Source organism: Procambarus clarkii, chromosome 29 (genome assembly GCF_040958095.1).
Source record: "Procambarus clarkii isolate CNS0578487 chromosome 29, FALCON_Pclarkii_2.0, whole genome shotgun sequence".
NCBI lineage: Eukaryota > Metazoa > Arthropoda > Malacostraca > Decapoda > Cambaridae > Procambarus > Procambarus clarkii.
In genome coordinates, this window is record NC_091178.1 from 20154226 (window position 1) to 20225905 (window position 71680).

At 43.1% G+C, this 71680-nt stretch overlaps 6 protein-coding genes across 6 annotated transcripts; all 6 read left to right on the forward strand.

Moving 5' to 3' along the window:
• The first annotated feature begins 24559 nt into the window (after positions 1–24559).
• Positions 24560–25582, forward strand: LOC138369630 (uncharacterized). The gene has a single exon (XM_069333052.1). It carries the CDS (start codon positions 24560–24562, stop codon positions 25580–25582), a length of 1023 nt encoding a protein of 340 aa, XP_069189153.1.
• A 90-nt stretch (positions 25583–25672) lies between these two features.
• LOC138369631 (processed variable antigen-like) lies at positions 25673–26059 on the forward strand. Its single transcript, XM_069333053.1, has one exon. It carries the CDS (start codon positions 25673–25675, stop codon positions 26057–26059), a length of 387 nt encoding a protein of 128 aa, XP_069189154.1.
• Positions 26060–28525: 2466 nt separating this feature from the next.
• On the forward strand, positions 28526–35479 carry LOC138369632 (chloride intracellular channel protein 6-like). Its single transcript, XM_069333054.1, has 2 exons — positions 28526–28885; positions 35360–35479. Exons 1-2 carry the CDS (start codon positions 28526–28528, stop codon positions 35477–35479), a joined length of 480 nt encoding a protein of 159 aa, XP_069189155.1.
• Positions 35476–35934, forward strand: LOC138369633 (chloride intracellular channel protein 6-like). The gene has a single exon (XM_069333056.1). The coding sequence runs from the start codon at positions 35476–35478 to the stop codon at positions 35932–35934; it is 459 nt and encodes a 152-aa protein (XP_069189157.1).
• Positions 35935–35944: 10 nt separating this feature from the next.
• LOC138369634 (processed variable antigen-like) lies at positions 35945–36538 on the forward strand. The gene has a single exon (XM_069333057.1). The coding sequence runs from the start codon at positions 35945–35947 to the stop codon at positions 36536–36538; it is 594 nt and encodes a 197-aa protein (XP_069189158.1).
• Positions 36539–59847: 23309 nt separating this feature from the next.
• LOC138369635 (chloride intracellular channel protein 6-like) lies at positions 59848–60261 on the forward strand. The gene has a single exon (XM_069333058.1). The coding sequence runs from the start codon at positions 59848–59850 to the stop codon at positions 60259–60261; it is 414 nt and encodes a 137-aa protein (XP_069189159.1).
• The last annotated feature ends 11419 nt before the right edge of the window (positions 60262–71680 follow it).

Genomic DNA, 71680 nt, shown 5'->3' on the forward strand with positions numbered 1-71680 from the left:
TCGGCTATCACCTCATTTTCTCCGGTCGTGATGGTCAAGTGGATTAAGGCGTCTTGAACATACCAGTTGCGTTGCTCCTGGGAGTATGGGTTCGAGTCACTTCTGGGGTGAGTTTTCAGTTGCATATTGTCCTGGGGACCATTCAGGCTTGTTCGCATTTGTGTTCCTCACGTGTGCCCCAAAGAATGAGGTGATTTGGTAAAATGCTATGCCCAAGATTACTATCCGAGTGCCGGTGGTGGGGTGGTTCAAATAGCCTCGGCTATCACCTCATTTTGTCCGGTTGTGATGGTCAAGTGGATTAAGGCGTCTTGTACATACCAGTTGCGTTGCTCCTGGGAGTATGGGTTCGAGTCACTTCTGGGGTGTGAGTTTTCAGTTGCATATTGTGCTGGGGACCATTCAGGCTTGTTCGCATTTGTGTTCCTCACGTGTGCCCCAAAGAATGAGGTGATTTGGTAAAATGCTATGCCCAAGATTACTATCCGAGTGCCGGCGGTGGGGTGGTTCAAATAGCCTCGGCTATCACCTCATTTTCTCCGGTCGTGATGGTCAAGTGGATTAAGGCGTCTTGAACATACCAGTTGCGTTGCTCCTGGGAGTATGGGTTCGAGTTACTTCTGGGGTGTGAGTTTTCAGTTGCATATTGTCCTGGGGACCATTCAGGCTTGTTCGCATATATATATATATATATATATATATATATATATATATATATATATATATATATATATATATATATATACATATATATATATATATATATATATATATATATATATATATATATATATATATATATATATATATATGTCGTACCTAGTAGCCAGAACTCACTTCTATGCCTACTACGCAAGGCCCGATTTGCCTAATAAGCCAAGTTTTCATGAATTAATTGTTTTTCGACTACCTAACCTACCTAACCTAACCTAACCTAACTTTTTCCGCTACCTAACCTAACCTAACCTATAAAGATAGGTTAGGTTAGGTGAGGTAGGGTTGGTTAGGTTCGGTCATATATCTACGTTAATTTTAACTCCAATAAAAAAAAATTCACCTCATTCGTAATGAAATGGGTAGCTTTATCATTTCATAAGAAAAAAATTAGAGAAAATATATTAATTCAGGAAAACTTTGCTTATTAGGCAAATCGGGCCTTGCATAGTAGGCATAGAAGTGAGTTCTGGCTACTAGGTACGACATATATATATATATATATATATATATATATATATATATATATATATATATATATATATATATATATATATATGTCGTACCTAGTAGCCAGAACGCACTTCTCAGCCTAATATGCAAGGCCCGATTTGCCTAATAAGCCCAGTTTTCCTGAAATAATATATTTTCTCTACTTTTTTTCTTATGAAATGATAAAGCTACCTATTTCATTGTGTATGAGGTCACTTTTTTTTTATTGGAGTTAAAATTAACGTAGATATATGACCGAACCTAACCAACCCTACCTAACCTAACCTAACCTATCTTTATAGGTTAGGTTTGGTTAGGTAGTCGAAAAAGTTAGGTTAGGTTAGGTTAGGTAGGTTAGGTAGTCGAAAAACAATTAATTCATGAAAACTGGGCTTATTAGGCAAATCGGGCCTTGCATAGTAGGTTGAGAAGTACGTTCTGGCTACTAGGTACGACATCTATATATATATATATATATATATATATATATATATATATATATATATATATATATATATATATGTATATATATATATATATATATATATATATATATATATATATATGTATACATATATATATATATATATATATATATATATATATATGTCGTACCTAGTAGCCAGAACGCACTTCTGAGCCTACTATGCAAGGCCCAATTTGCCTAATAAGCCAAGTTTTCATGAATTAATTGTTTTTCGACTACCTAACCTACCTAACCTAACCTAACCTAACTTTTTCGGCTACCTAACCTAACCTAACCTATAAAGATAAGTTAGGTTAGGTTAGGTAGGGTTGGTTAGGTTCGGTCATATATCTACGTTAATTTTAACTCTAATAAAAAAAAATTGACCTCATACATAATGAAAAAGGTAGCTTTATCATTTTATAAGAAAAAAATTGAACAAAATATATTAATTCAGGAAAACTTGGCTTATTAGGCAAATGGGGCCTTGCATAGTAGGCCGAGACGTCCATTCTGGCTACTAGGTACGACATATATATATATATATATATATATATATATATATATATATATATATATATATATATATATGTCGTACCTAGTAGCCAGAACGCACTTCTCAGCCTACTATGCAAGGCCCGATTTGCCTAATAAGCCAAGTTTTCATGAATAAATTGTTTTTCGACTACCTAACCTACCTAACCTAACCTAACCTAACTTTTTCTGCTACCTAACCTAACCTAACCTATAAAGATAGGTTAGGTAGGGTTGGTTATGTTTGGTCATATATCTACGTTAATTTTTACTCCAATAAAAAAAATTGACCTCATATGTAATGAAATAGGTAGCTTTATCATTTCATAAGAAAAAAATAGAGAAAATATAATAATTCAGGAAAACTTTATATATATATATATATATATATATATATATATATATATATATATATATATATATATATATATATATATATATATATATATATATATATATATATATATATATATATATATATATATATATATATATATATATATATATATATATATGACATATATATTGTTGACAGTCGTCTTGACTCAGGTCGCTGGGTGGATATGAAAAGTTGCAACTTAGATGAATTATAACATTGACTATATAATTTTATATCATATTATGGTCAGGTATCTATTACCATAATGAATTTTTGTTTAATTTCTAGCTAGCGATGGTATTAACTTACTGTGTTATTAATACTATCATGCAAGAGGAGCCACACATTTATGGATCATCTGACCAATAAAATTTGAAGTCTGCTGACCAATAAAATCAGTAGACTTCATGATGTTACTGCTGCTCGGCTTAGACTCGGTTACAAGTATCTCTGCGAATTGTCATTATCTGCTGATGTAGACCTGACCAAATGTAAACTGTGTCAATAAAATTATTTGTACACCCTCCGTCACTATGTGATGGAGTGCGAAAAGATACGTGAATTCAAAGGCAATTTTAAAGCTAATGTTCCAAAGATGTGTATATATTTCATTCAAAATGATCTGCTAACATAAATTTTTGCCAAATATGCCCAGTTTGCTAACTGTAGGTAGTAACTAGGTGATTGTAACCTATCCACTGCTGCCCCCTGGATGTGGGGCGGTGTGCAGGACAAACATATCAGTTGTATGAACATATTAATTAAGTATCTTTGTGGTACGAGGGCACCCAAGATTAATTCTCAAGGCTTTGTTCTGACAATTTTCAAGCCCTCCAAGCTTTCTTTTAGGCATTAAAGGAAGCAGACGTGCAGCATAATCCTCTAAGGATCTGATGAATGCAAGGGGCATCATTTTAACAATTCTGACATAGGCACCATAGCCTGAGGTAATACTGACGACAGAGTCTGTTTATAATAGGACCATACAGTGCAGGGACCTCAAGGCCAAGAAATTTGAATGTGTTTACATAGTAAAGTTAGATAAATGAGTTTAACTTAGTTAATCATTAAGAAAAGCATCTATCAAAAAAAGGCCACTATACCTAAAAGGTTTTAAAAGCGTCCTAAAAGTTCCCGCTTGACAGCCATCGAGGTTCAAAATGAAGATAGGGTAATTATGATGAGAAAGCGCTACACACTAATACTATATAGCACTTAGAAGGGAATAAGAGTACAGGGATCTAGGATGTAAAGACGGAAGGAAGGAAGGATGGTAAACGTTCAAATTGTTCATCATTCTTAACACAAAGTTTCCTGAGTAACAGATAATTGAGATCATGGGCGCTTTATATATTTTGGTATAATATATATAGCGCCTGATAATTATCAGAAGTGCTTCTTCTGATAATTACTTACTTATTAACTGCAGTTATGCAGGCGGTTACTATGATTTTTTATAATGAAATATTGGCGATGAATAACGCAATGAACGGGCAAGATATTAGGATCAGCTTTCAGCATATAAACCCAATGTACCTTCTTGTATATATATAAATAAATAAAAAATAAAATAAATAAGCAGCAAAATCAAAATAGTGACAAGCCTTATAAGGTGCTTCATCCGAACTCTTCTCGGGATTCTCTTTAGTTACACAAGTATATGTTAGTAAATTGAATCTCGTTTTCTCTGAAGAACTTCTCAACAACACGAAACCCTGACTCATTTAATATCTATTTCTAGTTACCTTGAAAATAATATGATATACCTGATTTACCTGATGTCCACTAACACAAGTGACCTCGACGGGGACAGGAAGCCGGCAGCTTGCCGAAGGTCCCCCCTACTTGCCTTGATGATCATTTTCATTTGGACTTTAAAATTTAAAAGTTTTTGGGCATTTACAGCTTCGGCGGGTATGCGGTTGCATGGGTTTGTAACCCTGTATGGGAAAAAACATTTCCTGTTCTCAGTCCTACATTGTGGGATATTAAGCTTAAAACCGTTGCTCTTTGTTTGAGTTGCATCTTCCCTTTTGAAGAAACTGTCCGGATCAACGTCTTCCATACAGTTCAGTATTTTAAAAGTTTCAATGAGGTTCGCCTTGTCATATCTGGTTTGCAGTGTTGTTAGCCCTGTGGCCCTCAACCGTTCCTGATAGGCGAGTTGACTTAACTCTGGAATCATTTTTGTTGCCCGGTGTTGCATTTTCTCCAGAGCAACTATGTCCTTCTGATGATGTGGTCTCCATGCTTGGATACAGTAATCCAGATGGGGGCGTACCAAAGATTTATACAATTGTATCACTGCCTTCTTTTCTTTAAATAAGTCAAAGGTACGTTTGATTATTCCAATGGTTTGGTTAGCTTTTTTACTTCTGTTCCTACCTGCTGTGCCACTATCAGTGAGTGGTGGTTTTTGACTCCAAGGTCCTTTTCTTCATCAATCTGCTGTAGTGTAATTAATTGTTATTAATTAGGTAGTTGTGGTGTGTGTTGATATGTCCCACATGCAGGGTCTTGCACCTCTCCATATTAAAAAGCATTTGCCAGTCTGCTGGCCATTTGTGGAGTTCATTCAGATCTCTTTGTAAGGCTTCAATAGCTTTTCCGACTTTACCATAAATCTTTGTGTCATCTGCAAATTTGATGTTTGTATTTTTCTCATCTATGTCATTGAAGTCTATGACAAAAAGGTTGCCTCAAAATGGACCCCTGCGGTACCTCACTTACCACTTTCCTCCAGCCAGGATCATTCTCATTTAGCACGACTCATTATTTTCTTTGTTTTAACCATTCTAGAACATTCTAGAACTAGAACATTTTTTTCCATGTGCCTGTAATTTCCTTGCCAGTCTTTTATTTGGTACTTTGTCCAAGGCTTTACAAAATCCATGTATACTACACCAACCTTTGTCTGAGTAGCTGGTTACCGTTTACAAAAATGTGAGCAGGTTTGTAAGGCAGGTTATATTTTTAACAAACCCATGTTTTAACGATTTTACAAGAATGTTCACTGAGAGATGGTGAATGATTCCCTCCCTGAGACGAGATTATCCTTGGTCCAGTGATTTTGTGAAAAGTAATTTCAGTGGTAGGCATAGTTCTTCTGCCAGTTCATTTGTGACTTTGGATTAGATTCCATTCACACCGGGGGCTTTCGATTCTTTTATTTTGTCAGTGTTCTTAATGATTATGTCGCATGTTATAGTCACATTCCTTAATTCATTCTCTTTCCTTCCTTCAAACTTCTGTGTGGGAGAAGGGATGTCATCTAACCTTTCTAGTGTGAACATTGATATAAAATATTGATTGAGAGTGTTTGCTGCCCTTTTATCGTCCATTACAATTTGGTTAGTCCTATGTTTTAAGGGTCCTACTGAGTCCTTTGCTTTTCGTTTTACTTTTTATATAAGCATAGAATGATTTTGGATATTTCTGTATGTTTTGGGCAAGTTTTCTTTCATAGTTTCTTTTGGCTGATCTGATTTTCTGGGTTGCTGAGTTTAGTGCCCTCTTATATATTTCCCTGCCCGAAACGCTTTGCGTAATAGTGGCTTTAGGCATTGTATGTACTAGCTCTATCTATAAATCCATCAACTTTGTATCTTACCTTGTATGTATGTACCTTACCTGAATAAAAAAAATAAAAAATAAAAATAAAAATTTAATAAATTCATCGTGGATTTATATGTTCTTCAGAGGTTCCGCTTAGTTATCAATGATTGTTTAACTGTCTAAGTCATCCATCTAGTTCTCTTTCTATTCTTTCTCCTTTTTGGCACATATTTTTGAACGAGTTCTGGGTTGACCTTTAAGTTTTGTCATGATGCTTCCATGCCAGGCTCACCTATTTATTTATTTATTTATTTATTTATTTATTTAATTTATTTATTTATGCATATACAAGAATGTACATAAGGAATGTGAGGATACAAATATGGTAATTACAGTCTTGTAAAGCCACTATCACGCGCAGCGTTTCGGGCAGGTCCTTAATCTAAGAAAATTTTATGGAGGTAAATACTTGCAAAATTTATAGACAAAAAAATGATAACAGATTACATGAAATGAAAAAAAAAAAAAAAAAGATGAGAGAAAATTGTAGGTACAGTATATTAAAGCACATAGGTAGCTAAGATTGATTGCAATGACAGCTTAAAATGGTAGTTGACAACAAATTGGTAGGCACAGTATAGCAGAAACAATATAAGATTGATTGCAATGACAGCTTGAATGGTAGTTGACAAAAATTGGTAGTCACAATACAGCATATGGCTAGCACATAAAAGAAGACAGCAATGAACACAATGATAAGGTTGTTTGATATTACATAAAAATTAGGAGATTGGGTAACACTAGGTACAGAGCAAATTTAAAGCTCAGTGTAGGAAACTAAGAAGATGAAGTTAGGTACGTTTTGGTTTTGCTTTTAAATAAGGCAAAAGTTTTACAGTTTTTCAATTCACTAGGGAGTGAGTTAAATAGACTAGGTCCCTTAATTTGCATAGAGTGTTTACACAGATTAAGTTTGACCCTGGGGATATCAAAGAGATATTTATTTCTGGTGTGGTGATAATGGGTCCTATTACATCTGTCCAGGGAGAGTTTCAGAGCATGGTTTGCATTTAAGAACAGGGTTTTGTAAATGTAGTTGACACAAGAGAATGTGTGGAGAGAGTTTATATTTAGCAAGTTTAGGGATTTAAACAAGGGAGCTGAGTGTTGTCTGAAAGCAGAGTTAGTTATAATTCTGATAGCAGATTTTTGCTGTGTGATGATGGGCTTAAGGTGGTTTGCAGTGGTAGACCCCCATGCACAGATACCATAAATAAGATAGGGGTAGATTAGTGCATAATATAGTGAGAGGAGAGCAGAGTTAGGAACATAATATCTGATTTTGGAGAGTATACCAACTGTCTTAGAGACTTTCTTAGTTATGTGTTGAATGTGGGTGCTGAAGTTGAGTCTCTTGTCTAGGAATAGGCCAAGAAACTTGCCATCATTTTTATTACTGATGTTAATGTTGTCTATCTGTAGCTGAATTGCATTTGATGATTTGCTTCCAAATAGTAGTAAGTCTACTATTTGGAAGTAGTAAGTAGTAGATGTAGTAAGTCTTTTCGATGTTTAATGTTAGTTTGTTCGTTGACATCCATAAGTGGACTTTTTTAAATTCATTATTCACAACATTATTTAGTGTATGTGGGTTGAGGTTTGAGTAGATAAGGGTAGTATCGTCAGCAAACAATATAGGTTTGAGAATATTAGAGACATTAGGCAGATCGTTTATATATATAAGAAATAGAAGAGGTCCTAAGATGCTGCCCTGTGGCACTCCAACGGTAATTGGTAGAGTGGAAGAAGTTGTATCATTGATGGTTACATATTGGTGTCTGTCACTAACATAGGATCGGATGTAGTCAAGGGCAAGGCCTCGGATTCCATAATGCTGGAGTTTAAGTAAGAGGTAGTTGTGATTAACAGTATCAAAGGCTTTTCTTAGGTCAATGAAGAGTCCAATCGGAAACTCATTTTTGTCAAGGGCTGAGTAGATAATGTCAAGGAGACTAATGATTGCATCATTGGTGCTCTTTTGGGACCGGAAGCCAAACTGGCAGGGGCTGAGTATGTCGAATTTTACGAGGTAGGAATAGAGCTGTTTGTAAATAATTTTTTCAAATATTTTTGATAGAATGGGTAGATTTGATATTGGTCTATAATTGTTTATGTCCGCCGGATTGCCTCCTTTATGGACTGGCGTTACTCTTGCTTTTTTGAGGATATCAGGGAAGGTGTGATACTCTATAGATTTGTTGAACAGTAGTGCTATGGGTGGGGCAAGGGCATGGGAGGCTATCTTGTACACAATGGACGGAATTTCACTGGTGTTCCCTGCCTTGGTTTTTAGAGAATGTATGATGGACACAACATCTGCCGGGCTGATTGGTGAAAGGAGAAGAGAGTTTAAATAGCTGCCTGAGAGATATGTGTTAATATGTGTCTGAGTCTGTGGGATTTTACTGGCAAGATTAGCACCAACCGATGAAAAGAAACTATTAAATTCATTTGCCATTTCTAAATCAGTTGACGGTATATCCCCATCCTTGTAGAGTTATATTTGGTTATGTGAGTGTTGTTTAGTTCCTAGGATACTAGAGATAGTTTTCCAAGTGCTTTTCATGTTGCCTTTTGCTTCATTGAATCTATTCACATAATATGCAAGTTTTGCCTTTCTTATGATACTGGTAAGCATTGATGAGTACCTTTTAGCTACTTCCTTTGAAACTAGGCCAATCCTAACTTTCTTTTCATATTCATGTTTCTTGTTGATTGAGTTGAGAATGCCACTTGTGAGCCATGGATTGTTTAATCTTTTGTCAGTTACTTGCTTGGTAAGAAGGGGACAATGAAGGTTGTAGAGGCTTAGAGTTTTGGAGATGAAGAGGTTAGCTAATGAATTTATATCATGGGTATTATTGAATTCAGAATCCCAGTTAATATTGTAAAGTGCCTCTGTAAGATTGTCTAAAGCTGATTCACTGTGTAGCCTAAATGAAAGTTTCTTGCTTTTTGGTGGTGTTATGTCCATGTTCGCTATGAGAAAGGTAGGATAGTGGTTAGTTGTTCTGTCGTAGATTATACCAGATACAAGGGGAGCTGTTATGTTTGTCCATATGTGGTCCAAGGTAGTGGCTGATGTTTGAGTGACTCGGGTAGGTTTGGTGATTGTGGGGATTAGCATACAGGAGTTCATGCTGTTAAGGAAATAGTCAACTTGAGAGCAATTTTGTTGACCCAGGTCAATATTAAAATCTCCTCCCAGAATGATGTGGTTTTTGTTGAGATTGTTGTTTATAATAAGATTCCTTAGGTTGTCTGAGAAAGAAGCTATGTTAGTATTGGGAAATCTATAGATGGCTCCAATAGTCAAAGAGGATTTAAGGGATTTAATTGTAAACTGAGCAAAAGTATATTCACAGTAGTCATCTCTGTCACTAATAACACTGCTGCAGATAAATGTATCTCGGTAATATATAGCTGTGCCACCACCTTTTTTATTAGGCCTACAGTTATGAATGGCTTTATAACCAGCTAAGTTGTAGAGTTGGGTATAGTCTTTATTTAGCCAAGTTTCTGTTAAAATAATGAACGATAGGTTAGTACCCAGTGCTGTGAGTAATGCATTTAAATCGTCAAAATGTTTACCAAGTGATCTAACATTTTGGTTATAAACTGATAGACAGGTGCTATTTTGAAGTTTGTTTTTAGCCTGGTGTGTTGTGAAATACTTGCAATAATGATGATCAATGTGCTGGTTGGTGTAGATATGAGACAGAAGATTTTGATCAGGATCAATATCAGTGTGCAGAGGGATGCAGAGGGATCACGATACAAGATACACGATAAAGCAAAACACAAGAATAAATGCAAATACAATAAAATAGTAACAATTTAGAAGTAAAATAAAGATCCAATAGACAGCCAGGGAGGACACAGAAGTTACATAAAATAAAAAACAAAAAATCAGTAGAGACTGACAATATAAATGTAAAATAAAAAATAATAAGAAAAATAATAATCATAAAAAAAAATGATCTTGAAGATAATTAGCTTAGTAATGGTTAATTAACAGGGTAATAAAAAGTCCTAGGTTTAGTGACAAGGGGATTAACTAAGAACAAATAATTAAGAGTATAAAACAGGCAAAGATGACAAACAAACAAAAAATAATAAAAAAATAAAAATAAAAATAAACACCTTTGGAAAGGAAAGGCAGAGCTTAAGTACACTTTGGTTGTATGTGAGACTACAAATTATGTTCTGGTTATTCAGCTGCAGATTATCTATTATCTTCCTCTAGGAGATATTTCGCAGTTCCTCTCTCATTCCTTGATAGTCTCCTCGATGATAATCTAGGAATTTGTCATCATGGACCTTAATGTGGGTTTCTATGTTTGTTGTCCATCTTAAAATATGGTGCTCACATGCGGGGGTTAGCTTTTCCCCTACCTGAATTTGATCAATCATACCCTCTACTGATTTTAGCACAAGATCTAGAATGCTGTTACCTCGTGTGGGCTCCTGAACCAGGTCTAGAAATTGTTCTCCTTCTACTTGTGAAGTTAGATTCAGACAATCTATGGTCTCATGGTTAAATCCCCCATTATTAGGGTTTGGGTTTCTGATGCCGCAGTGATCATTTATGCAGGTCACCAACTTCTTCTGCCACTGCTGTGTCAGCCTTGTAGCATACTCCTACTGTCCTTTTGCAACCATATTGAGCCAGTATGTTGCACCATACCTACTCTGAGGATACCATAGGTTTCAGTTTTCATTCTTGGTTGCATCCAAGTCCTCTTTCACGTTTCGCATTACCCCCGCCTGCTCTTGTTGTTCTGTCCCTTCTGAATGTTGGGTGGTATCCCGGGAGATGTAATTCCTCTTCTATAATGTCCTCTCGGCCCTATATTTCACGGCTGCCAATGTTGTCGGGATTTTGGGCATCAGCATACGCAAATAATGAATAAATTTTATTTACTAGGCTTCTGGCATTTGTGTAGAATTTTTTTAAAACTCCTGACGTTGTTAATGAGGGGCTGAGAGATTCTTCTTGTGCTAAGCACAATCCTGTTCAGTACATTGTCGCTCTGGTTCTGCGCCTGTTTGTCGTGCGAGATATGTAGAGTTAGTTCTGACTGACTGGGTGAAGGACTATGTTCTCTCCTATTTCTACTCCTCCTCCATAACAACTCGCTAGTAACAAAAAAAAAATCCTATAAGCGTGTAGTAAAGATTCGTTGTCCGGCAAAGTTGACCCGTCCAACTGATAAACAAATACTAATGTTATCATTACATTTTACCACTCCTTTCTTAACAGATTTATATTTTACTACATAGTTTTCGCTCTTCTTATTACCAGTATGATAAAAATGGCAAAACTTTCCTTTTATTAGAGTGGATTCTAAGAAGCATCGTTAACATCCAAGGATCTAAACAACAATCACATATCAAGCAGATAACACTCTCTAAGGATTGTCACACCCTTGCAACAGACAAAGAAATGGCATGTGAATTTAATAGCTAATTTTCATCCATTTGTGCTAACGTTGTCAGGAAAATCCCAGAGACTCAGACACATGTTACTACATAACTCACCGGCAGCTATCCTAACTCTCTACTCCCTTTACCAGTCAGCCCGACAGACATTACATCCATCAATTACTCACTAAAAACCAAATCTTGGAACATTAGTGAAATAACATCTATGGTATGGAAGAATGCCCTTCATGCCCTTGTACCACCCATAGCTCAGCTATTCAACAAATCTATGTCATGACATACTTTTCCTGATATCGTTAAAAAGCATTAGGAAAGCAAGCTCATAATGAAGGCGTACGGCTGACATAAATAATAGAACACTGATATCAAATCTTTCTCACAAATATTTGAAAAATATATTATTACAAATAGCCCTTCTCCTGCCTTGTAAAATTCAACAGCGCCTATCAAAAGACTTTTAACAAATAGGGCACTTCATTGAACCGATAAAGGCCTTTGATACTGTAAACCAGAAATACCTCTCACCTAAACTTCACTACTTCGAAATCCTAGGCCTTGCTCTGAACCATATATGATCGAATCTTAGTGACAGACACGAACATATAGCCATCAATGATATAACCTTCCCCACTCTGCAGACACGAGCAATGTGCACACAACACCTTAGTTGCAGACACGAGCAGTGCACACACCCTAGCTTCGGGCCGAGTGTGGACACTAGGACGAGTGTTGACACTAGGACGAGTGTGGACACTAGGACGAGTGTGGACAATTGTTATGATCTCAGCCTACAGGAGAAACGAGTCTCCCCCTTGAGAGTTATTCAGCAAGCCTGACCTGATTAGAAGGTCTAGCAAATATTGAGGTGATAACACATATGTAAAATAGTTGTTTGGATATAAATAACAATTTAAGATTATGGGCAGTGAAGAAGAAAACAGATAAATGACTGGCTAGGAGATGTGGACATTTTGCGGGAGGCGTGAGGCTCGTTTCTGGAGGGCTTTGACCTCACTTGAGGCCAGACATCGCAGGGGGAAAGCCACGCTCCGTTGAGCTTCTGTCAGAAGGGAACCCCTAGTGATATATCTCGAAAAGAAGAGAAGAGAAGTGTGCAGACGTATCAGCTGTGGAATCGAGCTGGGGATGTGTGGTCTCAAGTCCTGGTCGACAAGGAGAGTATTAAACCACCCAGAGGCATTATCGTGGGCCGTGGCGGCGCCCTGACCAAGCTTCATCAGAGGGAGGAGCGCCCTAGACGAGACAATCTGTGGTTTGTCCTTTGGGGAAGAAGTTGCTGAGAACTTCAAAGCCAGCACAGAGTGAGTAGTTGATGAGACTCCAAGGTAGTGTAGCAGAGGACCTCGAGCTGTGAGGAGAAACAGTGAAGAGGAGTGTCACGTGCTTCTGTAGAGGTGGTGAAGCACCATAGTTGCTCGAGGGAACTGCATGGTGTAGCAGCCAAGAGAGCTGTGGAGGACCCTAGCAGAAGGGTGAAGCACCGTAGTTGCTCAAGGAAACTTCATGATAGCAGCCTGGAGGAGCTGCAGAGGATCCTGGTAGTGAAGCCCGGAAGAACCTAAAGATATCAGGGTAGTGAACTTCCAGAGGTGGAAGGGAAGTTCTGGTGGATTACTTGTAGGGAGTTGATAGTGTTTGGTTGTCATTAGCGTGCAAAACGCAGTGAGAGTTGAGTGACTGTTTGCATTCTTATGTCAAGGAGTGTTTTATACTGAAGTTTAGAGTTACAGTCGTAGGCTGGATTACCTACAGATGTATGTGTTCTAGGACTGATAGAGTGATCGATTGATCATTGTTGTGTATCAAGGAACGTTTATAATGATATATGTTATTGCATTCACATGCTGATTTTCTTTGTACACATTTATAGATACATATATATATTCTCTTGCTGATGGTGCAACAGTGTATGTAGACTTGATCAACTTGAGGAGGTTGATAGTATCAGGTGGTGAACTAGGAGCTAGGATACCACTTGATAAGCTGATGATAGAGTTCTGATGATGTTGGAGTGCAACCTTATTGTAATAGTATAGAGTATAGGATTCATTATTATTATATGTGTGTATGTATTGTGTATGTTCTTTGTCCAGTAAATGTATTCCAATTTGCTGGTGTTTGCCCTTGTCCTAGTGAGGCTTCCCATGAAATAGTACAGAAGAAGAGAGAGAGAGAGAAAGAACCAAGAACCACTGCTGTGGACAGGGTAGAAGGTAATACTAATAAGTAAAAAGGGGATTGAGGAGATCATATCACCTAAGGAGAGAGTGGGGAGTCACAGCGGCTCGAGTGGGTGTGTGCACGTGACAATATCACCTAAATGTGTGACGTTCAGCCCCTCTCCAAGAGCCAGAAACGCCAAGGGTGATCTCCTAGTGAGGTATAAGCACTCTACCGAGTTGTGGGTTGGGTTGTCCGTAAAAGAGGAACACGACGACAACAACACCACCAACCCACAAGACTATAATAAATTGGGGGCCTGTGTCCGGGAGCGTGAACTGACACACCCACACCGTGTCCAAGAGTGGATTTGTACACCCCTTCCTGAAATAGATAAACTGTGTGACCACAGGTGTATATTCTCTCTCTTGGGAAGACTCACAGGACAAAGATGGATAAGGTGCAAGCGTTTGTGGAGTCAGGCAAGCCTGAGGACTTGGAAGGTTGCACGAGGGATCAATTGAAACAAATAGCAGAAAAATGTGGCATCAGGTTGAGAGCATCTAAAGTAGCTGGGATGAAGGATGAGATCCTGAGGCAGTTAAGAGCCAAAAATGAAGCGGCAGAACAAGGAGCCCAGAAAGGAGCTGAAAGTGGAAAGGAGGATGATGGGCAGGATGAAGTGAGATCCTAGGGATCGAGTAGGAGCAGTAAGAGTAGCCGCAGTAGCAGGAGTAGCCGAAATAGGAGCTTGGAGAGATTCCAGTTAGAGCTCCAGATGCAGCGTGAGGACAAGGAGAGACAGTTCCAGCTGGAAAAGATGAAATTGGAACTCCTGATTAAAAATGAAGCCGAGAAGGAAAAAGAGAAAACCAGACTGGAAATAGAAAAAGATAAAACCAGAGTAAGAGAACTGGAGTTGGAACAGGAGAAAGAAAAAGAGAGAACCAAACAAATGCAGATAGAAGCGAACAGAACCTTGGCTGAGCAAAGGATTGAACATGGGTTGCCAGAGAGCACCACCCAGGTATCACACTCACCAGATGTTAGGGTTAGGGACAAGGACATTCCCTTGTTTGTTCCCGAAGAGGCAGAGAGCTTCTTCGAGCATTTTGAAAAAGTAGCCAGTATCAAGGAGTGGCCACAGGAGGAATGGGCCCAGCTGGTCCAGTTAAGATTGACCGGTGCAGTCAGGGAGGCATACACCCAATTGTCACTGGAAGAGTGCCAGGATTATGCCACAGTAAAGAGCAGCATATTGCGCTCGTTTCAGTTAACCCCAGAAGCTTATAGGAAGCGCTTCAGAGAGATGATCAAAGTTGGAGCATGTACGTTTGCTGAGACAGCAAGAGATCTGAAAAGGCGATTCCAGAAATAAATTAAGGCTGCTGGAGTTGGATCTTACGCTGACCTGAAGCAACTGATGGTCATGGAGAAGTTCTTGGAGATGATGCATCCTGAAACAAAGTTCAAGATCCAAGAAGCAGGGATAAAGGAGGTGAAAGACGCCGCAGATAGGGCGGATATGATTACCGAAGCATACAAGAGCTTGAGGGAGAATAGAGTGAGAAGCGAGGCGGGATGCAACAATTTTAGACCCAGTGGAGTCTGGGAAGGAAGAAATTATGAGAAACCCAGAGGAGTCTGGGGTGAGAAGAATTTTGTTAAATGGGCAGATAAAAGTAAGTACCCTAAAACTCAGAAGAGTAGGTCACGCACTTCGTCTGAAAGTGAAGATGAAGGAGCTAAACGAGAAGCTAATCGTTATCCGGGAAATCAAGAGTCCAGTAAAGCTCCGCAGAGTACGAGTAGTGTGCCTGGCCCGAGGGACTCTCGTGCGAGTGGACAAAGTCAGAGCCACTCTGGTTTGTATAGGAGAGATTTCTCCCAAGTGAGGTGTTACAATTGTAACGGATTGGGTCACGTGATGCGAGACTGTCGGCAGGGCAAAAGAGTTGTGACCCTGGCCATGTGTGACCCCGGAAGTAAATATACTAATGTGTTCCGAGACAAACCACAGAAGGTGAACTTAGTGAACGAGAGGTATAGGCCGTTCATGAGCAAAGGTTGGATCAGTATAGGAGGCCAACCTGAGGTAGAAGTTGGTATCTTAAGAGATACCGGAGCTAATCAGAGCTTGATTGCAAGAAGCCTGATTGGGAATGATCGACGGTTAGCTGGCAGTGGGAAGATGAAAGTATATGGGTTATTGTCTGAGAGTGACATGCCCGTTTGTACTGTCCAGCTAAGGTCGGAATATGTGTCGGCAGAGGTGATGTTGGGAGTATGCCCCGACATACCTGTTCCAGGAGTCCAAGTAATCCTGGGGAATGGCTTGTGCAGGACAAAGGTGTTGCCGAGAGTCATAGAGGAGACTGTGCCAGAGGAGTGCCCAGAAGGCCACGGCACGGGTGGGACACGTGAGAGTGTGAACCTGACTGACATCCGAGGAGATGATTCAGGAGACCGCCAAGCCATTGAAAACCCTGTCTCGGTAGTGATGAAGGCAGAGGTGGCCGACAAGGAAGACACTGGAGAAGGTGAGACAGTATCGATTCAACCGGTAGAAGATATCGAAGTAGATATAGCGTGGCTGTTTGATGAAGGTCCAGCCCAGGAAAATGAAGTCTCGGTGAGGTCAAAAGTGAAGATGACCCAGCCAAAGAAGAATCATGTGAAGAGAGCGGACCTGAATAGAGCCCAGCCCACCGAAATTAAGAGCCGGAAGGTGAATGCAACTGTGCTGAGTAGAAATGAGGAAAGATGTGGACATACGGAGGACGAGAGTAGAGCGTCAAGTGGTCCACGAGCACAGAGGCATATGGATAGTAGAGTTAAGTTGTGGGAGATGTCAGGAGTTGACATGTTTCACAGACAACGTGGAGGAGAGATAATGAAGAAAAGTAATAGCCGAGAAAATGAAAGGGGAAGAGACAGTATGTGTGGAGAGATGCTTACGAGCACTCTAGGAGAGGTAGAGCGACATGTACGGTCCAGTGCTGTTGGATGTAGTACAGTGCTCGGAGAAACTTTTAGGGAACGAAGAAGAGTTGAAGGAGCAGAAATGGAGTTGTATAGAGGTGAAAAGTGTGAGAAGAGGATGAAGATACAAGTATGGAGGAATAGAAGAAAGCCGAGGACTCGATGGAAGTCAAACAGGATGAGGTCTCGGATAAATGAGGAGACGAAAGGGAGGATCGTCGGTGAAGACGAGGGAGTGAAGTATGATGACAGGAGACGGAAGTATAATGGCAGTAGATGGAAGTGTGAAGACGACAGAGGAGGTACAGACAGTAGATGTCTGACTCTGGACGTGAAGAGAAGAAGACGAGGTAACAGAGGGTGGAAACAATAAGTAGAGTGGACCGATGGAGCACAGGCGTCCTAGGAGGACAGCCTAGCCGAGAGGTGCCAGAGAGGTCAGATCGTTTGTGAGAAGATCATGTTTCTGGAGAGTTGTGAGCCAGCTGTAACAAGGTGCAACGAACTAATTCTAGACTCCTAAGGGAGTATATCGAGTGAAAAACGAGAGAGTGTGGTGGCGGATGTATTATTCCGAGCTTTGCCACTGGAATAACTCTCAAAAATAAGGGGAGGGAAGTGTTATGATCTCAGCCTACAGGAGAAACGAGTCTCCCCCTTGAGAGTTATTCAGCTAGCCTGACCTGATGTGAAGGTCTAGCAAATATTGAGGTGATAACACATATGTAAAATAGTTGCTTCGATATAAATAACAATTTAAGAATATGGGCAGTGAAGAAGAAAACAGATAAATGACTGGCTAGGAGATGTGGACATTTTGCGGGAGGCATGAGGCTCGCTTCTGGAGGTCTTTGACCTCACTTGAGGCCAGACATCGCAGGGAAAAAGCCACGCTCCGTTGAGCTCCCGTCAGAAGGGAACCCCTAGTGATATATCTCGAAGAGAAGAGAAGTGTGCAGACGTACCAGCTGTGGAATCGAGATGGGGATGTGTGGTCTCAAATCCTGGTCGACGAGGAGAGTATTAAACCGCCCAGAGGCATTATCGTGGGCCGTGGCGGCGCCTTGACCAAGCTTCGCAGAGGGAGGAGCGCCCTAGACGAGACAATCTGTGGTTTGTCCTTTGGGGAAGAAGTTGCTGAGAACTTCAAAGCCAGCACAGAGTGAGTAGTTGATGAGACTCCAAGGTAGTGTAGCAGAGGACCTCGAGCTGTGAGGAGAAACAGTGAAGAGGAGTGTCACGTGCTTCTGTAGAGGTGGTGAAGCACCATAGTTGCTCGAGGGAACTGCATGGTGTAGCAGCCAAGAGAGCTGTGGAGAACCCTAGCAGAAGGGTGAAGCACCGTATTTGCTCAAGGAAACTTCATGATAGCAGCCTGGAGGAGCTGCAGAGGATCCTGGTAGTGAAGCCCGGAAGAACCTAAAGATATCAGGGTAGTGAACTTCCAGAGGTGGAAGGGAAGTTCTGGTGGATTACTTGTAGGGAGTTGATAGTGTTTGGTTGTCATTAGCGTGCAAGACACAGTGAGAGGTGAGTGACTGTTTGCATTCTTATGTCAAGGAGTGTTTTATACTGAAGTTTAGAGTTACAGTAGTAGGCTGGATTACCTACAGATGTATGTGTTCTAGGACTGATAGAGTGATCGATTGATCATTGTTGTGTATCAAGGAACGTTTATAATGATATATGTTATTGCATTCACATGCTGATTTTCTTTGTACACATTTATAGATACATATATATATTCTCTTGCTGATGGTGCAACAGTGTATGTAGACTTGATCAACTTGAGGAGGTTGATAGTATCAGGTGGTGAACCAGGAGATAGGATACCACTTGATAAGTTGATGATAGAGTTCTGATGATGTTGGAGTGCAACCTGATTGTAATAGTATAGAGTATAGGATTCATTATTATTATATGTGTGTATGTATTGTGTATGTGCTTTGTCCAGTAAATGTATTCCAATTTGCTGGTGTTTGCCCTTGTCCTAGTGAGGCTTCCCATGAAATAGTACAGAAGAAGAGAGAGAGAGAGAGAAAGAACCAAGAACCACTGCTGTGGACAGGGTAGAAGGTAATACTAATAAGTAAAAAGGGGATTGAGGAGATCATATCACCTAAGGAGAGAGTGGGGAGTCACAGCGGCTCGAGTGGGTGTGTGCACGTGACAACGAGGCTAAGTGTTGGAGCCGCATCCCCTAAATGTGTGACGTTCAGGCCTTCTCCAAGAGCCAGAAACGCCAAGAGTGATCTCCTAGTGAGGTATAAGCACTCTACTGAGTTGTGGGTTAGGTTGTCCGTAAAGGAGGAACACGACGACAACAACACCACCAACCCACAAGACTATAATAACAATAGGACGAGTGTTGACATTAGGACGAGTGTAGACACTAGGACGGGTGTGGACACAACGACAGGTGTGGACACTAGGACGAGTGTTGACACTAGGACGAGTGTGGACACTAGGACGAGTGTGGACACTAGGACGGGTGTGGACACTAGGACGAGTGTTGACACTACGACGAGAGTGGACACAAGGACGAGTGTGGACACTAGGAGTGTTGACAATTGGACGAGTGTGGACACTAGGACGAGTGTGGACACTAGGACGGGTGTGGACACTAGGACGAGTGTTAACACTGGGACGAGTGTTGACACTGGGACGAATGTGGACACTAGGACGGGTGTGGACACTAGAACGAATGTGGACACTAGGACGAGTGTAGACACAAGGATGCGTGTGGACACAAGGATGAGTGTGGACAAAAGGATGAGTGTGGACACATGGGAGTCCACCTGGAGCTGCCGTGGGGTACAAACGTGTCGTCTGGCCTCTGGTAGTTTGGGGTGTTTGCTGTTTTCGTCACCAGGGGGTGTGGGTGTCTCTTCCACCCCCCCCCCCTGCTGTTGTTGCTGGCTGCGTGTTGACGTGGTGAGCTTGCCATGGGTGGTCCCCTTCCTCCTGTTAAGCGCGTGCAATCCGTCCGTGGGCCTGGAGTTCACTGGTGGTGCTGGATATGCGGCTATAGAAATGGTCATGTACGACATGCTCCATATCCCTGTGATGGCCATTTACGGTATTGAGCTTGTAACTGCCCACCGGGTTGTCATCAAGTTCGTGACGGAGGAGGAGTACCGTGATTTCCTCCTTCATTACGAGGGACGTTCGTTGCCGCTGCCGGGTGGTGCCGGCTCTGTATCCATCTCAGACCGTATTGGTGCACTGACTTATGTTAGTGTGCATGGGGAGCCCCTGGAGTTCTCCGAGGACATTCTCCGGTGTTACGTTTAGCGGTTTGGTGCGGTCGTCAGTGTGCGGGTCAACACGCTCTCCTCTGGGAAGTATGCAGGTAGGCTGACGAACGTTCGCACCTTGGGGATGCGCCTGCGGTCGGATATTCCATCTTCGGTCCGGCTTCTGGGGTACTACGTCCGGGTATACTACGCCTGGCAGCCTCGTACCTGTTTCCGGTTTGGCCTGTTGGGGCATCAGGCTGCCGGGTGCGATGCGGCTCCGGTTGCTCAAGTCAACTTGTTCCGGGAAGAGGATTTCCCGCCGCTCCCTCTGGACGAGGACTCCGGGGGTGAGGAGGTGAATGTCCCATTCGTTGCTGAGGCTCCCCCTGCGTCGCCCGACGTTCCCCCGGTTGTCGCCGACCCTCCTCCGGATGTTGCGGTGCCGTCGGATGCTACTCCTGCTCCTGTCACTGTTGCTCCCGTGGGCCTTCCTGATGCTTCCTGTGAGGCATCGCCGTCTGCACACCCGACTTCAGCTGCTGCGCCTGGCTCTGCATCCTTGCCTCGGGTCCCGGCTGTTCTGGGTGCTGGGGTGGCTGTGGGGGCCCCTGATGTGTGTGGTCCAGTTCCCCCTGTGGTCGAGGCTGCTGCTGTTCTGCGGCAGGCGTCAGTTCGTCCGGCTAGTGGGGCCCGTGTTTCTGAGTCAGCTTCCGGCTCTGACGATTTCAGGCCGGTGTCCAAACGTTCCCGGCGTTCGTCTTCTGCCTGGGCTGATGTTGGGGAATTTAGTGACTGTGGGTCTTCGGGTGTGGATGGAGTGGTTCCGGATGCGTCGCTGGCTCCGCAGTTAGTGGTGGCGGAAGTCCATGTGCCTGCTGACGTTGGTGCCTGTGTCTCGGATGTGTCTGATGTTTCTTCTCCACCGGGGGCCTCTCTGCGGTGGGGCGTGGTGGCCTCCACTGCCAGGGATGGTGGGGATGAAGGGGTTGGGCGTGGCCTGGTGGTGACCTTGCGCAAGGATGTGCGCAGTTCGGTTTCCCGGCAGTCGTCCGGTGGTGTGTCCGTGGACGCTGGTGCCCCTGTGGTGGTGCCTTCTGTCCGGCTCCCTCCTCTGAGGACGTCCGTTGGGGACGTGGGGACTGTGTTACCGGAGTCTATGATGCCGTTGGGTAACTGGGCGCGGATTGCTGTGTTACCGATCTGCGAGGAGGCGCTGGACTTTCAGGGTGGGGCAGTTCCATTGGTGTGGGAGCGTGTGCCGGTCACTCGGATCAGGAGTGATACCATTTGAGTGCCCTGTTTGAGGGTGTTTGTTGCCAATGTCCCGGATGATATGGCGTCCCCGGTGGATGGTCAGGGCCCTTGGCAGTGGTTACGATGGGAGGCGTTCCATGTACGATTCCCTCGGGACGTGTTTCCGGGCAAGTATGTCTGATGATTTTCTACTTTTGGTATTAATTTTGTGCTGTGTGCCCTTCTGGCTGTTTGTTTGCCTTCTGGTAGTTTGTGCCCGTGATTCTCCCTTTGTTTGTGGCGAAGCAGGTGGTTTGGTGTGTGTGTTAGTCTTCATGTATTTATTTTGTGTTATTACCGTGCCCTATGTGCTTTATTTTATGCTTACGTGTTGTGTTTGTCTTTTATTTTTTTTTTTTTTTTTTTTTTTTTTTTTTTTTTTTTTTTTTTTTTTTTTGTTATGGGCTGGTTGTGTGCTGTGCTATCTTATTGTATTTTTTATTATATTTCATTTTGTTCATACTGTTGTGCTTTGTTTTCGGTCCTTCAGGCCGGCGCTTCTGTTTTGTTTCATACTGCTAAAATGTTTTAACTTGTTCCTATGTTCTTGTTTTGCTTGCATTGCATGCTTGTTTGTGATTGTTTTCTGTTTTGTTCTCTATTTTGTAACCTTTTGTGTTTTTATCCTGCATTTCCTGTACCCTTTCCAGTTTTGGTAATTGTTGTTCTGTCAGTCCTTCTGGCCGGCGGTTTCTTGTTTTGTTCTGTTATGTTTCTGGTTTTATGTTTTATTGTAATTTAAATCGCATGCTTGCATGTAAAAATATAAATAAAAAAAAATGTGGACACTAGGACGAGTGTGGACACTAGGACGTGTGTGGACACTAGGACGGGTGTGGGGAGTTGCGTGGTGACCGCTGGCCAGGTCGGACGTTCCTGAGGTCTCTCCGCTCCTGGCTTGTGTTTCCGTTGGGTGATTGCTTGTTTGCCCTGCAGGTGGTGGTTTGCCACTGACAGGGTGACGTTTGCTTAGCCAAGGGGACGTCTCGCCCTCCAATGAAGAGGACGTTGTCGGCTGGTCTCGCGTTTACGGTGCCGGTGGGCCATCCATTGGTTGGTGTTGCCCTAGTGGACGTGCTACATGTGAAGCTGTCTGACCTGGTGGGCATCCAGATGCTTCAGGGCCACCGTGCTGTGGTCAAGTTTCGCCTCCAGGTTGCCTTTCAGCGTTCAACTAGGACCAGTGTTGACACTAGGATGGGTGTGGACACTAGGACGAGTATTGACACTAGGTCGAGTGTTGACACTAGGACGGGTGTGGACACTAGGATGAGTGTGGACACATAGACGGGTGTGGACATTAGGACGGGTGTGGACACTAGGACGAGTGTTGACACTAGGACGAGTGTTGACACTAGGACAAATGTGGACACTAGGACAGGTGTGGACACTAAGACGAGTGTTGACACTAAGACGGGTGTTGACACTAGGACGAGTGTTGACAATAGGACGAGTGCGGACAATTGGACGAGTGTGGACACAAGAACGAGTGTGGACACTTGGACGAGTGTGGACGAGTGTGGACACAAGGACGTGTGTGGACACAAGGACGAGTATGGACACTTGGACGGGTCTGGACACTAGAACGAGTGTGGACACTATGACGAGTGTGGACACTAGGACAGGTGTGAACACTAGAACGAATGTGGACACTAGGACGAGTGTGGACACAAGGACGCGTGTGGACACAAGGACGAGTGTGGACACAAGGATGAGTGTGGACACAAGGATGAGTGTGGAAACTAGGACGAGTGTGGACACTAGGACGAGTGTCGACACTAGGACGAGTGTGGACACTAGGACGAGTGTGGACACTAGGGCGAGTGTAGACACTATGACGGGTGTGGACACTACGACAGGTGTGGACACTAGGACGGGTGTTGACAGTACGACAGGTGTGGACAGTAGGACGAATGTGGACACAAGGACGAGTGTGGGCACTTGGATGGGTGTGGACACTAGGACGAGTGTGGACACTAGGACGGGTGTGGACACTAGAAGGAGTGTGGACACTAGGACACTAGGAGTGTGGATACCTGATCAACCAGGCTGTGACTCATACGTCAGGCTGCGAGCAGCCGCGTCTAACAGCCTGGTTGATCAGTCCAGCAACCAGGAGGCCTGGTCGACGACCTGGCCGCGGGGACACTAAGCCCCGGAAGCACCTCAAGGTAGCCTCAAGGTAGGTAGGTAGGACTTGTGTGGACACTAGGACGAGTATAGACACTAGGACGAATGTGGACACAAGGACGAGTGTGGACACTAGGACGGGTGTGGACACTAGGACGAGTGTGGACAATAGGACGAGTGTGGACACAAGGACGAGTCTGGACACTAGGACGAGTGTGAACACTAGGACGAGTGTGGACACTAGGACGAGTGTGAACACTAGGAAGAGTGTGGACACAAGGACGAGTGTGAACACTAGGACGAGTGTGGACACTAGGACGGGTGTGGACACTAGGGCGAGTGTGGACACTAGGACGAATGTGGACACTAGGACGAGTGTGGACATTATGACGATTGTGGACACTAGGACTAGTCTGGACACTAGGACGAGTGTCGACACTAGGACGAGTGTGGACACTAGGACGAGTGTGGACATTAGGGCGAGTGTAGACACAAAGACGAGTGTGGACCCTAGGACGAGTGTAGACACAAGGACGAGTGTGGACACTAGGGCGAGTGTGGACACTAGGACGGGTGTGGACACTAGGACGAGTGTGGACACTAGGACGAGTGTGGACACTAGGGCGAGTGTGGACACTAGGACGGGTGTGGACACTAGGACGAGTGTGGACACTAGGACGAGTGTGGACACAAGGATGAGTGTGGACACTAGGACGAGTGTAGACACAAGGACGAGTGTGGACACTAGGGCGAGTGTGGACACTAGGACGGGTGTGGACACTAGGGCGAGTGTGAACACTAGGATGAATGTGGACACTAGGACGAGTGTGGACATTATGACGATTGTGGACACTAGGACTAGTCTGGACACTAGGACGAGTGTGGACACTAGGACGAGTGTGGACACTAGGACGAGTGTGGACACCAAAACGAGTGGGACACTAGGACGAGTGGGACACTAGGACGAGTGTGAACACTAGGACGAGTGTGGACACAAGGACGAGTGTGGACACTAGGACGAGTGTGGACACAAGGACGAATGTGGACACTAGAACGGGTGTGGACACAAGGACGAGTGTGGACACAAGGATGAGTGTGGACACAAGAATGAGTGTGGACACTAGGACGAGTGTGGACACAAGGATGAGTGTGGACACAAGGATGAGTGTGGACACTAGGACGAGTGTAGACACAAGGACGAGTGTGGACACTAGGGCGAGTGTGGACACTAGGACGAGTGTGGACACTAGGACGAGTGTGGACACTAGGACGGGTGTGGACACTAGGACGAGTATGGACACTAGGACGAGTGTGAACACTAGGACGGGTGTGGACACAAGGACGAGTGTGGACACATGGACGAATGTGGACACTATGACGAGTGTGGACACTAGGACGAGTGTGGACACTAGGACGACTGTGGACACAAGGACGAGTGTGAACACTAGGACGAGTGTGGATACTAGGACGAGTGTGGACACTAGGACGAGTGTGGACACTAGGACGGGTGTGGACACTAGGACGAGTATGGACACTAGGACGAGTGTGGACACGAGGACGGGTGTGGACACAAGGACGAGTGTGGACACATGGACGAATGTGGACACTATGACGAGTGTGGACACTAGGACGAGTGTGGACACTAGGACGAGTGTGGACACAAGGATGAGTGTGGACACAAGGATGAGTGTGGACAATAGGACGAGTGTAGACACAAGGATGAGTGTGGACACAAGGATGAGTGTGGATACTAGGACGAGTGTAGACACAAGGACGAGTAAGGACACAAGGACGAATGTGGACACAAGGACGAGTGTGGACACTAGGACGAGTGTGGACACTAGGACGAGTGTGGACACTAGGACGGGTGTGGACACTAGGACGTGTGTGGACACTAGGACGAGTATGGACACTAGGACGAGGGTGAACACTAGGACGGGTGTGGACACAAGGACGAGTGTGGACACTAGAACGAGTGTGGACGCTGGGATGAGTGTGGACGCTGGGATGAGTGTGGACGCTGGGATGAGTGTGGACGCTGGGATGAGTGAGGAAGTTGGGATGAGTGAGGACACTAGGATGAGTGGACGCTTGAATGAGTCCGGACGCTGAGATGAGTGAAGACACTGGGTTTAACGTTGACGCTGGGATGAGTGTGAACGCTGGGATAAGTGAGGACGCTGGGATGAGTGTTACGTTGAGATGAATGAGGAAGCTAGGACGAGTGTGGACATTGGGATGAGTGTGGACGCTGGGATGAGTTTGGACGCTGGGATAAGTGTGGACGTTGGGATGAGTGTGGATGCTGGGATGAGTGAGGATGCTGTGATGAGTATGGACGCTGGGATGAGTGAGGAAACTGGGATGAGTGAGGACACTGGCCTGAGTTTGGACGCAGGGATAGGTGTAGACTCTGGGATGAGTAAGGACACTGGGATGAGTGAGGACACTGGAACGAGTGTGGACGCTGGGATGAGTAAGGACACTGGGATGAGTGAGGACACTGGAACGAGTGTGGACGCTGGGATGAGTAAGGACACTGGGATGAGTGAGGAAACTGGGATGAGTTGGGAAACTAGTATGTGTTAGGACACGGGGATGAGTGTTAGCGCTGGGATGAGTGTTTACGCTGGGATGAGTGAGGACACTGGGATGTGTGTGGACGCTGGAATAAGTGTGGACTTAGGGATGAGTTAGGACTCTGAGATGAGTAAGGACACTGGGATGAGTGTGGACACAAGGATGAGTGTGGACGCTGGGATAAGTGTGGACACTGGGATGAGTCAGAATGAAGGGATGAGTGAGGACACTGGGATGAGTGAAAACGCTGGGATGAGTGTGGGGACTGGGATGAGTGTGGACACTGGAATGAGCGTAGACCCTGGGATGAGTATGGTTTCTGCGATGAGTGTGGACGCTGGGATGAGTGTGGAGACTGGGATGAGTGTACACGCTGGGATGAATGAAGACGGTGGGATGAGTGAGGATATAGGGATGAGTGTGACGTTGGGATAAGTTAGGAAGCTGGGATAAGTGTGGAAGCTGGGATGAGTGTGGACGCTGGGACGAGTGAGGAAGCTGGGATAAGTGTGGACGATGGGATGAGTAGGGACGCTGGGATGAGTGTGGACGCTGGTATAAGTGTGGACGCTGGAATGCGTGTGGACGCTGGAATGAGTGAGGACGAGGGATGTATGAGGACATTGGGATGAGTGAGGACACTGGGATGAGTGTGGACGCTGGAATGAGTGAGGACACTGGTATGAGTGAGAACACTGGGATGAGTGTGGACGCTGGAATGAGTGAGGACACTGGAATGAGTAAGGACACTGGGATGAGTGAGGACACTGCTATGAGTTTGGACGCTGGGATAAGTGTGGACGCTTGGATGAGTGAGGACGTGGGATAAATGAGTACGCTGGAATGAGTGAAGACACACCGATGAGTTAGGACACTGGGATGAGTTTGGACACTGGAATAAGTGTGGACGCTGGAATGAGTGTGGACCCTGGGATGAGTATGGTTTCTGGAATGAGTGTGGACGCTGGGATGAGTCAGAAAGAAGGGATGAGTGAGGACACTGGGATGAGTGAAGAGGGTGGTATGAGTGTGGACCCTGGGATGAGTATGGTTTTTGGGATGAGTGTGGACGCTGGGATGAGTTTGGAGACTGGGATGAGTGTGCACGCTGGGATGAATGAAGACACTGGGATGAGTGAGGATATAGGGATGAGTGTGGACGTTGGGATAAGTTAGGAAGCTGGGATGAATGAGAACACTGGGATGATTGAGGACACTGGTATGAGTTTGGACGCTGGGATAAGTGTGGACCCTTGGATGAGTGAGGACGTGAGATAAATGAGGACGCTGGAATGAGTGAAGACAAACGGATGAGTTAGGACACTGGGATGAGTTTGGACACTAGGATAAGTGTGGCCGCTCGAATAACTGTGGACGCTGGGATGAATGAGGACGTGGGATGAATAAGGACACTGGGATGAGTGAGGACACTGGGATGAGTGTGGATGACGGGTTGAGTGAAGACACTTGGATGAGTGTGGACTCTGGGATGAATGAGGACACTGGGGTGAGTGTGGACACTGGAATAAGTGTGGACGCTGGAATGAGTGTGGACGCTGGGATGAGTGAGGACGTGGGATGAATGAGGAGACTGGAATGAGTGGGGACACTGGGATGAGTGAGGAAACTGGGAGGAGTGAGGACACTGGTATGAGTTTGGACGCTGGGATGATTGAGGACACTGGGAAGAGTGAGGACACTGGGATGACTTTGGACGCTGGGATGATTGAAGAGCCTGGGATGAGTGAGGACACTGGGATAGGTGAAGACACTGGGATGAGTGAGGACGCTGGGATGAGTGAGAACGCTTGAATGAGTGTGGACGCTGGGAAGAGTGAGGACACTGGGATGAGTGTGAACACTGGGATGAGTGTGGACGCTGGGATGAGTGAGGACACTGGGGTGAGTGAGGACACTGGGATGAGTGTGAACACTGGGATGAGTGTGGACGCTGGGATGAGTGAGGACGCTGAGAAGAGTGAGGACACTGGGAATAGTGTGGACGCTGGATGAGTGAGGACGCTGGGATGAGTGTGGAAGCTGGAATGAGTGAGGACGCAGGATGAATGAGGACACTGGGATGAGTGAGGACACTGGGATGACTGTGGACGCTGTAATGATTGAAGACATTGAGATAAGTGATTACACTGGGATGAGTGGGGACACTAGGATGCATGTTGACGCTGGGATGAGTGTGGACACTGGGAAGAATGTGGATGCTGGAATGAGTGTGGACACTAGGAAGAGTGTGGACCCTGTGATAAGTATGGACGCTGGGATGAGTATGGAAGCTAGGATGATTGATTAAGTTGGGATGAGTGTGGACGCTTGGATGAGTGTGGATACAGGGATGAGTGAGGACAATGGTATGAGTGAGGACACTGGGATCAGTGTTGACGTTGGATGTGTGTGGACGCTAGGATAAGTGAGGACACTGGGATGAGTGAGGACTCTGGAATGAGTGTTGACGCAGTAATGATTGAAGACGCTGGGATGATTGAGGAAACTGTGATGAATGTTGATGCTGGGATAAGTGTGGAAGCTGGGATGAGTTTGGACGCTGGGATGAGTGCAGACGTCGGGATGAGTTTGGACGCTGGGATGAATGTGAACGCTGGGATGAGTGAGGACACTGAGATTAGTGTGGACGCTGGGATGAGCGAGGACGCTGGGATGAGTGAGGACGCTTCGAAGAGTGTGGACGCTGAGATGAATGAGGACATTGGGATGAGTGTAGACACTGGGATGAGTGAGGACGCAGGGATGAGTGAGGACAATATGAAGAGTGTGGATGCTGGGTCAAATGAGGAATCTTGGATAAGTACTCACCTATTTGTATTCACCTATTTGTGCTTGTGGAGGTTGAGCTCTGGCTCTTTGGTCCCGCCTCTCAACTGTCAATCAACTGGTGTACAGGTTCCCGAGCCTATTGGGCTCTATCATATCTACACTTGAAACCATGTATGGAGTCAGCCTCCATCACATCACTGCCTAATGCATTCCATTTGTCAACCACTCTGACACTAAAAAAATTCTTTCTAATATCTCTGTGGCTTATTTGGACACTCAGTTTCCACCTGTGGCCCCTAGTGCGTGTGCCCGTTTTGTTAAAAAGCCCCTCTTTATCTACCCTGCCAATTCCTCTGAGAGTCATGTACGTGGTGATGACATCCCCCCTAACTCCTCTGTCTTCTAGCGACGTGAGGTTTAATTCCCGTAGTCTCTCTTCGTAGCTCATCCCTCTCAGCCCGGGTACTAGTCTGGTGGCAAACCTTTGACCTTTTCCCTGTTTGGTCTTATGCTTGACTAGATATGGACTCCATGCTGGGGCTGCATACTCCAGGATTGGTCTGACATAGGTGGTATACAAAGTTCTGAATGATTCCTTCACAAGTGTCTAAATGCCGTTCTTATGTTAGCCAACCAGGCATATGCTGCTGGTGTTGTCCTCTTGATATGCGCTTCAGGGGACAGGTCTGGCGTGGTATCAACCCCTAGGTCTTTCTCTCTTTCTGACTGTGTAGAATTTCATCTCCCAAATGATACCCAGTAACTGGCTTCCTGCTCCCTACACCTATCTTCATTACATTACATTTGCTTGGGTTTAACTCTAACAACCATTTGTTCGACTGTTCCTTTAGTTTGTCTAGGTCTTCTTGAAACTTCAAGCAGTCCTCCTCTGTCTTAATCCTTCTCATAATTTTGGCATCGTCAGCAAACATTGAGGGGAATGAGTCTATACCCTCCTGGAGATCGTTCATGTATATCAGAAACAGGATAGGACCGAGTACAGAGCCCTATGGGACTCCACTGGTGACTTCACGCCAATTAGAGGTCTCACCCCTCACTGTAACTCTTTGCTTCCTCTTGCTTAGGTGCTCCCTTATCCACTGGAGCACTTTACCAGTTACTCCTGCCTGTCTCTGCAGCTTATGTACCAGCCTCCTATGGGGGGGACTGTATCAAAGGCTTTCCGACAGTCTAAAAAAATTCAGTCTGCCCAGCCTTCTCTTTCTTACTTAATCTTTGTCACATGATCGTAGAATTCTATTAAGCCAGTGAGGCAAGATTTACCCTCCCTGAACCCATGTTGGCAATTTGTCACGCAGTCCCTTCTCTCCAGATGTGTTACTAGATTTTTCTCGCGATCTTCTCCATCACTTTGCATGGTATACAAGTTAAGGACACTGGCCTGTAGTTCAGTGCCTCTTGTCTGTCACCCTTCTTGTATATTGGGACCACATTTGTCGGAAATTCCGACACCATTTAATAATATCAATGCAATTGCAGATAATATTGCTGCATTGTATACACAAGTTACCCATAGAAAATGTAACTTGTAGTGGAATTTTCCGTCTATAGAAAATGGGATATCATTGCCACATACTATTATAAATTCACCACCTATTATGGTGGGAATTATTCTTAAATACATTAGTCTTTGGACTTTACCATCATAAAACATCTCATTTGAATTAATTTAATTATCAGTATTAAAATAGAGTAAATGTGACCCTTCTATCACTTACGGATATCTGGACAATGTAGGCCAGTAGCGTCAGTGGTGAGGGAGTGGTCAGCCATTGTTGTTTAAGACCACAGAGGCGCAGGGAGCAAATTCGGCTCCTATTATTTCTCTTGGACGAAGTGTTATGGAAACCAAAGGTCTTCCATCATCAACACGCTGTCAACATAATCAAGGAAAGTGTTCTGCCGAAACCCATTTGTCTAATCATTTTTGGCCATTAATGTCAGTAGATAGGGCGAACGGGTTAGAATGCGAACAGCCTCTTAATAAAAGGTAGTTAAGCCTTGGTCTTTATAATTCATTATACAGTGTTTTCTCTGATATAGCTGTCATATATTAGGATTCTGGCTTTTAGCTAGCGCCCTTTTGACAGGTCAAGAAGAGGAAGCAAACTTTGTGTATCAGTTACTGGGTGATGGAAGCTGCCTCACACGAGGAAATTTGGTGTCTACATCCTAGTTATATCTGGTGGACTAAGCTGCTGTATAATAAGATAAGGAACCTCCTCAATGTATACTAATATACGTAGTTTAATACTGTAGTTTGATTGGCTGCATATATATAAATAAAATATAAACCCCCCCTAATGTGTAGTGGATCGATTTGTGAGATTATGACAGAAATATAGTCTACTTAACATCATACAAATTGCTATCGAAGTATATAAATTAACGTAAATATAAATTCTATATAAATTCATATAAATTAAATAAATATAAATCTCACAGGTCGGTTCCCACATTATTTGGACCTTCGGAACTGGATTATTTGGTCCTTTGAACCCACATCATAGGTCATCTTCATTAAATATATTAGTGCAGTGAGATTTATACAAAGCCAGTCAAAGACGGCAGCGTAGCCTCGACCGAGCTCAAGAGCCCCTCGGTTCAGCCTTAGTCAGCGGTTTCAGGGTCACCCACAGATATTTGGTGGCGTGTTATTCTGTGAGATGACAGCGCTAATATTGAAGCCAGCCAAATTAGTGGCTGTGTCTTCGCGAGATTGTTCACGGATTTCGTGGTGTTAAATTTCGCGAGAGATTATCCACGAATTTTGTTGAGTTAATTTCGCAAGGTCACTAATAATATTTAATACTTCTTGATAATATTAGAAGTTTCATAGAGGCAATTAAGAGGCTTTTATCAATAATTGTGTATATTATTTCTCCAAAATAGAGAATTATTTAATATATATTGCACTAGTGTTCACAATATAATATTTACCAATTGCCAACCCACAACAGGGTAGGATATACATTGACTAGTGTTTATAGATAACCTAGTCCCCTATTACCATTGACTAGTTGAAATATTTATTGTTCATCCTAGTCCCATTATTACCATAGTCTAGTTGTACTATATTGAACAACCTAGCACCGTTAATGAATGGTGCAGACCCTATTTTGGGTATAATTTTTATCAACTCGAGTTGAGTTGTATATATAATAATTTACTTATGATCATTACACCTTTGAGTGATTAATTAGTGTCTATACCATCCTAGGGTGATTTAGAAGAGCTAACCTAATGGTACTTCCAGTGACACTGGTTTATCACTCAAATCATTAGTGTGTATGATTGTATATATATAATGTGTATTAATTTTAAGTGCTAACCTCTAGTAGAGGTAGGATTATAGCCTAGTGAGTGCAGAATTTTACCCTAGGCTACCATCAGTGCTTGTTCAGCATTATGAGCAGCCCAAGTACAAGCCCCACAAGGCTTAACCAACTAGCCAATATGGATAATGCTGGCAATGAGAAAACTTTCATACATTTAGTACTACAATTGGTGGACTTACCTCAACCTTATCAGACTGCTGACTCTTACAATCCTTCAGCATGGAGTTTGAGTCACTAGATGAATTATACGCACATCAACATAACACCATCCTGACAGTACAGGACATCACTGAAGGTTTACATTCCATCATAAATAAACGACGTGCAAATGAGGAAGTTAAAGCCTCATGCAAGCCTTCAGAAATAGAAAAAAATGTCAATTAAAGGGTAAAATAACTACCCCAAATAAACATCAGCCAAGTACTCTCTCATCTAGTTGGAGAAAATCTGACAATACAGCAGAATCCTCCAAGCCTACTGTTACTAGTTCACCCAAACCGGTAACTTCCAAACGTGCAGTAGGCTGGGGGACATGTATGTTCTGCAAAAAGAAATATTCAACATACTGTTGTGCTAATTATCCAACCAGAGACACTCGTATTGAGCGACTTCAGGAATTAGGGAGATGTTCAAGGTGTCTCAAGTCACACAACATAGACTATTGTGATACTCAATTCAACAGGTGTAGAAGAGGTAGGCACCATGCAGCACTGTCCAAATATACGAAATTAACGTATTCAAGACCCAAGGTGGAAGATAGCATTCCCACCACAGTACAGTATTGCAAGGTGCAACAAACGAAGAGTGTCCAATCGGCAAAGTCTAAAGGTAATACGACTTTGCCTACTGCCCAAATTACCATCCTGAATAAGAGGGCCAAGGTCCATACCCGTGGGTTGTTTGACCAAGGATCCCAGAGAACATATGTCACTAAAAAGCTGGCAGATGAACTACAATTAAGGCCTGTAGCCCAGATGTCATTCAATATCTCAGGGTTTGTAACAGATGCAGGACCTCAAGTCTACCAGGTGGTACAACCATCAGTACGCTTAGGCAGGTACGTCTGTAGAGTACAAGCCATTGTGGTGGACAAAATACCAGTAGACCTACAAGTTCAAGGTCTGAGAGCAACAGCCAAATTCCTGAGAAATAGAGGAATAAAATTGGCAGATAATATTAAGTCTGATCACCTCACCGACTTCGGTCTCCTTGTAGGGACAGACTATTGCCATCGATTCATCAATAGCCCTATTAAATGTCAGGGCATAACCATGTTAAATTCTGCAGGAGGTAAATTACTCTCAGGCCCAGTATCAAGCTTGAGGAGACCTATGCCTGCAGATAAACAATACCAGTAGAAATCTAAATTTGTCAGCTGATTATATTTCTCCAGTAGCATTATACTAAGGAGATTACAGCTGACTATTGCAACAGAGGTTGATGTTAATATCATCATTTAAAGCTGAAGATGAGTTCATGAGGCTTCAGTGGCAAATCAGTGAACAGTAGCCTAAACAGCTACAAGTCACTGCGACCAATGTCACTGAACCCACTGCAGTCTCAGAAGCATACTTTACTTTAATGATGAGCTATTCAATCTTCTGAATCAATTAACTAAATTAAACCCCAATAAATCTGATGACTGATTTGATACATTTATTATTTAATCAAGATGTATTCCATGGGCCTCAGTGTTTATATATCAGTGACCAGTTACCTGAACAAACTTCAAGTTATATCTAATGTCACTGATCTCACTGCAGTCCCTGAATCATACTTGACTGTAGTACTTGATCACATCCAGTCTTCTGGGTTAAATAATATGTATTTAGGCTTGAATATTAGCCTTTCAAGAGTTGACAGGGAAATGAAATCGCATTAGACTTCTAACCCCTGCAACTCTAGTACGGGACATCCGTCCTGTACGGACAGATGCACAAATGTGTGATTACTAACTACTAACATCAAATTAATCTAATAATTCGAAGGAGGAGTATCGGTGTTCGTCTGTTCTAATAGGACTTTGACCCGTGAGCAGCCCCCTGGGGAATTATGTCGGAAAATCCGACAGCATTTAATATCATACAGACAGATAATAGCTGTATTGTATAAACAAGTTACCCATAGAAAACGTAACTTGTAGTGGAATTACCGTCTAAAGAAAACGGGATATCATCACCACATACTATTATATTCACCACCTATTATGGTGGGAATTATTCTTAAATACATTAGTCTTTGGACTTTACCATCATAAAACATCTCATATAAATTAACTTAATTATCAATATTAAAGTAGAGTAAATGTGACCCTTCTATCACTTTCTGTCATCTGGACAATGTAAGCCAGGCGTCAGGGTGAGGGAGGGGCAGCCATTGTTGTTGTCACCTCCGAGACGCGTGGAGCAAATTCGGCTCCTATTATATCTGGACAACGTCGGCCAGTAGCGTCAGTATTATGGAGTGTTAGGCAGCCATTGTTTATACTTAGACCAGAGAGGCTCACAGGAGCAAATTCGGCTCCTGTTAATTTTACTTGGACGTAGTGTTATGGAAACCAAAGGTGTACCATCTTCAACACGCTGTCAACAAATTCAAGTTAAGTGTTCTACCGAAACCCATTTATCTATCATTAGTGGCCATTAATGTCATTGGGTAGGGTGAACCGCTTAGAGCACGACATAGCCTCATACTAAAGGTAATTAAGCCAGGTCTTTAAGGTTCCATGTACAGTGTTTTTTTCTGATATACCTGTCATATATAGGATTCTGGCTTTATAGCTAGCGCCCTTTTGACAGGTCAAGACGAGGAAGCATGCTTTGTGCATCAGTTACCAGGGTGATGGAAGCTACCTCAAAGAGGGAAAATGTGGTGTCTACAACCTAGTTATACCTGGTGGACTAAGACCTGCTGTACTATAAGATAAGGAACCTCTTCAATGTATGTAGTCTAATACTGTAGTTTGATTGGCTGCATATATATAAATTAAATTAATATAAAACCCCCCTAATGTGTAGATGATCGATTTGTGAGATTATGAGATTATTGTAGAAATACAGTCCACTTATCATTATACAAATTGCTATCGAAGTATATAAATTAATGTAAATATAAATTCTATATAAATTCATATAAATTAAATAAATATAAATCTCACAAGGACATTGGAGTGAGTGTGGACGCTGGGACGAGTGTGGATGCTTGGATGATTGAGGACACTTGGATGAGTGTTGACGCTGGGATGAGTGTGGACGCTAGAATGAGTGTGACCCTGGGATGAGTGAGGGCACTGGGATGAGTGTGGACGCTTTGATGAGTGTGGACGCTGGGATGAGTGAGGACTCTGCGACGAGTGTTTACACTGGGATGTGTGTGGATGCTTGGATGAGTGAGGACACTGGAATGAGTGTGGACACTGGGATGAGTGTGGATGCTAGAATGAGTGTGAACACTGGGATGAGTGTGGACTCTGGGTTGAGTGTGGACGCTGGGATGAGTGTGGATGCTGGGATGAGTATGGACACTGGAATGAGTGAGGACTCTGGGTTGAGTGTGGACGCTGGGATGAGTGTGGACGCTGGGTTGAGTGTGGACGCTGGGATGAGTGTGGGCGCTGGGATGAGTGTGGACACTGGGATGAGTGTGGACGCTGGAATGAGTGAGGACAGAGGGATGAGTGTGGACAGGGGGATGAGTGTGGACACTGGGATGAGTGTGGTACACTGGGATGAGTGAGGATGCTAGAATGAGTGTGGACACAGGGATGAGTGTGGGTGCTGGGATGATTGAAGACACTGGGGTCAGAAAGAACACTGGGATGAGTGTGGTAACTGTGATGAGTGAGGACACTATGATGAGTGAGGACACTAGGATGAGTGTGGACGCTGGGATGAGTGTGGACACTGGGATGAGTGTGGACACTGGGATGAGTTTGGACGCTGGCATGAGTGTAGACGCTGAGGTGAGTGAGGACACTGGGATGAGTGTGGACGGTTGGATAAGTGTGGACACTGGGATGAATGTAGACACTGGGATGAATGTGGACGCTGGGATGAGTGTGGACACTGGGATGAGTGTGGACGCTAGAATGAGTGTGAACACTGGGGTGAGTGTGGACACTGGGATGAGTGTGGACGCTGGGATGAGTGTGGACACTGGGATGAGTGTGGACGCTGGGATAAGTGTGTACGCTGTGATGAGTGTGGACACTGGGATGAGTGTGAGCACTGGGGTGATTTTGGACACTGGGATGAGTTTGGACACTAAGATCAGTGTGGACGCTGGGATGAGTGTGGACGCTGGGATAAGTGTGGACGCTGGGATGAGTATGGACACTTGAATGAGTTTGGACACGGTGTTGAGCGAGGACGCTGGGACGGTTGTAAATGCCGTGACGGGTGTGGATGTTTGGACGAGTGTGGACACGGGGTTGAGGTTGTCCATCCTCGTCCCATCCTTGCTGGGACGAGGATGGACACCGGAACTAGGATGGACGCCAGTGGTAAAATAGACGATGTGTCGAGGTTGGATGCCATGATGCAGGTCATGACGAGTGAGGTGGACACCGATGGCCTTGGTGATGGGGTAAACACAGACAATGTTTACTATCCATTAACTTTTAGTGACACACGCAGCTTCATCACGACACCAAAGGCATCCCAAAGAATACGTCCATTAAATTGCTGCACAATTAGAGGGATTTCAGCTCTCTAGTCGTGCTGCCATTATTTTGTAAACGATTGCAAAGCACATTATATATGAGTTATATAGATCGCGTTTGAAAAGTGTTTCGTCTTTTCCTGTGTTCGAAGCGCACCACGAGACTTGCTTGTCTCAGCTCTTGCATCTCCTCTGCTGCATTTGTAACTTATCATTTTTTTTAATGAAAAATGGTATTTTTTATTTTTAAGATTAGTAATTGTATGGCTTATAATTTTTCTTTAGTAGAAAAGCCCAATATAGTTTTTCTAAGCCTAATGTCGGTTTTGAGTATTATTTTTCGTTCTGTTGTCAGTTTTGACCAGGGAACCTATTGAGTAGATTTATTAGCTGGCAATAAGAAGAACAGTTTAAAAACGAAATGATAAACAATGAAAAAAAATAATATATACTTGCGAAATGAATGGCATGGAAAACAACACAGCTCAATTCAATCGCAATGCTATACAAATAATTAAATCAAAACGAAAATAAATTGAAATCTATGAAAAATCAATTTATCAATAAAATCAGAAACATTGAACTGCAATCAAAATGTATTTAGTAAAGAGTGTGTTGCTATGCCGTACAACATATGGCGCTGACTTGAAAAAAATTGTTTTTATCTGTCACAGGTGTAGCATTTAATTAGTAGGTATATAAATACACACACGTATTCAAACAGAACGTTGTGTCAAAATTCTAAAAGCAATTGGTAAAGAACTTTTAGAGATTAGAGTGTATGTTGCTCTTACATCCAACAGATGGCGATGTTTTTAAAAAAAAAACATGTTTTCTCTGGCCACAGGTAAGCCATATATATAGTAGGTATATAGAAACAATTGCCTATTCGAATATAGGCCCGTGTTATATAATATATATATATATATATATATATATATATATATATATATATATTTATATATATATATATATATATATATATATATATATATATATATATATATATATATATATTGTGACGATAATCTCCTTCAAGAGATTGAGCCTGCTCTTCCCTCCACAATTACGTCGTTATATATATATAAAACTACTATAGAAGAAATGTCCAACAACGACAACAACACCAGCAGGGTTTGCCAGAGCGCAAAACGTATGCAGCCAGGGACACCTGCTCAGACTCAAACCGCCAAACTACCTGTCTTACTGCCGGCTCCTCGCCTGATTGGTCGCCGGTCTGGCTGCAACTGCACTCACCCCCCCATACTACTTGATGTCTGGGGCCGCCACGACCTCAGTCCTCAGAATATTCCGTGCTTTCACAGTTAACACTTCTCCCTGCTAGACGTAAGCTTTAGCGTACGTATACTGAGAGAGGTGATAGCTTAAAGCCAATATTCCAGCACCTCTCATACTTGTCTATTGCACTTCTTGTTATTTTGTCTTAACGTAACTTTTCATTGTGTCATTTAATTATTCTTATTATTTTGATTGATTTTATTATACGAATTTGTTTGACCATTTTATTCATGTTTTATTTCTTTAACGTAATTAAAATTTCATTGTTAAAATTTACTTGTGTTTTGTGTGTCTTCTCCTTACCTTACCACAGACGAAGTTCCAGATTTTCTATTTTTTTTTTTAATACTATGTGACGAGGCCATACCCCTAGCTTTGAACAGCCGAACACCAACGCGTTACCGTCACATATTATATGGGGGCCTGTCCGGGATCTTCACTCAGGTACTGGTGCCAAGTGGTAATTTATGGTAAGCGTATTTAACTTTGTTAACGTAGCTTTACTATTTTTCATATTCAATTTCATTTTTTATAAGGTGCGGTGTATTGTGCATTACGAGACTAACATATAGTGAAAGTGAGACAACTTTGGATTACGTGGTGACTGTAGGCCTCAGTCATACTCTTAATTGGTCATCTCTCCCTCCGTGTTATTACTCGTGTTTACCATCTTTGTCCCTTGGATATTTCTCATTTTTGACAGATCATCATATTGGTACCCTGGTACTGTGGTCTGCCCCGGGTCAAGAGTACCCAATCTTCTGCAATCTGACTGTAGGAGGACAAAGAGGGCCATAGTTCCTCTAGCTCGAACTTTAGTTGCTGAATTGGGACCTCAGCAGCAGTTCTCGTCACCAGTTGACACTTCGCACCCCTACACGTCAGTCAGAGATGATGATACATACAACGGTAGGGAATTAGCTTACTTTTTCAGAGCACAAAAGTTCGCTAATTCTGTAAGTATCATATTAAATTCAGTAGGAAAAACTTGCTTTATGTCCTATAGAGACTTGGCAAGGTATGCCTACATCCTTGGACTACCAATTTTACTTTTGAGGCAATTAACTGTTTCATTTGTTTTCGAAACTCTGTTTCATTTGTTAGTAGGATTTTCTTGCCCTTATCCTCTTACATGAGTACCGGGTACAAGATTTCCTGCGCCCTTGATTTAATTTAATCATTTAACATCTTTTACTTAACTTTAATTGTTAAAGATCTCACAGGATAGGTACCAGTTGCCACGTTGTCCTGTTTCTGACATTCACTATTGAATATTCGTGTACCTTTATTTGCTAATTTCACCATGTTTCGTCTCCAAGCTTTCCGTGCAAATCCAGCAGGTGAAATAGGGACTTTAAGTCGTGCCAAGAAGACTGAATTACAAACTCTTGCACATGAGTATCAACTAGAAGTTCCCTACCAAGCCAACAAAAATGACCTACACAACCTGTTGCTGGATTACTATTTAGAGCAAGGTAAGATAGACTCTGAAACTCATGAAACTTACTATATTGCAGAAAAAACTGATTTGGCAACGATGAAACTCAAATTGGAACTGGCCAAGATTGAACGTGAGCAGCAAAGAGAAGCAGCTGCCATACGAAGGGAAGAACAAGAACGAGAAATCACCCTCAGAGAACGTGAAACTACTTTGAGGAGAGAAGAACAAGAACGAGAAATCACCCTCAGGGAACGTGAAACTGCCTTGAGGAAGGAAGAACAAGAACGCGAAGCTGCTTTGAGGAGAGAAGAACACGAACGTGAGGTCGCATTACTCCGTGAACGTGAACGAGTACAGCTTGAAACCAAACAACGCGAGTTGGAAATACAACGCGAACATGACAAGCAACAAGCGACTCTGGCTCTAGAGTGTCGTCAACGCGAAATCGCCTTGGAAACTTCACACTTTACTCAACGCCAGCAAGCTACTGCCAATCTTCCCGTCAGTTTTAATATATCACATGCAAGTAAGTTAATGCCATCCTTTGTAGAAGCAGAAGTTGATGTGTTCTTTACCACCTTTGAAACCCTTGCTAATCAACTCAGTTGGCCTGTCGACCAATGGGCCACACTTCTCAGAGTCCATCTTACAGGTAGAGCGGCAGTCACACTCAGTACTCTGGTGTCTGAGAATGACTACCAGACTCTGAAACAAGCAGTGTTAGACGCCTACCTACTTTCCACAGAAAATTATAGAAGGAAATTCCGTGACCACCTGAAGGCAAGTACCACTACCTTCCTCGAGTTTGCTAACACGAAACGGAGGTATTTCATGAAATGGCTGGAAGCAGCACATGTCTTTACTTTTACAGAACTCGTCAACCTGATGCTTGTTGAAGAATTCTTGAGACGTGTGCCGCCTCCTGTCCGCCTCTACTTAGCAGATAAAGAAGAAACCGACTACCTGAAGTGTGCTAAGTCGGCTGACACTTACAGCCTCATCCACCGGCTGACACCCGAACCATCCTCCAGTAAGAAGTCGTGGTACAGTTACGAGAAAGTGAGCCCCGATCAAGCTGGTTCACAACTGTACTGCAAGTATTGTAGACTCTATGGACATACCATAGACAAGTGTGGTAAGTCTCAATACAAGGGAATCACTGACCAACAAAAACCCAAACCAACTCCTCCTAAGTCCGGTAAGCCTGTGATGAATGTTGGTGTTAATGTTAATGATCTTTCTCTTTTCAGTAACCACCTGTATACTGGAACTGTCTCTGCCAACGGTTCAAATCCGGAGGGACGTTTCAAATTGAAGATCTTGAGGGACACAGCGGCTCTACAATCGATCATCTTGAAGTCGGCTGTGCCCAACATCACCTACACCGGAGAAACTGTCTTCATCACTGACCTCACTGCTACCACTCCATACCCTCTCGCCAGAGTCCACCTGGATTGTCCCTACGTGAACGGGGAAGTCCAAGTCGCCGTCAGGAAAAAGCCTTTTCCCATGCCTGGAGTACAACTTCTCCTAGGCAACGACTTGGCAGAAGACCTGCAACCGACCAACCTGATCGTCATGGACAAACCCCAGGTGTGTAACTCTGTGCCAAGTAACCCTATTCTAGAGTATGTTCCAGCAGAGGTTCAAGAGAGTGATGAAGTTTCTCCTCCGGTTCTCGTGACCACCCGTGCACAAGCCGCACGTCCACAGCCAGCTGCCTCTACTGCTACCGCTGTCCCTCAAGACCCTCAGAAACTCCCCCCGCATCTGACCAAGTTGGAGTTCCGTAAGTTGCAGAGGGAAGATCTTACTTTAACACCATTGTTTTTCCAGGCTGAGACTCAACCCGACAGTATTCCTGGGTTCTTCCTAGAGAACGACTTGCTCTACCGCAGATATAGACCCAGTAAACTGAAGGAGGAGGACGATTGGGCCAACATCGAACAACTTGTGATTCCCACCAGCCTGCGGCCCACTATTCTACACCTGGCCCACGGAGCACTCTCCCACTACGGCTTCAACAAGACTTACCATGGAATTCGTCAAGACTACTACTGGCCAGGTATGGTAAATAACGTCAAACAGTACGTAAAACAGTGTCATACATGTCAGATGGCAGGCAAACCGAACATCTCCATTCCCAGAGCGCCACTGATTCCCATACAGGTGCCTGTGGAACCTTTCCACAGACTCATAATAGACTGTGTTGGTCCTTTACCTCGGACCAGTTCAGGTAACGCCTACATCCTAACCATCCTGTGTCCTACCACCAGATTTCCCATAGCAGTTCCAGTGAAGAACATCACGGCTGCTACGGTTATAAAACATCTATTGAAGATCTTCACTCAATACGGATTTCCCAGGGAGATTCAGAGCGACTGTGGTACCAATTTCACCAGTGATCTCTTCAAAAGGACACTGGAGGAGTTCAACATCAAACAGGTATTGTCCAGCCCCTATCATCCTGCTTCACAGGGTTCTCTTGAACGTAATCATCAGACAATCAAAGCACTCTTGAAAAAGTTTTGTAGTGAAACCTCGAAGGATTGGGATAAGCAGATTGACCTTATAATGTGTATTTACAGAAGTCTCCCCAATGAGTCCCTAGGAGTATCTCCTTATGAGATGCTCTACGGCCGTAAGTGCCGTACTCCCCTTAAGGCTTTCAAAGACTCTCTCAGAGATGCCACCTTCAGTGAGCATCAGAATGTGCCCCAGTTTCTTCAAAACCTTCAACACATTCTAGAGAGAGTCCACCGTTTTGCCCATGATAATCTATTGAAAGCCCAGGAGAGAATGAAGACTCATTATGACCAGACCAGCAAAGTAAGAAAATTCAAGCCGGGAGATTTCGTCCTTGCATATTTCCCTATCCCAGGTTCACCTTTACAAAACAGGTTTTCAGGACCCTACCGCGTCAAAGAGTGCAGGAATAATAACAACTACGTAATAGAGACTCCAGATAGGCGGCGGAAGACCCAGCTGTGCCATGTCAACCTCCTGAAGCAATATAATGGTACTCCTCCCACTGTCCTAATAAACTGTTCTACCTTCACAGAACCCTACATCCACAGTGAGACCTTCCCAGCTTCTCCTCCTGAAAGCACTGACAAGGAGTCAGCGCTTTCTAATTCCGAAATCCTTAATGATCTTCCCAAATGCTTTCAGGATAATAATCGTGCTCCTTTGCCCTATTCTAATTCCACTCTCACCTCGTCAGATAAGCCCTTCATCCTCCATGTCGACGCCAGTGGTACCGACATTGGTGGTGTCGCGATGCAGCAACGAGGTGAGGAGAATACACCTGTTGGCAACTACTGCTACAAGGAACTACGTAACAATTGGCAAGGAGCTACTCTTCCTCATCCTGAAGCTCCAGCACTTCACTCCACACCTGAAAAGTGCTCGGTCCACCATCAACACGGACCACACCACTCCACACCTGCAAAGTGCTCGGTCCACCATCAACACGGACCACACCACCCTACACCTCTTGCAGCACGCCCACTTCTCATCTCAACGTCTTCTACTATGGGCTTGCTAACTGCAGAAAATCCACCTGGAGACACGCTATACCAAGATTCCGACAACATCTTAGCCCATGATCTCTCCAGAATTTATGAAGTAGAAGCGACTCCATCTATTACTCCACCACATAACGACGTACTTCTTCCAGAACCGCAGGCTTCGGGGGAGAGTTGTGACGATAATCTCCTTCAAGAGATTGAGCCTGCTCTTCCCTCCACAATTACGTCGTTATATATATATAAAACTACTGTGGAAGAAATGTCCAACAACGACAACAACACCAGCAGGGTTTGCCAGAGCGCAAAACGTATGCAGCCAGGGACACCTGCTCAGACTCAAACCGCCAAACTACCTGTCTTACTGCCGGCTCCTCGCCTGATTGGTCGCCGGTCTGGCTGCAACTGCACTCACCCCCCCATACTACTTGATGTCTGGGGCCGCCACGACCTCAGTCCTCAGAATATTCCGTGCTTTCACAGTTAACACTTCTCCCTGCTAGACGTAAGCTTTAGCGTACGTATACTGAGAGAGGTGATAGCTTAAAGCCAATATTCCAGCACCTCTCATACTTGTCTATTGCACTTCTTGTTATTTTGTCTTAACGTAACTTTTCATTGTGTCATTTAATTATTCTTATTATTTTGATTGATTTTATTATACGAATTTGTTTGACCATTCTATTCATGTTTTATTTCTTTAACGTAATTAAAATTTCATTGTTGAAATTTACTTGTGTTTTGTGTGTCTTCTCCTTACCTTACCACAGACGAAGTTCCAGATTTTCTATTTTTTTTTTTATACTATGTGACGAGGCCATACCCCTAGCTTTGAACAGCCGAACACCAACGCGTTACCGTCACAATATATATATATATCTATATATATATATATATATATATATATATATATATATATATATATATATATATATACATATATATATATATATATATATATATATATATATATATATATATATATATATATATATATATATATATATATATATATATATATTATTAAATATGACCGAAAAAGTAAGATTAATAATTCTAACACGAATTTTCTCAATCTTTCGTACATTACGCTTCACTGTTGGAGGTAAATAAAAAATCAATTCTCCAAAATTCATTTTTATTTCTAGTCTGACGCGACACGGGTGCGTTTCGTAAAACTTATTACATTTTCAAAGACTTTAGTTCACAAATACACAACTGATTAGAACTTACGTATCTCCGATTTTATATCTACATTTGAGTGAGGTGGGAGGGGTGATGTGGCATTAACACAAGACAGAACAAGAGGGGATATTAATAGGGTATTAAAAGTATCAACACAAGACAGAACACAAACAATGGGTATTGAATAGAAGTGTTTGTAGAAAGCCTATTGGTCCATATTTCTTGATGCTTCTATATTGGAGCGGAGTCTTGAGGTGGGTAGAATATAGTCGTGCAATAATTGGCTGTTGATTGCTGGTGTTGACTTCTTGATGTGTAGTGCCTCGCAAACGTCAAGCCGCCTGCTATCGCTGTATCTATCGATGATTTCTGTGTTGTTTACTAGGATTTCTCTGGCGATGGTTTGGTTGTGGGAAGAGATTATATGTTCCTTAATGGAGCCCTGTTGCTTATGCAGCGTTAAACGCCTAGAAAGAGATGTTGTTGTCTTGCCTATATACTGGGTTTTTTGGAGCTTACAGTCCCCAAGTGGGCATTTGAAGGCATAGACGACGTTAGTCTCTTTTAAAGCGTTCTGTTTTGTGTCTGGAGAGTTTCTCATGAGAAGGCTGGCCGTTTTTCTGGTTTTATAAACGTTTTTTTTACGGTTTTAAAACGGCCAGCCTTCTCATGAGAAACTCTCCAGACACAAAACAGAACGCTTTAAAAGAGACTAACGTCGTCTATGCCTTCAAATGCCCACTTAGGGACTGTAAGCTCCAAAAAACCCAGTATATAGGCAAGACAACAACATCTCTTTCTAGGCGTTTAACGCTGCATAAGCAACAGGGCTCCATTAAGGAACATATAATCTCTTCCCACAACCAAACCATCGCCAGAGAAATCCTAGTAAACAACACAGAAATCATCGATAGATACAGCGATAGCAGGCGGCTTGACGTTTGCGAGGCACTACACATCAAGAAGTCAACACCAGCAATCAACAGCCAATTATTGCACGACTATATTCTACCCACCTCAAGACTCCGCTCCAATATAGAAGCATCAAGAAATATGGACCAATAGGCTTTCTACAAACACTTCTATTCAATACCCATTGTTTGTGTTCTGTCTTGTGTTGATACTTTTAATACCCTATTAATATCCCCTCTTGTTCTGTCTTGTGTTAATGCCACATCACCCCTCCCACCTCACTCAAATGTAGATATAAAATCGGAGATACGTAAGTTCTAATCAGTTGTGTATTTGTGAACTAAAGTCTTTGAAAATGTAATAAGTTTTACGAAACGCACCCGTGTCGCGTCAGACTAGAAATAAAAATGAATTTTGGAGAATTGATTTTTTATTTACCTCCAACAGTGAAGCGTAATGTACGAAAGATTGAGAAAATTCGTGTTAGAATTATTAATCTTACTTTTTCGGTCATATTTAATAATATATGTCTACAGGAAAGACTGCTACCAAAATATACTAATATATATATATATATATATATATATATATATATATATATATATATATATATATATATATATATATATATATATATATATATATATATAAATATATGTATATATATATATATATATATGTCGTACCTAGTAGCCAGAACTCACTTCTCAGCCTACTATGCAAGGCCCGATTTGCCTAATAAGCCAAGTTTTCATGAATTAATGTTTTTTCGTCTACCTAACCTACCTAACCTAACCTAACCTAGCTTTTTTTGGCTACCTAACCTAACCTTACCTATAAAGATAGGTTAGGTTAGGTTAGGTAGGGTTGGTTAGGTTCGGTCATATATCTACGTTAATTTTAACTCCAATAAAAAAAAATTGACCTCATACATAGTGAAAAGGGCAGCTTTATCATTTCATAAGAAAAATATTATAGAAAATATATTAATTCAGGAAAACTTGGCTTATTAGGCAAATCGGGCCTTGCATAGTAGGCTGAGAAGTGAGTTCTGGCTACTAGGTACGACATATATATATATATATATATATATATATATATATATATATATATATATATATATATATATATATATATATATGTCGTATCTAGTAGCCAGAACGCACTTCTCGGCCTACTATGCAAGGCCCGATTTGCCTAATAAGCCAAGTTTTCATGAATTAATTGTTTTTCGACTACCTAACCTACCTAACCTAACCTAACCTACTTTTTCGGCTACCTAACCTAACCTATAAAGATAGGTTAGGTTAGGTTAGGTAGGGTTGGTTAGGTTCGGTCATATATCTACGTTAATTTTAACTCCAATAAAAAAAAATTGACCTCATTCATAATGAAATAGGTAGCTTTATCATATCATAAGAAAAACATTAGAGAAAATATATTAATTCAGGAAAACTTGGCTTATTAGGCAAATCGGGCCTTGCATAGTAGGCCGAGAAGTGCGTTCTGGCTACTAGGTACGACATTATATATATATATGTATATATATATATATATATATATATATATATATATATATATATATATATATATATATATATATATATATATATATATATATATAAATATATATACCAAGCAAATATTGCGTCAGCCAGAAAAATGATAGGATGGATTACTAGAACTTTCAAATCCAGGGATCCCATCACAATGGTTGTACTCTTCAAGTCACTTGTACTCACCTAGTTGTGCTTGCGGTGGTTGAGCTCTGGCTCTTTGGTCCCGCCTCTCAACCGTCAATCAACAGGTGTACAGATTCCTGAGCCTATTGAGCTCTATTATATCTACACTACATATCTGAATCGCCATGCAACCTCTGAAGAGACAACTAACACAACACCTATAACCCCTATTAGACTATTTTACAGGAACTTCTTTTCCACAGCCCATAAAACGGAGGAAAGGGTCCTGAAAGATATTGTCAGTAGAAACGCTATCCCTACAGACAAAAATCAGAAGATACAACTGACGATTTACTATAAAACCAGAAAAACGGCCAGCCTACTCATGAGAAACTCTCCAGACACAAAGCAGAACGCTTTAAAAGAGACCAACGTCGTTTATGCCTTCAAATGCCCTCTTGGGGACTGTAAGCTCCAAAAAACCCAGTATATAGGCAAGACAACAACATCTCTTTCCAGGCGTTTAACGATGCATAAACAACAGGGCTCCATTAAGGAACATATAATCTCTTCCCACAAACAAACCATCACCAGAGAAATCTTAGTAAACAACACAGAAATCATCGATAGATACAGCGATAGCAGGCGGCTTGACGTTTGCGAGGCTCTACACATCAAGAAGTCAACACCAGCAATCAACAGCCAATTAATGCACAACTATATTCTACCCACTTCAAGACTCCGCTCCAATATAGAAGCATCAAGAAATATGGACCAATAGGCTTTCTACAATTACTTCCATTCAATACCCTTTGTTTCGTGTTCTGTCTTTTGTTCGAATTTAATACTCATTCAATACCCATTGTTTCGTGTTCTGTCTTGTGTTGGAATTTAATACCCATTGAATACCCATTGTTGAAAGTTCGTTTTTCACCTCATCCACCACACCCAAATGTAGATATAAACCTCGAAGATGTGTAAAGCTCTACTCAGTTTCAGTTGTGTGTTTGTAAACTAAAGTTTTTGAAAATGTAATAAGTTTTACGAAACGCGCTCAAGTGTCGCGTCAGACTAGAAATAAAAATGAATTTTGGAGAATTGATCTTTGAATTACCATCAACAGTGAAAAGAAACATAGGAAAGATAGAGAAAATTCGTGTTAGAATTATTACTCTTACTTTTTCGGTCATATTTAATAATATACATATATATATATATATATATATATATATATATATATATATATATATATATATATATATATATATATATATATATATATATATATATATATATATATATATATATATATATATAAATATATATATATATATATATATATATATATATATATATATATATATATATATATATATATATATATATATATATATATATATATATATATAAAGTTTGTGAGGGTACCACCTCTGGTGCCAATGTGGGGACCCATAGCCTCGGAGAAGAAAATAAAAAGTATTCAGAGGAGACCTTGTGGTTTCTCACTGAACACTAATATTATCTTCTCCTACCACCCCTATTCTTGTGTATGTACACATATATATTTGCTTTATTTGAACTTTGTTACAAAAAAGGAGTTACAAAGATGGTTATCATAGGTTGTCGAGTTCCTCCAGCTCCTCAGATGGCGGGCAGGAACCCTGGATGCAGTGCGCATTTCCCCTCTGTATTGCCACGCTGAGGCGCTGGAAAAGAAAGCTGGCAGCTCTAGGGTCCCTTGTTGTTTCAATGCGCCTAGAACCCAGTTCCATAAAAAAACTGGTAGCACTTTTACCCCAGGCGCCGAGTGTGTCAGAAGCAATGGGGGACAAAATTGTAGTGGTGATCCAGTTCTCTATACTTACGGGATTTGGCTGCTTCCCTGTGGGTGGCAGCGCCACCTGGTTGTGTAACACTGAGGTCAATTTAGGTGTTAGCCAGGGTTGATACGCAAGTGTAGTCCCATACCAACTGCTTGCCATTCTTCCAGGGGTTCACTGTGATACCATCTGGGCGACCAATAAGAGCATCAAAGTTATGGGACGTTAGGTAACGTGGCTCTCTTTCAGCTGAGCATCCAGCTGTGGTAAGGCTCCTCTTGATGATGTCGTTAACTTCACTGTTCCTCGAGTGCCATCCCCCTGTGCTTTCGCAGAGTAGGCCATGGTGGCCGTACCTGTCAGCCACCACCTCCCCGCAAATACACCTATATCTGGTGTGGATTGGGGCAGCAAGGCCTAGGGCCACAGCAATATCGGAGGGCGTGTGGTGTGAGACGCGTGCCAGTTGCCGACATTGGGGTTGTTAACAGGAAATCCCCTGCATGTGGGGCTGCTACTGCTTTGAGGCGAGCAAGGTCGTGTTGTGTTATTGCAGCAACCAGGCACTCTGCAGCAACTTGGTCTACAATGGGGCCATCCCAGCTGGATTGCTTGTGGGCTGTCGGGGAGGTGGTTGAGGTGATGATACCTGGTTACCTGGTTGATGGGCTTCTGGGAGTTCTTCTACTCCCCAAGCCCGGCCCGAGGCCAGGCTTGACTTGTGAGAGTTTGGTCCACCAGGCTGTTGCTTGGAGCGGCCCGCAGGCCCACATACCCACCACAGCCCGGTTGGTCCGGCACTCCTTGGAGGAATAAATCTAGTTTCCTCTTGAAAATGTCCACGGTTGTTCCGGCAATATTTCTTATGCTTGCTGGGAAGACGTTGAACAACCGCGGACCTCTGATGTTTATACAGTGTTCTCTGATTGTGCCTATGGCACCTCTGCTCTTCACTGGTTCTATTCTACATTTTCTTCCATATCGGTCACTCCAGTACGTTGTTATTTTACTGTGATGGGCCTGCACGAGAGGCCCACTCTGTGGCACAGCGTGTAAAATTGGGATCATGTACACCTGCCAGCTGATGTAAGTGGGCAGGTAGAATTTCCTTCATAAGGTCGTCGGATGCTGATAAGACGGACAGGAAGGCTGGAACAGCGGTTTGCGTTGCTGTTCGAACTCCAAGGCCCCCAAGTCTTACGGGAAGAGAGGCTTGTTTCCACTGTAGGTCATCAAGAGAGAGAGGTTATGGGCTTTTTCTAGCATTGATTTTAGTAACCGGTCATACTCACTTAGTTTTTGGCTACTGTAAGATGGTGAACACCTCAGAAAGTAGGTTAACCTGGGGAGGGACAGACATCTGGTGATGAGGTAGAGTGCATCATGAGCATCAATATCCTCAATCCTTCCATCCATCCTCTTAAGGTCGGCGATTTTCTTGTCAAGGACCTCATCGATGGCTTTCAACCCCAGGGGAGCTCCTAGGAGTGTGCTGTCTTCAGGTTTAGTTTTATGGATATTTGGCAGAAGACCCTCTATTCTCTCTACGATGCCCCGGTTAGAACATATTATTTCACATTTAGAAGGGTTTAGGGTGAGGCCTAAAACTGCACCTTGCTCCTGGATTTTTCTGATGTCCTCCAGGAGGGAGTCTTGGGAACCAGCTAGGGTACCATCATCCAAGAACCAGATGTTAAGCTCGCTGGACAGGACCTCTGTGACTTGTTTGATGACTATGCAGAAAAGGAGAGGAGCAAGGGGGTCACCCTGTTGGACGCCTTCTCGCGAGTCAATTTCATGTTCGCCAAAAAGTAGCTTAAGATCTATACTGTAGCATGAATGTACAAAAGGGTAGAGGGAAGGGAAATGACTATGAACCGCACGGAGTACAGCATCCCTCCGCACCAAATTGAAGGCATTTTTGAAATCTAGCTTGATAAGGGCCTTTTCGTCTGTGATGTTGGCAATGAAGGCTCGAGCTGCATGGGCTGCCGCCTCACACCCTTATGGAATGCCAAACCCGAGCTGTTTTGGCTTCAGCATGTTGGCCGCTGCATCACTAACTGTTCTTGCAGCTGCCTTTGCGACGAGACGCCGGAGAGAATTGCCCACAGCTATTGGCCTGATCCCTACATCCTTTTTCTTTAGAGCACAGAGAGATGCTCCAAAAAAGATAGGTCTTATGGTCGCTGGTATGTTGCCAGCTAGACATGTGTTGGTGAATCTGGTTAGTTCCACCAAGAGGTTCTTTGCAATGTCACCCAGTGCATGGTTGAGCATTTGCTTGAGGTGGTTGGGTTTTAGTCCTGTGAACCCACCTGCTGCTCCTGTTGGGAAGGACATGGCTGCTTTATGGACCACAGATTCAGCCACCCAGAGAGGTTCTGCTCCGGTAGCCCCCACTTGTACAATGGCGTCCTCACGCGGAGCCCTAGGTGGGTGTTTCTCCCTTAGGGCTTGAGCTGTTGCGGCATCTCTGTCGGCAATTGAGTCCTCACTGGTGATGACTCCTATTGCGCCAATAGTGCTTCCTTCTTCTATTTTCTTAGTGACTGATGTTCTGATTTTTGATGTCTCGGATATGCCACTGTTGTTCTTCCTGCCGTGGGTGTTTCTCGCGCGAGTGGGAAGGCGCACCTGGTTGTCCTCCCTAGGAAAATCATTTATAGCTTTGATGACTGAGGCAGCTAAGGATTTGTCTCTCCTTGCAGGGGTGGCTAGGCATATGTTGCCAAACAGTAGGAGGTTGTGCTATGCTTGGGTCGTTCCAGGAGAGTCGTTGACCTTTCTCAGGAGGGCAGTTAATTTGGCTGCTGCATGGGGGCGGGCTGCTTTAGGGATGTGATTCAAGGTTCTGGCTGATGTTGCTTTGATAGCTTCTAATAAATTTTCTGTGGGAATGAAGGTCTGGGAGGTGTTTTGCCTTACCGGCGGTGTGGGCTGTTGATTGGTGTTCTCCCTGGGAGGGCGCCCAGAACCCAAACACCTGGCTCCGTTGTGGTAATGAATGTGCTCATTACCGTCACTCGACCGGATATAGCATACCTTGTCACACGTCTGACATCTGCCTTGTCTACCCCTGCTAGATGGCTCATCTTGGCTTGGAGAAGCCTGGCTGTCTGTTGAGAGCTGCGACATGGGCGGGCGCTGTGCGGGCGCTGGGCGGGAGGGTGGACGGCGGGTCGAGACTGGAGGGTGGGCGGTGGTTGGAGGCTGGGGGGATAGTCAGCTGGCCGTGTCACTTACCACTCAGATGAGTGGTAATACATATACCACCTCTATACACTGTGTGGGTATACACCCACTACACAATATGTGGGTATGCATTGGGTGGGTGGGTGGCGTAGACACACATGGGAGCCTCCCGGGTTCTATGGGCGGGTGGCAAGGTGGCCTCCTGGGTGGGGAGGAGACGCGGTGGGGTGGGGAAGGAGGGGGAGAGCAGGTACTTCCCGGCCTGGGCGCTGGGTGGGGGCGGGGGTCAGGGCGACACTAACACTGGTATAATTCCCCGTATATCACTGCACAATAATGAATGAATCACACACTTGTAATCTGACTCACTGCACGTGTGATGTACTCACAATATGATAGACATGTTGCGCCAATTATCGCTGACAACGTAACTTGTTCAACAAAACTTTCAAAAAAGAAAAACACAAAACACTATTTGGCACACGGGTAACCCCCACCTCTCTCTCCTGACCACACAACACCCCTCACTCATCCCCCACCTCCCCTCACTATGGGCGGCCTGCAGGGTCCATCCTGGCCCCTCACTACAGCCTCCATCACTCCACACTGCCAACTCACCAGTTTTGATAAGTTTTCACATAGATGGTACACCGTAGGCACTTCCGGCCACTCCCACGTCTGCTTGGTGTATTAACGGTGAATATGGTTGAGTCTTGGTACGGTGAGGCCAAGATGTCTCAGGGTAATGGCTGAGAAGCCAGCAGCTCCTCCGCCCAACGTCCGTCCCTTAGGCCTCTCTCTCTCTCTCTCTCTCTCTCTCTGTATATATATATATATATATATATATATATATATATATATATATATATATATATATATATATATATATATATATATATATATATATATATATATATATATATATATATATACTAGGAAGGGAGTACCACCTCTAGCTGGAAGAAGGGGGACCCATAGCCTCGGAGGAAACCACGCATAACGCATTAGAGGGAATGTTTAGATCCCCTCCAATACAGTTTCTGTGTGCTTTTCTCCTACCACCCCCTTCCTTTTTTATTTTTTGTGCTTTATTATGCATTTGATGGTTACAAGATATACATGGGTTGATACAAAAATAATAATGCAAAAAGGTGCTTAAAGGTTATGGATCTCTTGAAAAACACAACAATGGGAAACATTGATGAATGTCACAGACGGGTTCGATCATTGTTGCAAGTCAAACACTTCTTCGAATTCCTCTGAAGTTGGACTAGTGCCCAAGACGCAACAGGCATTTCCCCTCTGAATCGCAACACTGAGGCGCTGGAACAAGAAACTTTTTGCTCTCTGGTCTTTTGTAGCGCTGATCAATTTGTCCCCCAATTCCTTCAGGAACTTCAATGCACATTTTCCCCACGAACCGAGGGTCTCCGAGCCGATCGGAACAAAGCTGTAGCAGTGTGCTAGACCTCTGTATTTAATAATTTTCTGCGATTCCCTGAAAGAAGCAGCACCACCGCTTTCACGTGTGCTGTAGTGGAGGTAGGTACTGGCCAGTGTGGCAGCGCACGTGTAGTCCCATACCACTTGCTTACCATCCTTCCAAGGTAGCAAGGTGACCCCATCAGGGCGCTTCTGAGGGTCGTTAGGTCTGGATAAGTGTGGTTCTCTTTGTGCCGGGCAGCGGGCTGTGGCGAGGCTCCTCTTGATGATGTCGTTGACTTCTTCATGTCTTGCGATTTTACCCTGTGATTTACGACATACCAGACCATGACGACCATATTGGTCTGCCATCGCAGTTCCGCAGATGCACCTATGTTCGGTGAGGATCGGGGCGGCAAGGCGAAGGGCAACTCCAATGCGGAGAGCGTCATGACTGAGGCGAGTTCCCTGGGCTGCATTGGGCACAGCAAATAAAAAATCCCCGGCGTGGGGTGCTGTTACCGCTAGGAGGCGGGCTTTGTTTTCAGCATCAGCGTTGTCAATCATTGCTGTGACAGTCTTTTCCATTATGGGGCTATCCCAGTGGGCCTGCTTGTGGTCTTTTGGGACTTGTGGTCGGGGTTGAGGGTGTGCAATGGTGTCCCATTGTCTGGCTGCTTCGATGAACGTTTGATCATGAGTTCCCGCTGTCTCTCTCATACGCTCTGGTAGGATCTGCCCTACCAATTCGTTGGCTGCTGTACATGAGGATAAGAATGCTGGAAGTGCTACCTCAGTTGCCTTTCGTATGCCTATTCCTCCAAATCTCACTGGGAGTGTTGCTTGGTCCCACTGACTGTCATCTAAATCTAGGTTGAGCGCCTTCCTGAATATTGACCTGAGGAGCTCATCATATTGATTTAGAAGTGGGTTGCCAAAAGTTGGTGCACACCTTAAGAAGTATGTTAGCCTGGGCAAGGTAAGGCACTTTGTGAGAAGGTAGAGGGCATCGTGGGAGTCCAAGTCCCCAATTCTCTCTTCCATCCTCTTTAGGTCTCTAAACTTTTCGTCAAGGAATGCAGCAATGGCATTGTGGCCCAGAGGTGCTCCGAGTAGTGTGCTGTCGGTAGGTTTAACGAATGAGGCTTCTGGTAGAGCTGATTTCACTGCTCTAATGATTACTTCACTAGATGCAATAATTTCGCACTTGGAGGAGTTAAGAACGAGACCCATGGACTCCCCCCGTGTCTTCACCAGCTGTAGGTCTTCTAGCAGGGAATCTTGTGTGCCTGCCAGAGTGCCATCATCCAGGAACCAGATGTTGAGCTCGCTGGACAGTCTGGTTGTAATTTCTCGAACCGCTATGCAAAAGAGGAACGGTGCAAGTGGGTCACCCTGTTGAATTCCCTCTGCTGAGGTGACTTCATGTTTGCCAAACAGGAGGGTTGAGTCTTTGCTGTAGCCTGCTGACACAAACGGGAGAATGCTTGGGCAATGTTCCTGAACTGCAGTGAGGATAGCTTCCCTTTTGACCGAGTTGAAAGCGTTTTTAAAATCTAATTTTACTACTGCCTGGTCTTCAGTAAGAGAGCTAATGTAGGCTCGTGCAGCATGAGCCGCTGCTTCACAGCCTTGGGGGACTCCAAACCCCAGCTGGTTGGGTTGCAGCATGGTGGCTGCTTCCGTTCGGATACTTCTGACAGCAGCCCTTGCAACTAGGCGGCGAAGGGTATTACCAACGGCAATGGGTCTGATCCCTTCCCCCTTCTTTTTAAGGGCACATAGGGAAGCACCAAAGAAGAATGGTTTGATTTCATCAGGGATCAACCCGGCGAGGCAGTTGTTGACAAACGATGTGATTTCTGTCAGGAGCGCTTCTGCAGCTGGGCCAAGAACCGGGTTCACCATTTCCTTCACATGTTGAGGTCTTACCCCTGTGTAGCCTCCTGAGGAGCCCGGGGGAAATGAAGCGATAGCTTTATAAACCTCTGACTCCCGGAGGACGAGAGGTTCCTGGTTAGGGGCGAGCCTGACCTGTGGGGGAGGTTCACCTACGGCCCTGAGGGGGTGTTTTTCTCTCAGTGCTATATATATATATATATATATATATATATATATATATATATATATATATATATATATATATATATATATATATATATATATATATGTCGTACCTAGTAGCCAGAACTCACTTCTCAGCCTATTATGCAAGGCCCGATTTGCCTAATAAGCCAAGTTTTCCTGAATTATTATATTTTCTCTAATTTTTCTCTTATGAAATGATAAAGCTACCCATTTCATTATGTATGAGGTCAATTTTTTTTATTGGAGTTAAAATTAACGTAGATATATGACCGAACCTAACCATCCCTACCTAACCTAACCTAACCAATCTTTATAGGTTAGGTTAGGTTAGGTAGCCGAAAAAGTTAGGTTAGGTTAGGTTAGGTAGGTTAGGTAGTCGAAAAACAATTCATTCATGAAAACTTGGCTTATTAGGCAAATCGGGCCTTGCATAGTAGGCTGAGAAGTGAGTTCTGGCTACTAGGTACGACATATATATATATATATATATGTATATATATATATATATATATATATATATATATATATATATATATATATACATATATATATATATACCATTGCCGACCAAGAAGCTGCGACTTTGCTAGAAGCTGCGACAACATCACATGACACTGCCCGACTTAGAGCTGTAGCAGCTCCCCATGCAGGTGATTTCCTATTAGCAACCCCAATGTCAGCAACCGGCACCCGTCTCACACTGCAGGCCCTCCGAATTGCCGTGGCTCTCCGCCTCGCTGCCCCAATCCACACCGAATACAGGTGTATTTGCGGCGAGGCAGAGGCCGACAGATACGGACGGCATGGCCTTCTCTGCCAAAGGACAGGAGGATGGCATGCAAGACACGGCGAGGTCAATGGCATTATTAAGAGAAGCCTTACCACAGCCGGTTGTCCAGCAGAGAGAGAGCCCCGTTACCTAATGTCCCGCAACTCTGATGAGCCTGTCGGTCGCCCAGACGGAATCACGGTGAACCCCTGTAAGAATGGTAGACAGTTGGTGTGGGACTACACTTGCGTTTCAACTTTAGCCAATACCTATGTTGACTTCAGTGCTACACAAGCAGGAGGAGCTGCCAATCACCGGGAAGCGACCAAGTCACGTAAATACAGAGACCTTGAGCACCCCTACAATTTTGTCCTCATTGCCTCAGAGACACTTGGTGCCTGGGGTAAAAGTGATGCTAGCGTTTTGAAGGAGTTGGGAACTAAGCTAATCGAAACAACTAGAGACCCTAGAGCTGCCAGTTTTCTTTTTCAGCGCCTTAGTGTGGCAATCCAGAGAGGAAATGCTCACTGCATCCATGGTTCCTGCCCGCCATCTGAGGAGCTAGGGGAGCTGTTCAACTTGTGACGAGCAGCCTTGTACCCTGCATGTAATCAATATTGTAACTTTTTTTGTGTAATGACATTTTAAATAAAGTTAGATAAATATATATATATATATATATATATATATATATATATATATATATATATATATATATATATATATATATATATATATATATATGACTGAGCATTCACCTTGAATTCAAATGTTGTTTAATAGTATCGAATAATTAATCCGCACTTAAATTATTAGGAGACAAATGTCTTCTGATATAATACTGGTGAGTGATCCGTGGGAAACACGGAACACTAAATTATGATGAAATCTTTCAGGCAGGACAAAAATGATGTAATGAAAATGAAAGATGCTGAAGTGAATTATGAGTAGTAACACAAGAACAAGGACAGCTCCTGACAGTAAGTGGCAACACATGAACAAGGACAGCTCCTGACAGTAAGTGGCAACGCAAGAACAAGGACAGCTCCTGACAGTAAGTGGCAACACAAGAACAAGGACAGCTCCTGACAGTAAAGGGCAACACAAGAACAAGGACAGCTCCTGACAGTAAGGGGCAACACAAGAACAAGGACAGCTCCTGACAGTAAGTGGCAACACAAGAACAAGGACAGCTCCTGACAGTAAGTGGCAACACAAGAACAAGGACAGCTCCTGACAGTAAGGGGCAACACAAGAACAAGGACAGCTCCTGACAGTAAGTGGCAACACAAGAACAAGGACAGCTCCTGACAGTAAGTGGCAACACAAGAACAAGGACAGCTCCTGACAGTAAGGGGCAACACAAGAACAAGGACAGCTCCTGACAGTAAGTGGCAACACAAGAACAAGGACAGCTCCTGACAGTAAGGGGCAACACAAGAACAAGGACAGCTCCTGACAGTAAGGGGCAACACAAGAACAAGGACAGCTCCTGACAGTAAGTGGCAACACAAGAACAAGGACAGCTCCTGACAGTAAGTGGCAACACATGATCAAGAATCCTATTTAACAAGAACTAGAATAATTTCCTATATGCCCTTTCAACAAGGGTTGAAAGAGAATCAAGAAAAGGGGAAGGGAGTGGAAGCCGTTTTGGTGGAGTGGGGTTTGTGGTAGAGTAAATGTTAGGTGCTTATAGAGCGCGAGCTGGTAAGAAGCGATGAAGTTTTGAAGGAAATATGAGAAGAAATGGTATGAATTGTTGATGGTGGCTGGGCGCTGATTTTGTGGTGAATTGTATGTAATTTGTGTGAGTGAACTTATGCTTTTGTTTGTACTGCTTAAAAGCATATAACATTCACTTTTGCTAGTCACATAAAGCTCCCAAAATGTACCGATTTGTTCGCCGTACAAAAACAAAATAATATTTATTGTTGGAGTAATGGACAATCAGAGAGCACTTTGCTTCAGTCTGCGTTACGTTACCGTGGAGTTGGCTGCCCTGGGCTGGTACTCTTGCAACTTTTACTGCATTCATCTATTTTGTATACATGTAAAAGATAGTTATATTGTGGTCATCGATTAAGTAATACATTTCTTTTACTAACATTTGAACATCAAGGGAGAACAATGGCGAGATTTATAACTTAAAAATTGCAGCATTTGTTCAGAATTTTCTTACTCTCTCTTTGAGTGATATAGCTTGTGGTTTGTCTAATATGTTGAGTAATTTGTTTCAAGACTTTATGATATTACCTCTAACAGATCAACATATGCATTCATATTCCTTTAATTTTCCTAGTAGTATGAGACTGAGTCGGTGGGATAAAAAGAGCAAACATCTGACAAAAACATCGCCAATTTTTGTAAGGATTTTTTAGTCTACAGAACAGGTTACAACTAAGATACAGCTGCACACTTACTAACACACAACCAGAGATGGAAGAATAATAACTTGTACGCAAAATTTGACAATATTTCACTGCTGCTTGTAGCAAAGACCGGAAACTAATTACATTTTAGAACGTTATCGGGTAATCGAATTAGAAGTAACATACAATTCCCAAACTGTTTTATCACCTCAGGAAAATTTATACATTTTTTTTTAAACACGAGTTCTTACATTCTTGGACAGCCACTAGCACGCACAGAGTTTCGGGCAAGTCCTGAATCCTAATTTTCACACACACACACATACACACATTCCCAGAAAGCAGTCATTTCCAGCTGTCTAACTCACAGATACCTATTTACTGCTAGGTGGACAGGGGCATCGGGGTGAAATAAACTATTTTCACCTTAGGACTAGGAACCCCGCGCTCTGTCCACTCAGCCGTCACGCCGCCGTATATAAATGGTATACATCCTAAAAATCCACCGATTCGACCTTGTCTTGTGAAAAGATAAACCTTGCACTTCAGTTTACATTTAACACAGTCTCATTTATCACTCACGAAGAATACGATCAACTACCGAACTACCCAATACACTCTAATCTACAGACTTTATCCTTATTAGTGTAACTGTTGGCGAGGTTAGTGTTTTAAACTGTAATCTCCATGATTTAAACTGTTATATTAATATTTATATTTCTAATAAAATGGTCAGGATTAAACTGTAGCACTGTTCAGATATATTTATATTTTACTAGATGAGGCATCCAGCTGTGGTCCATCTACCACCTCCCCTCGTCCTCGTGGTGTGTGGATAGATGGGGGGTGTGAAGACAGGGGGGGTGTATAGAGACAGGGGAGGGTGGAGTGTGGAGACAGGAGAGGGTGGAGTGTGGAGACAGGGGAGGGTGGTGTGTGGAGACAGGGTAGGGTAGTGTGTGGAGACCGGGGAGGGGGCGGAGTGTGGAGACAGGGGAGGGGGTGGAGTGTGGAGATTGGGGAAGGTGTTGTGTGGAGACAGGCATGAGTGTGGACAATGGGATGAGTGAGGACACTGGGATGAGTGAGGAGACTGGAATGAGTGTGGACGCTGGGATGAGTGTGGACGCTTGGATGAGTGAGGACACTGGGATGAGTGTGAACACTGGGATGAGTGTGAACACTGGGATGAGTGTGGACACTAGAATGAGTGTGAACACTGGAATGAGTGTGGACACTGGGTTGAGTGTGGACGCTGGGTAAGTGTGAACACTGGGATGAGTGTGGACGCTGGGATGAGTGTGGACACTGGAATGAGTGTGGACGCTGGGATGAGTGTGGACGCTTGGATGAGTGAGGACACTGGGATGAGTGTGGACACTGGAATGAGTGTGGACGCTGGGATGAGTGTGAACGCTGGGATGAGTGTAGACACGGGAATGAGTGTGGACGCTGGGATGAGTGTGGACGCTGGGATGAGTGTGAACGCTGGGATGAGTGTAGACACGGGAATGAGTGTGGACGCTGGAATAAGTGTGAACGCTGGGATGAGTGTGGACGCTGGGATGAGTGTGGACGCTGGGATAAGTGTGAACGCTGGGATGAGTGTGGACGCTGGGATGAGTGTGGACGCTGGGATAAGTGTGAACGCTGGGATGTGTGTGGACGCTGGGATGTGTGTGGACACTTGAATGAGTGTGGGCACTGGGATGAGTGTGGACACTTGAATGAGTGTGGGCACGGGGTTGAGCGAGGACGCTGGGACGGGTGTAATAGCCGTGTTTGGTGTGGATGTTCGGACGGGTGTGGACACGGGGTTGAGGTTGTCCATCCTCGTCCCATCCTCGCTCGGACGAGGATGGACACCGGAACTAGGATGGACGCCAGTGGTAAAATAAACGATGTGTCAAGGTTGGAAGCCATGATGCAGGTCACGACGAGTGAGGTGGATACCGATGGCCTTGGTGATGGGGTAAACACAGACAATGTTTACTATCCATTAACTTTTAGTGACACACGCAGCTTCATCACGACAGCAAAGGCATCCCAACCAATACGTCCATTAAATTGCTGCACAATTAGAGGGATTTCAGCTCTCTAGTCGTGCTGCCATTATTTTGTAAACGATTGCAAAGCACATTATATATGAGTTATATAGATCGCGTTTGAAAAGTGTTTCGTCTTTTCCTGTGTTCGAAGCGCACCTCGAGACTTGCTTGTCTTAGCTCTTGCATCTCCTCTGTTGCATTTCTAACTTATCATTTTAATGAAAAAGGGTATTTTTTTATTTTTAAGATTAGTAATTGTATGGCTTATAATTTTTTTTAGTAGAAAAGCCCAATATAGTTTTTCTAAGCCTAATGTGGGTTTTGAGTATTATTTTTCGTTCTGTTGTCAGTTTTGACCAGGGAACCTTTTGAGTAGATTTATTAGCTGGCAATAAGAAGAACAGTTTAAAAACGAAATGAAAAACAATGAAAAAAATATATATACTCGCGAAATGAATGGTATCGTAAAAAAAACAGCTCACTTCCATCGCAATGCTATACAAATAATTAAATCAAAACGAAAATAAATTGAAATCTATGAAAATTCAATTTATCAATACAATCAGAAATATTCAACTGTAATCAAAATGTATTTAGTAAAGAGTGTGTTGCTATGCCGTACAACATATGGCGCTGACTTGAAAAAAATTGTTTTTATCTGTCACAGGTGTAGCATTTAATTAGTAGGTATATAAATACTTACACGTATTCAAACAGAACGTTGTGTCAAAATTTTAAAGCAATCGGTAAAGAACTTTCAGAGATTAGAGCGTATGTTGCTCTTAGGTCCAACAGATGGCGCTGTTTAAAAAAAAATGATTTTACCTGTCACAGGTGTGGCATGTATATAGCAGGGATTTAAAAACATGCGCGTATTCGAATGCAACATTGTGTCAAAATGTCAAAACAATCGGTAAAGAGGTTTCGGAGATTTCCCTTCACATGAAAAACTCAGTTTTTCAAAGTAAACATGTATTTACCTGTCAAAGACGTAATATTTATATAGTGTGTGTATATAAAAATGCACTCGTAGGCGAATGGAACTTGGTGTCAAAATTTTAAAGCAATCAGGGAAGAACTTTCAGAGATTAGCGATTTTGAACAAACGGACATTTTCATTTATATATATACTAGCAGTACCAGACCACAGCAACCTTCCCTGTCACTCTGTCCTCCCCACCATTCCCCACTCCACCATGCCCCACTCCCCCTGTCCCTCTGTCCTCCCCACCATTCTCCATTCCCCCATCCCCTCGTCCCACACCATCCCAAACTCCCCCGTCCCCTCGTCCTTCCCCATCATTAGCCCCTAGTCCTTCCCACCATCTCTCACTTCCGTCCCGTTGTCATCCCCACCATTCCCACACTTTCTCGTCTGATGCCTTCCCAAATGGTTTGATGTTCCCATCAGAAAATTGGGAACATCAAGTGATCTGATGTTCCCATCCATGACATATAAGTAAAACAGTTAAAAAACTGAAATGAAAATATGAAAAAGTAAAAAAATAAACTATACTCACGAAATGAATCGTATGGTAAACAACACAGCTCAATTTTAACGCAATTCACACCCAAAAAAATTAAATCAAAATGAAAATTAAATCGAAATCTATGAAAATTCAATTTATCAATGCAATCAAAAACATTGAAATGGAATTGTAACATATTTAGTATAGCATGAGTGTTCCTCATACAGGTACCATCGGTGCTGTTTTTCAAGAAAAGCATAGTTTTACCTGTAACAGGTGTGGCATCTATACTTATATTTACGAATTGAACGGTATGGTAAACAACACAGCTCAATTGCAACAAAATGTCACACAAAATAATTCGATAAAAAGTAAAATAAATTGAAGTCTATGAAAATATAATTTATCAATGCAATCGGAAACATTGAAATGGAATTCATGACATATTTAGTATAGCGTGCATGTTGCTATTATGTGCAACAGATGGCGCTGTTTTTCAAAAAACGCATGTTTTTACCTGTCACAGGGTTGGCATCTATATAGTAGGTATAGAAAAGGACGCACATATTTGAATGTAACGTTGTTTCAGAATTTCAAAGCAATCGGTGAAGAACTTTGGGAGATTACAGCACGTGTTGCTCTTACATCCAACAGATGGCGTTGTTTTTCAAAAAAGCATGTTTTCTCCGGCCACAGGTAAGCTATGTATATACTAGGTATATAGAAACACTTGCCTATTTGAATATAGGCCCGTGTTATATATATATATATATATATATATATATATATATATATATATATATATATATATATATATATATATATATATATATATATATATATATATATATATATATATATATATATATATGTCGTACCTATTAGCCAGAACGCACTTCTCGGCCAACTATGCAACGCCTGATTTGTCTAATAAGCCAAGTTTTCCTGAATTAATATATTTTCTCTCATTTTTTTCTTATGAAATGATAAAGTTACCCATTTCATTATGTATGAGGTCAATTGTTTTTTATTGGAGTTAAAATTAATGTAGATATATGACCGAACCTAACCAACCCTACCTAACCTAACCTAACCTATCTTTGTAGGTTAGGGTAGGTTAGGTAGCCGAAAAAGTTAGGTTAGGTTAGGTTAGGTAGGTTAGGTAGTCGAAAAACAATTAATTCATGAAAACTTGGCTTATTAGGCGAATCGGGACTTGAATAGTAGGCTGAGAAGTGCGTTCTGGCTACTAGGTACGACATATATATATATATATATATATATATATATATATATATATATATATATATATATATATATATATATATATATATATATATATGTTGTACCTAGTAGCCAGAACGCATATCTCAGCCTACTATGCAAGGCCCGATTTGCCTAATAAGCCAAGTTTTCATGAATTAATGTTTTTTCGACTACCTAACCTACCTAACCTAACCTAACCTAACATTTTCGGCTACCTAACCTAACCTAACCTATAAAGATAGGGCTTGAGCTGTTGCGGTATCTCTGTCGGCAATTGAGTCCTCACTGGTGATGACTCTTATTGCGCCAATAGTGTTTCCTTCTTCTATTTTCTTGGTTTCTGATGTTCTGATTTTTTATGTCTAGGATATGCCACTGTTACTCTTCCTGCCGTGGGTGTTTCTCGCACGAGTGGGAAGGCGCACCTGGTTGTCCTCCCTGGGAAAATCATTTATAGCTTTGATGACTGAGGCAGCTAAGGTTTTGTCTCTCCTTGCAGGGGTGGCTAGACATATGTTGCCAAACATTAGGAGGTTGTGCCATACTTGGGTCGTTCCAGGAGTCGTTGACCTTTCTCAGGAGGGCAGATAATTTGGCTGCTGCATGGGGGCGGGCTGCTTTAGGGATGTGTTGCAAGGTTCTGGCTAGTGTTGCTTTGATAGCTTCTAATAAATTTTCTGTGGGAATGAAGGTCTGGGAGGTGTTTTGCCTTACGGGCGGTGTGGGCTGTTGATTGGTGTTCTCCCTGGGAGGGCGCCCAGAACCCAAACACCTGGCTCCGTTGTGGTAATGATTGTGCACATTACCGTCACTCGACCGGATATAGCATACCCGGTCACACGTCTGACATCTGCCTTGTCTACCCCTGCTTGATAGCTCATCTTGGCTTGGAGAAGCCTGGCTGTCTGTTGAGAGCTGCGACATGGGCGGGCGCTGGGCGGGAGGGTGGACAGCGGGTGAAGACTGGTGGGTGGGCGGTGGTTGGAGGCTGGGGGGATAGTCAGCTGGCCGTGACACTTACCACTCAGATGAGTAGTAATACATATACCACCTCCATACAATGTGTGGGTATACACCCACTACACAATATGTGGGTATACATTGGGTGGGTGGGTGGCGTAGACACACATGGGAGCCTCCCGGGACCTATGGGCGGGTGGCAAGGTGGCCTCGTGGGTGGGGAGGCGACGTGGTGGGGTGGGTAGGAGGGGGAGAGCAGGTACTTCCCGGCCTGGGCGCTGGGTGGGGGCGGGGGTCAGGGCGACACTAACACTGGTATAATTACCCCGTATATCACTGCACAATGATGAATGAATCACACACTATACCTATGTTGACTTCAGTGCTACACAAGCAGGAGGAGCTGCCAATCACCGGGAAGCGGCCAAGTCACGTAAATACAGAGACCTTGAGCACCACTACAATTTTGTCCCCCATTGCCTCAGAGACACTTGGTGCCTGGGGTAAAAGTGCTGCTAGCTTTTTGAAGGAGTTGGGATCTAAGCTAATCGATACAACTAGAGACCATAGAGCTGCCAGTTTTCTTTTTCAGCGCCTTAGTGTGGCAATCCAGAGAGGAAATGCTCACTGCATCCATGGTTCCTGCCCGCCATCTGAGGAGCTAGGGGAGCTGTTCAACTTGTGACAAGCAGCCTTGTACCCTGCATGTAATCAATATTGTAACTTTTTTTGTGTAATGACATTTTCAAATAAAGTTAGATAAATATATATATATATATATATATATATATATATATATATATATATATATATATATATATATATATATATATATATATATATATATATATATATATATGTATATATATATATATATATATATATATATATATATATATATATATATATATATATATATATATATATATATATATATATATATATTTATATGACTGAGCATTCACCTTGAATTCAAATGTTGTTTAATAGTATCGAATAATTAATCCGCACTTAAATTATTAGGAGACAAATGTCTTCTGATATAATACTGGTGAGTGATCCGTGGGAAACACGGGACACTAAATTATGATGAAATCTTTCAGGCAGGAGAAAGATGATGTAATGAAAATGAAAGATGCTGAAGTGAATTGTGAGTAGTAACACAAGAACAAGGACAGCTCCTGACAGTAAGTGGCAACACAAGAACAAGGACAGCTCCTGACAGTAAGTGGCAACACAAGAACAAGGACAGCTCCTGACAGTAAGTGGCAACACAAGAACAAGGACAGCTCCTGACAGTAAGTGGCAACGCAAGAACAAGGACAGCTCCTGACAGTAAATGGCAACACAAGAACAAGGACAGCTCCTGACAGTAAGGGGCAACACAAGAACAAGGACAGCTCCTGACAGTAAGTGGCAACACAAGAACAAGGACAGCTCCTGACAGTAAGGGGCAACACAAGAACAAGGACAGCTCCTGACAGTAAGTGGCAACACAAGAACAAGGACAGCTCCTGACAGTAAGGGGCAACACAAGAACAAGGACAGCTCCTGACAGTAAGGGGCAACACAAGAACAAGGACAGCTCCTGACAGTAAATGGCAACACAAGAACAAGGACAGCTCCTGACAGTAAGTGGCAACACAAGAACAAGGACAGCTCCTGACAGTAAGGGGCAACACAAGAACAAGGACAGCTCCTGACAGTAAGGGGCAACACAAGAACAAGGACAGCTCCTGACAGTAAGGGGCAACACAAGAACAAGGACAGCTCCTGACAGTAAGGGGCAACACAAGAACAAGGACAGCTCCTGACAGTAAGGGGCAACACAAGAACAAGGACAGCTCCTGACAGTAAGGGGCAACACAAGAACAAGGACAGCTCCTGACAGTAAGTGGCAACACAAGAACAAGGACAGCTCCTGACAGTAAGTGGCAACACATGATCAAGAATCCTATTTAACAAGAACAAGAATAATTTCCTATATGCCCTTTCAACAAGGGTTGAAAGAGAATCAAGAAAAGGGCAAGGGAGTGGAAGCCGTTTTGGTGGAGTGGGGTTTGTGGTAGAGTAAATGTTAGGTGCTTATAGAGCGCGAGCTGGTAAGAAGCGATGAAGTTTTGAAGGAAATATGAGAAGAAATGGTATGAATTGTTGATGGTGGCTGGGCGCTGATTTTGTGGTGAATTGTATGTAATTTGTGTGAGTGAACTTATGCTTTTGTTTGTACTGCTTAAAAGCATATAACATTCACTTTTGCTAGTCACATAAAGCTCCCAAAATGTACCGATTTGTTCGCCTTACAAAAACATAAAATAATATTTATTGTTGGAGTAATGGACAATCAGAGAGCACTTTGCTTCAGTCTGCGTTACGTTACCGTGGAGTTGGCTGCCATGGGCTGGTACTCTTGCAACTTTTACTGCATTCATCTATTTTGTATACATGTAAAAGATAGTTATATTGTGGTCATCGATTAAGTAATACATTTCTTTTACTAACATTTGAACATCAAGGGAGAACAATGGCGAGATTTATAACTTAAAAATTGCAGCATTTGTTCAGAATTTTCTTACTCTCTCTTTGAGTGATATAGCTTGTGGTTTGTCTAATATGTTGAGTAATTTGTTTCAAGACTTTATGATATTACCTCTAACAGACCGACATATGCATTCATATTCCTTTAATTTTCCTAATAGTATGAAACTAAGTCGGTGAGATAAAAAGAGCAAACAACTGACTTAAACTGTTATATTAATATTTATTTTTTTAATAAAATGGTCAGGATTAAACTGTAACACTGTTCAGATATATTTATATTTTACTAGATGGGGCATCCAGCTGTGGTCCATCTACCACCTCCCCTCGCTCTCGTGGTGTGTGGAGAGAGGGGGGGGGGGGGTGTGGAGCTCTCAGCCAGAGCTCAGGATGGAAGCAAGTCGATGAGGAACTCTGTAGGGTAAGGCAGGTCCTAGTCAACAACGGCTTCTCCAATGGTTTCGTTGAAGACATCATAAGAAGGAAGATGAAATGCCATGCAACCTCTGAAGAGACAACTAACACAACACCTATACCCCCTATTAGACTATTTTACAGGAACTTCTTTTCCACAGCTCATAAAACGGAGGAAAGGGTCCTGAAAGATATTGTTAATAGAAATGTTATCCCTACAGACAAAAATCAGAAGATACAAGTAGATATATATGTATATATATATATATATATATATATATATATATATATATATATATATATATATATATATATATATATATATGTATATATATATATATATATATATATATATATATATATATATGTATATATATATATGTCGTACCTAATAGCCAGAACGCACTTCTCAGCCTACTATTCAAGGCCCGATTTGCCTAATAAGCCAAGTTTTCATGAATTAATGTTTTTTCGTCTACCTAACCTACCTAACCTAACCTAACCTAGCTTTTTTTGGCTACCTAACCTAACCTTACCTATAAATATAGGTTAGGTTAGGTTAGGTAGGGTTGGTTAGGTTCGGTCATATATCTACGTTAATTTTAACTCCAATAAAAAAAAATTGACCTCATACATAGAGAAAAGGGTTGCTTTATCATTTCAAAAGAAAAAAATTATAGTAAATATATTAATTCAGGAAAACTTGGCTTATTAGGCAAATCGGGCCTTGAATAGTAGGCTGAGAAGTGAGTTCTGGCTACTAGGTACGACATATATATATATATATATATATATATATATATATATATGTCGTACCAAGTAGCCAGAACTCACTTCTCAGCCTACTATGCGAGGCCCGATTTGCCTAATAAGCCAAGTTTTACTGAATTAATATATTTTCACTAATTTTTTTCTTATGAAATGATAAAGCTACCCATTTCATTATGTATGAGGTCAATTTTTTTTTATTGGAGTTAAAATTAACGTAGATATATGACCGAACCTAACCAACCCTACCTAACCTAACCTAACCTATCTTTATAGGTTAGGTTAGGTTAGGTAGCCGAAAACGTTAGGTTAGGTTAGGTTAGGTAGGTTAGGTTGTCGAAAAAACATTAATTCATGAAAACTAGGCTTATTAGGCAAATCAGGCTTTGCATAGTAGGCTGAGAAGTGAGTTCTGGCTACTAGGTACGACATATATATATATATATATATATATATGTCGTACCTAGTAGCCAGAACGCACTTCTCAGCCTACTATGCAAGGCCCGATTTGCCTAATAAGCCAAGTTTTCCTGAATTAATATATTTTCTCTAATTTTTTTCTTATGAAATGATAAAGCTACCCATTTCATTATGTATGAGGTCAATTTTTTTTATTGGAGTTAAAATTAATGTAGATATATGACCGAACCTAATCAACCCTACCTAACCTAACCTAACCTATCTTTAAAGGTTAGGTTAGGTAGACGAAAAAGTTAGGTTAGGTTAGGTTAGGTAGGTTAGGTAGTCGAATTAGTGAATTCAACACCAGACTCAAGTTGTCTGGTGTTGACAAAGGCTTTAGCGGGCCGAAACGTTCACCTCATTTCATATTTCTCTGTGGATTTTCCGCATAAAATGATCAGTGTTTTGTGATCGTCAATTGCATATATATATATATATATATATATATATATATATATATATATATATATATATATATATATATATATATATATATATATATATGCGAACAAGCCTGAATGGTCCCCAGGACAATATGCAACTGAAAACTCACACCCCAGAAGTGACTCGAACCCATACTCCCAGGAGCCACGCAACTGGTATGTACAAGACGCCTTAATCCACTTGACCATCACGACCGGACATAATGAGGTGATAGCCGAGGCTATTTGAACCACCCCACCGCCGGCACTCGGATAGTAATCTTGGGCATAGCATTTTACCAAATCACCTCATTCTTTGGGGCACACGTGAGGAACACAAATGCGAACAAGCCTGAATGGTCCCCAGGACAATATGCAACTGAAAACTCACACCCCAGAAGTGACTCGAACCCATACTCCCAGGAGCCACGCAACTGGTATGTACAAGACGCCTTAATCCACTTGACCATCACGACCGGACATAATGAGGTGATAGCCGAGGCTATTTGAACCACCCCACCGCCGGCACTCGGATAGTAATCTTGGGCATAGCATTTTACCAAATCACCTCATTCTTTGGGTTCGAGTATGGGTTCGAGTCACTTCTGGGGTGTGAGTTTTCAGTTGCATATTGTCCTGGGGACCATTCAGGCTTGTTCGCATTTGTGTTCCTCACGTGTGCCCCAAAGAATGAGGTGATTTGGTAAAATGCTATGCCCAAGATTACTATCCGAGTGCCGGCGGTGGGGTGGTTCAAATAGCCTCGGCTATCACCTCATTATGTCCGGTCGTGATGGTCAAGTGGATTAAGGCGTCTTGTACATACCAGTTGCGTGGCTCCTGGGAGTATGGGTTCGAGTCACTTCTGGGGTGTGAGTTTTCAGTTGCATATTGTCCTGGGGACCATTCAGGCTTGTTCGCATTTGTGTTCCTCACGTGTGCCCCAAAGAATGAGGTGATTTGGTAAAATGCTATGCCCAAGATTACTATCCGAGTGCCGGCGGTGGGGTGGTTCAAATAGCCTCGGCTATCACCTCATTATGTCCGGTCGTGATGGTCAAGTGGATTAAGGTGTCTTGTACATACCAGTTGCGTGGCTCCTGGGAGTATGGGTTCGAGTCACTTCTGGGGTGTGAGTTTTCAGTTGCATATTGTCCTGGGGACCATTCAGGCTTGTTCGCATTTGTGTTCCTCACGTGTGCCCCAAAGAATGAGGTGATTTTGTAAAATGCTATGCCCAAGATTACTATCCGAGTGCCGGCGGTGGGGTGGTTCAAATAGCCTCGGCTATCACCTCATTATGTCAGGTCGTGATGGTCAAGTGGATTAAGGCGTCTTGTACATACCAGTTGCGTGGCTCCTGGGAGTATGGGTTCGAGTCACTTCTGGGGTGTGAGTTTTCAGTTGCATATTGTCCTGGGGACCATTCAGGCTTGTTCGCATTTGTGTTCCTCACGTGTGCCCCAAAGAATGAGGTGATTTGGTAAAATGCTATGCCCAAGATTACTATCCGAGTGCCGGCGGTGGGGTGGTTCAAATAGCCTCGGCTATCACCTCATTATGTCCGGTCGTGATGGTCAAGTGGATTAAGGCGTCTTGTACATACCAGTTGCGTGGCTCCTGGGAGTATGGGTTCGAGTCACTTCTGGGGTGTGAGTTTTCAGTTGCATATTGTCCTGGGGACCATTCAGGCTTGTTCGCATTTGTGTTCCTCACGTGTGCCCCAAAGAATGAGGTGATTTGGTAAAATGCTATGCCCAAGATTACTATCCGAGTGCCGGCGGTGGGGTGGTTCAAATAGCCTCGGCTATCACCTCATTATGTCCGGTCGTGATGGTCAAGTGGATTAAGGTGTCTTGTACATACCAGTTGCGTGGCTCCTGGGAGTATGGGTTCGAGTCACTTCTGGGGTGTGAGTTTTCAGTTGCATATTGTCCTGGGGACCATTCAGGCTTGTTCGCATTTGTGTTCCTCACGTGTGCCCCAAAGAATGAGGTGATTTGGTAAAATGCTATGCCCAAGATTACTATCCGAGTGCCGGCGGTGGGGTGGTTCAAATAGCCTCGGCTATCACCTCATTATGTCAGGTCGTGATGGTCAAGTGGATTAAGGCGTCTTGTACATACCAGTTGCGTGGCTCCTGGGAGTATGGGTTCGAGTCACTTCTGGGGTGTGAGTTTTCAGTTGCATATTGTCCTGGGGACCATTCAGGCTTGTTCGCATTTGTGTTCCTCACGTGTGCCCCAAAGAATGAGGTGATTTGGTAAAATGCTATGCCCAAGATTACTATCCGAGTGCCGGTGGTGGGGTGGTTCAAATAGCCTCGGCTATCACCTCATTATGTCCGGTCGTGATGGTCAAGGGGATTAAGGCGTCTTGTACATACCAGTTGCGTGGCTCCTGGGAGTATGGGTTCGAGTCACTTCTGGGGTGTGAGTTTTCAGTTATATATATATATATATATATATATATATATATATATATATATATATATATATATATATATATATATATTTATATATATGTCATACCTAGTAGCCAGAACGCACTTGTCAATCTACTATGCAAGGCCCGATTTGCCTAATAAGCCAAGTTTTCATGAATTAATTGTTTTTCGACTACCTAACCTACCTAACCTAACCTAACCTAACTTTTTTGGCTACCTAACCTAACCTAATCTATAAAGATAGGTTAGGTAGGGTTGGTGTGTGAGGGGTGGAGTGTGGAGACATGGGAGGGTGGTGTGTGGAGACAGGGGAGGGT

Coding starts and splice junctions, on each gene's coding strand:
- LOC138369631 (XM_069333053.1), top strand. CDS start 25,673: ATGAATGAGGAAGCTAGGACGAGTGTGGACATTGGGATGAGTGTGGAC.
- LOC138369633 (XM_069333056.1), top strand. CDS start 35,476: ATGAGTGAGGGCACTGGGATGAGTGTGGACGCTTTGATGAGTGTGGAC.
- LOC138369632 (XM_069333054.1), top strand. CDS start 28,526: ATGATTGAAGACGCTGGGATGATTGAGGAAACTGTGATGAATGTTGAT. Junction 28,886..35,359: donor GGATAAGTACTCACCTATTT/GTATTCACCTAT, acceptor AAATCTCACAAG/GACATTGGAGTGAGTGTGGA.
- LOC138369630 (XM_069333052.1), top strand. CDS start 24,560: ATGAGTGTGGACACAAGAATGAGTGTGGACACTAGGACGAGTGTGGAC.
- LOC138369634 (XM_069333057.1), top strand. CDS start 35,945: ATGAGTGTGGACACAGGGATGAGTGTGGGTGCTGGGATGATTGAAGAC.
- LOC138369635 (XM_069333058.1), top strand. CDS start 59,848: ATGAGTGTGGACGCTGGGATGAGTGTGGACACTGGAATGAGTGTGGAC.